General features: G+C 34.7%; 3 protein-coding genes across 3 annotated transcripts; all 3 read left to right on the top strand.

Moving 5' to 3' along the window:
- Window positions 1–21,382: 21,382 nt before the first annotated feature.
- Window positions 21,383–24,635, top strand: LOC127853902 (mucin-like protein). Its single transcript, XM_052388703.1, has 5 exons — window positions 21,383–21,709; window positions 22,557–22,758; window positions 23,143–23,312; window positions 23,698–23,819; window positions 23,969–24,635. Exons 1-5 carry the CDS (start codon window positions 21,383–21,385, stop codon window positions 24,366–24,368), a joined length of 1,221 nt encoding a protein of 406 aa, XP_052244663.1. The 3' UTR covers window positions 24,369–24,635.
- A 3,319-nt stretch (window positions 24,636–27,954) lies between these two features.
- On the top strand, window positions 27,955–53,888 carry LOC127853901 (sushi, von Willebrand factor type A, EGF and pentraxin domain-containing protein 1-like). The gene is made up of 14 exons (XM_052388702.1): window positions 27,955–28,102; window positions 29,924–30,082; window positions 32,863–33,078; window positions 33,278–33,493; window positions 38,638–38,814; window positions 39,339–39,515; window positions 40,330–40,506; window positions 41,895–42,071; window positions 43,956–44,132; window positions 44,659–44,835; window positions 45,650–45,826; window positions 50,886–51,062; window positions 52,970–53,146; window positions 53,677–53,888. The coding sequence occupies exons 2-14, from the start codon at window positions 30,019–30,021 to the stop codon at window positions 53,886–53,888; spliced, it is 2,301 nt and encodes a 766-aa protein (XP_052244662.1). The 5' UTR covers window positions 27,955–28,102; window positions 29,924–30,018.
- A 6,056-nt stretch (window positions 53,889–59,944) lies between these two features.
- LOC127853900 (uncharacterized) lies at window positions 59,945–60,918 on the top strand. Its single transcript, XM_052388701.1, has 3 exons — window positions 59,945–59,997; window positions 60,377–60,498; window positions 60,693–60,918. The coding sequence occupies exons 1-3, from the start codon at window positions 59,989–59,991 to the stop codon at window positions 60,916–60,918; spliced, it is 357 nt and encodes a 118-aa protein (XP_052244661.1). The 5' UTR covers window positions 59,945–59,988.
- Window positions 60,919–67,676: the final 6,758 nt, after the last annotated feature.

The following is a 67,676-nucleotide window of genomic DNA, read 5'->3' as shown; positions in this document are numbered from 1 at the left end:
CCCCCTGATCCCCACCTATAGGATTATTCCTACGAACGCCCACAATTTATGTATATTATATTCTGGGCCGATGGCCAATTAATACGAAATAAATTGTCGTGTCTTGTCTTGTATAACACATCTACATATTGGTTCACGGTTCAGTTAAGTTGAACACCTCGACTCAACGGCTTATCACATACTCAACATTCGTATTTAAACACAGAACCTCAACATGTGTTTTTAACCAGAACGATAACTGAAAAACAACCCAAATATACATCAAAACATTCAAATACATTAATATTAATAGTATTACCAAATTATTTTGCTGTTAAGACTAAGCTATTTTGGTTGTAGGAATGCGTAATGCTAAAATCTAGGATTCTTTCTATCTTGCTTTTAAATCGTAAAACATACATAACGTTGAATCCAAGACATCACAGACAAAAAATCATTCAGGACAATCTACTAGAGATAGTCCTCTGTAAATCATTATGCCTGTTTAATATATGTATACAAGTCATGTAACTGAAAAACTAGTTTATACTTTATAATCAGCAAATAATATAACTGGTTTACAATCTTTTACTTTTCAAATTTATATAAATTTACTTGGAGGATGTATATTATTTTTGAATTTTTTAAACTTTAAATCTCCATTAGTACTGAACACACACTACTAAATATGATTGATGAAGTGTGTTGAAAGGTGAACTCTATTGTATTTTAACATGATATTTCATGAAAATTATTATTCCTTTATTAAATATAGGCAGAAATACATCTAAATATAAATTAAACATGATAAAAATTTGCTAGTAAACAAAGAATTATTTAAATAGTTATCATATGAGCGTTGCTGTGGGAAAATCGAGCTGAGTACATACACACAGGCTAATCAGGGACATTACTTACCACCTTATGTTGATATTTGCCCAGAATACTCTTCTTTTGCAACCTAATATACCATTTAAGAGTAAAGTGTTAGCACTGATTAACTATTGCAGACTGCACAGGCTAATCTTGGGATGTCACTTAATGCATGCATTTAAGCCTAGTTTTCCCAGAACAGTTATCAAGTATCCTAAATGTAAACACATGTAATATACATTATCCTTATTGAAAATTACCTGCAAAACCATAAACTTTAATAACTTAAATAATTAATAACTTGTTTCAAATTTTCAATTTAGTTTTTTGGTCATTGACACAAATGTTGTTGTTGTTGTAGGAAGGTGATCAAGTGGCTGAAGCGATTGTAACGGCGTTAGTGGCTGAAGGAGACAACCGAGCAGAAGGCCAAGATGGCCGCCTGGGGAAAGGACTATCAGCTAGAGGAACACTCCAGCCTCTACCATGAGTACCTTGAAATGGGTAGGTGGCTGCGTTCATTACTTCCTTCTGTTGTATGTCTGTAACCGATCCCCGTACACATCTTCGATGTTGTTATATTTTCAGCCTTCGAAGGCTGGTAAAGAATTCCATACTGCTCCAGCAGCTGGAGTTTATATTGAATTGCACAACAGTATGATGTGTCCTGCGTGGATGCAGTAGCGTGTATCCCAGTACACATCTTCGGTTTGGTTATATTTTCAGCCTTCAGAGGCTGGTAAAAATTCAATACTGCTCCAGCAGCTGGAGTTTCACTTCTTTATATTGGTCTGTGAAAACTGGGCTTTATGCATGAGCGTTAATTGTCCTCCCAAGTCTGCACAGGCTTATCTTGGATGACACTTTCAGCTTTTTTATCTTTTAAAGGAGTTTTTCTCTTGAACAAAATCAAGCTAATGCAGAAAGTGTCGTCCCTGCTTAGCCTTTGTCGACTGCACAAGCTAATCAGAGATTGCACATTACGCACATGCAATAATCCCAGTTTTCCCAGAACTATGCTTCAATTGTTTAGGTTGTGACATTATTACCTCTCGTGTTACCAATAGGGAGAGGGGGATATATCGGAATCATTCTATCACAGAATTTACTTGATCTGTCTGTCTGTCTTCCAGGTGAAGGTGATAGGTCAAGTACAGAATGCCATTTGACCAAGCATCAACAGATAAAGATACATCTCAAATGTTGATAAAACATTGTTGTGCGCTCCTAAACAATGCGACTAGATTTGGTGTTACTTTGAAGTCAAAATGAAAAACCATGATCGTCAAAATTGTACACTCTGGAGCATACATTAGAATAGTTTGCAAAAACATCGAACACATTTAAAAATCAACAAGAATCACATTGATGTCTCATTTGTCAATACTAGAGATCAAAAGTCAAAATGCAGGAATCGATACAAAGCTCTACATCTGTGTCAAATTGGTATGTGGGAGGATTAATTACTGTCATTGATCACAATATATTGTTGACTTACCTTGTAAGGGAAGGTCTTCAGAGTCCGCACAGGCTTATCAAGGACCACCCTTTCTGCTCTTGCAGTATTTTTCATTTAAAGGGGTTCCCTTCTTGGTGAAAATCCAGTCTAGGTGGCAAGTGTTTCCCTGAATAGCCTGTACAGACTGCACAGCCAGTCTAGGTGGCAAGTGTTTCCCTGAATAGCCTGTACAGACTGCACAGCCAGTCTAGGTGGCAAGTGTTTCCCTGATTAGCCTGTACAGACTGCACAGCCAGTCTAGGTGGCGAGTGTTTCCCTGATTAGCCTGTACAGACTGCACAGCCAGTCTATGTGGCCAGTGTTTCCCTGAATAGCCTGTACAGACTGCACAGCCAGTCTAGGTGGCAAGTGTTTCCCTGATTAGCCTGTACAGACTGCACAGCTAATCCAGTCTAGGTGGCAAGTGTTTCCCTGAATAGCCTGTACAGACTGCACAGCCAGTCTAGGTGGCAAGTGTTTCCCTGATTAGCCTGTACAGACTGCACAGCCAGTCTAGGTGGCAAGTGTTTCCCTGAATAGCCTGTACAGACTGCACATCCAGTCTAGGTGGCAAATGTTTCCCTGGATAGCCTGTACAGACTGCACAGCTAATCTTGGACGATACTTTACATACATGCATTAAAACATGTTTTCCCAGAACGAGGCTCATACATCTTTTGTGTGATTTTTGTTGCAGTATGGTTTCCTCACCATCTTGGTTGCTGCGTTCCCCCTCGGCCCTCTTTGCTGCCTGCTGAACAATATCATTGAGATTAGAACCGACGCTGTTAAGTTCGCCACTGACCTGCGACGACCTCTGGCTGAGAGGGCTGCTGGTATTAGTAAGAATATCACCAACACTGTGCTGTATTCAATTTTTTGTTGTTGGTTACTTATGTGTTTTTTCACCAATTTGGGAATGGAGACGGGATGTTTGGATTCGAAAAAAACTTTTGTATTTTGACTAAAATTCGTAAGTTCGTGAAATTTATGTTTTGCTAACAAATACTTAATTTTTTTTTTAAAGTTTTTCCCATGTATATTTTCTTATGTTAAACCAATACAGCTGCATAGTAAAAATTGTAAAATTTAGTCAGTCATTGGGGACAAATATATACACGTTGACATTGTGAATGATGCTGAATAACGGCCCCGAATTTTAAACAAATGGGTCGTGTTCTAAGAAAACTGGGCTTAATGCATGTGCGTAAAGTGTCATCGCATATTAGCTTTTGCAGTCTGCACAGGCTAATCAGGGACGACACTTTCCGCCTCAACTTTTCGGTAAGAAGGGACTTCATTGAAACTAAAAATACCATAAAAGCGGAAAGTGTCAACATAGTTTGTATACCCCCGGATCAAAAGATCGTGGGTATATTGATTTTGGCCTGTCTGTCTGTCTGTCTGTCATTCATTCATTCATTGAGTCTCAAAACTTAAACCTTGGTTAAAGTTTGATAACTTTTGCAATATTGAAGATAGCAACTTCATATTTGGCATGCATGTGTATCGCACGGAGCTCTACATTGTGAGTGATGAAAAGTCAAGGTCAAGGTCAACCTTTAAGGTCAAAGGTCAAATATGATTGTATTTTTCTCTTTTTAAAACTTTAACCTTAATTAAAGTTTGGTCATAACTTTTTGAATATTGAAGATTGCAACTTGATATTTGGCATGCATGTGTATCTCATAGAGCTGCACATTTTGAGTGGTGAAAGTTCAAGGTCATTCTTCAAGGTCAAAGGTAAAATTTCTGGCTTCAAAGCGGCGAAATAGGGGGCATTGTGCTTCTGACAAACACATCTCTTGTTGAAATAAGCTTCATACATCAAAGGCCTGAGATGTTCATTGGTTTGCCAGCTTGTTCTTCTAGAGGTCTCCGGTTCTATCCATGGGGAAAGCAAATTTTTTTATTTTACTAGTTTTGTTTGTTTTTATAATTCTTTAAAACTGTTTGTTTATTAATAAATGTATGCCATTTCATTTAACAAATTTGAAAATCTATAAACAAGTCCCTGTATATGATTGGCTTGGTACAATCACTTATATATTCTTTACGCTACTCATTTACCTTATTCGCAGGAATCTGGTATGAAATCGTGTATGCTATATCGCGGTTGGCAATTGTGTCCAATGTAAGTATTTTGTTACCTGGTTTCGCTTTACTTAAATCTTTTTGTTTCGAAAATTATGCTGCTGGAATGTAATTTTATATGATTAATCCTTTACCACTTAGATACGTATTTTTACGCATGTGTAGTCCCTCAGAAAGATAAATTTAATTAAAGACCTTCCTTACAAGATTCAAGTTTAAAAGGCCTCATTTCCTAACATAAGATACTGGTGAGCAGCAAACAGCATAAAACTTGAACAGACTGCGAGTTACTCGCAGGCTGTTCTGGTTTTATACTGTTTGCACATAGCCATTTTCACTTTGCTTCTGAGAGGGAAAGAGTTAAATACATGCACAAGCATTGTACGGATATATTTAGTGGTGCTTTTGAAAACAGTAAAACAGCAAAGCTGTTTAACTTTTCGGGACAATTGATGAATCAAACATTTATCTGGAGATGCAGTCTATATTGGCTTGATGATCTATTGATATGCTTTCTGCAATCATGATATCTGTGTAAAAATTATCTGTGAGACAATTCCTTAGTATTTATAAAAATTATCTTCCTCCCTCATTTTGGCAATCTTCAATTACTTGTCATACTATGTTGTTTTTCCATTGTGGGCTTTGTGTTAGTTCTTTTAACATATCTCAGACATATGTTCTCCTGCCTATAGGTTCTTAGCTGATTTGCCTAAGTTGACAACATTTTGTCTTCCTCTGTATATTTTATTTTGCTTAGATACGGTCAAATGCTGTATAATTGTAAAACCCTCATGCCTTCAAATAAATGTTAACTGATTAAATCTATACTTTTCATTTGACTATGTCGTATTGCTGAGGTGTGTTGATTTTTTATTGATGACTGATGAACATAAAAGTAAATATAAATCCATCTCTTGAGTATGTTTAAGTGCCGTATACATGTAAGTCCTCTTACATAAATCAGGATGTCTTAAATTGATATTAAAGAACTACTCAGTAATAGGAAAATGTGCTCTTGTCAATCTCTTTGATATTTGACGAATTATATCTATCTAACTCAAAGTTAAAAATGTCAGCTACCATATCAGTGATTTATTTCACTGACTTATATGAGCCTTGTTCTGAGAAAACTGAGCTTAATGCATGTGCGTAAAGTGTTGTCCCAGATTAGCCTGTGCAGTCTGCACAGGCTAATCAGGGACGACACTTTCCGCTTAAACTAGATTTTCGGTAAAAAGGGGCTTCCTTTAAACGAAAACTACCATTAAAGCGGAAAGTGTCGTCCCTAATAAGCCTGTGCGGACTGCACAGGCTTATCTGGGACGACACTTTACGCACATGCATTTTGCCCAATTTGCACAGAGCAAGACACATATTTATCTTACAGTTTAAATGTTGGTACATTGATAAGCTGTGTTGATATGTGAGTTGCACACATTGTAATACGGCTTTCACATGTCCACATTCGTCAACAGTCACTAGTAAAGCTGATTAAAATTGTATAGACATACACTGATATCCACTTTTAAGGTCGATTTCTTTTGCCTACTGCAAGAAGCACTCTGGTATAGGTTAACAGGGAGCGGTACCATTTATATGTGTTGTGTTCCAAATTTTTATTGCAGCATCATGTTCATGCACATATTTTGCTTGTGTTGCTAGTAGTAGTGTTATATGCTCCTCGCAAGGGTTTTAATCAGGCAATACAAGCAGTTGCTCAGAATTATAATTTCAAATGCCATTCCTTATCTAATTAGTTCTGTATACTTCTTCAGAAAAACGTCTGGTCCAGGACTTTAAAACTACATTGTTGCAATCTGCAACTGTTGGCCCCCAAAACAGCTGGCTTAATTCATTGGCTTGAGATAAAAATGTATTCTTTCATTAAATCACTACATCTGCATTAAGTGTAATCCATAATTAGCCTGTAAAGTCGGCACAGACTAATCAGGAACGACCCTTTCTGCCTTAACTTGAATTTTGCTAAGAAGAGAGTTACTTTAAACAAAAAATACCATTTAAGTGGAAATTATTGTCCCTGATTAGACTATGTGGACTGCAATTGTGCGATATTGCTCTTGAGGTCGCCATGGCGTAGTGGATATGGTGTCCGCCTAGCGATCAGGAGGTCACGTGTTTGATCCCCACTGTGGGAGCGTTCTTTAGATCTCCCCCATAGACACCAAGGAAACGGACTCGATAGCGTTTCATATAAGCCTTAGGCTTGTTACGCAATCGAGCTTAAATAAATAGGTTAATTTTTTTTTAATTGTGCGTTTTTACTCTTGCAGGCGTTCATTATAGCCCTAACGTCAGACTTCATCCCACGGCTGGTCTACGTCTACTACTGCAGTAACAATCAAACACTGGTCGGCTACACACAGTGGGGGCTCTCCAAGTTCAACACGTCAGACTTTGAGCCGGACAAGAGAGTCCTTGGGTCCGATGTGTGTTGGCGTGTGACAAAAATATAATATAACAATATAATACAGTACAACTGCGATAACTCGAGGACGCACGGGACTGACCTCAATGCTCGAGTAATCGCAAGTTTCGAGTAATCCATGGTATCATTTGTTTTCACTGTTTTGGTTGGTGATGCTTAACTTCTGGCTGAAAACGCTTTATTTACATGTAAGACTGTGCTTGGAAAAGAAAAGGATTTGTAAAAAGAAATCGCTTAAAGTTACAGTATACTAAACTAAACAATAAGAATGATCGTTCATTCTTTTTTATACCATACATTTTATCATAATTAGTGATTGCTGGTAATAATTTTTTTATCATTAAAACGGTGTAGCTTTTATTGCCTCCGTAGCTCAGTAAATAAGGCGCTTGCGTTACAATCCAGAGGTCCCTGGTTCGATCCGGGGTCGGGGCACATACATGCCAGTCATGTTTCAGCGGAATAATGACTGACAAATAAAGGCTTAGCTCGGCATTAAGACGTGTTTGTTTTTTTTGTTATTTGCGTCTCAAAGGATGGCAATTTACTGTGTATCTCAAACTGCGACTTACTTCACACCTAATCAAGCGTTTTTGTCTGCTTGATTGACCTGTTTTCACAACTCGAATATTTTTAGCACCGACCACACGAGAAAGTGTATGCGAATAATTGCCAGTTAATTAGGTGTGAAATGCCTTTCAGGGACCAGCACACATCCTCGAGTTATCAAAAATCGCATGTTTGAGTTATTGCGGGTATTTTTATATAGAAATTAAGGGAAAATGTTAGGGATTTCCTTTCATGCTCGAGTAATCACCAGTTTTCGAGAAATCGCCAGCTCGAGTTATTGCAATTCTACTCTAACATATTTTGTTTAGAAAGACATTGACATTTTCAATTCTATTTTGTGGGTTGATCAAATACTCGACGTGTTAAAAAAAGAGTACTGTTCCTCCTGAACGAAGTTAAAGAGTTTACACTCATGAAATCCACATCACACATCCATTTCATCACTTGGGCACAACTCTGAAGTTTAATACGTATAAGGTAGTAACTTGTATTTCATGGTATTTTCTTCAGCTCAAATTATTTCAGATTTTAAGTTTTCTTTTTCAAATATATTATTGCAATGTGCAGTGACATTATTAAATGTGACCCAATGCATTATCATATTTATGATTGTCTATAAGGATATAGGGATAATACACGTTTTCGAGGGCATGATCATCTGCGGGAGCTCAAAAAATCCGTTCCTGCCCGAGTGCGCAGCACGAGGGCAGGAACGGATTTTAGAGCGCCTGCAGATGATCATGTCCGAGAAAATGTGTATTTACGCTATTATTGCATAAACAAATCACACATACCAACATAAATTAAAATAACATTGAAAACAATGTTTTGTTCATTCGACATCGACAAAGGAATTATTTTGGAATTTACAGCATGATCGTTGAAGGTACATAATCACTTAAATTTACAGCATAGTCTTTTGAAAGTGTTGAGTAAATAACCTTAACTTCATTGACGTTGCCACTACAATAAAGCTGTTGTCAAGAGAGTGCAGATGGTATAAGTTGAAAAGTGGATTGAAATAGGCATTGCCATTATCCCTGCATGCATTAGGAAACTGGTGCTTATTCAGTTCCCCATTTATGCTTGGAAAGTCGTCGAAAGCTGGAGAAGGGAAGTAACTGCGTGTGGACCAGATTATGGATATGAAAAACACATAACAGGGCTTGAACGGCACGTGAATCGCCTTGTTAATGCACGATTTCTTCCGTTCAAGCCCTCATTTTGCCAAGTTTCTGCACCCCACCAGAGGGCATTATAGATAGAGTTTATGCAATAATATCAATTGAAATACTTCATAGTCAGCATTATTCCAGTAGCCGAGATTTCCACTTACCCTCATCCTTGTACTCAGATTCTTTGAAACTAGAATATTGATTCAATATCTACTAACATGAGCCACATTCTGGGAAAACTGGGCTTAATGCATGTGCGTAGTGTCATCCATGCATGCTGACCAGGAACAACACTTTCCACTTTTATGGAATTTTTGTTTAAATGAGGTGACTCATAAATAAAATCCAGTGAAGGCAGAAAGTGTTGTCCCAGATTAGCCTGTGTGGACTGCACATGCTGATCTGGGTTGACACTTTACATACATGCATTAAGCCCAGATAACCCAGAGGATGCTCATACGATAACTATTCCAGTTGCTAAGATTTTTACTACCCCTATCCTTATACTAAAAGTCTTTCTCTTTAGAATAATTATTCAATAATCTAATCATGCTCTGGGAAAATGGGGCTTAATGCATGTGCTTTAAGTGGTATCCCAGATCAGCCTGTGCAGTCCGCAGTTGGTGAGATTTTCACTACCCCTATCTTTATATTAAAATCATTTTTCTCTAGAATATTAATTCAAAAATCTAAGAACGCTCTGGGATAATGGGGTTCCATGCATGTGCTTTAAGTGTCATCACAGATAAACTTGTACAGTCCGTACAGCCTAATCAGGGATATCACTTTTCGCTTGTATAGTATTCTTTGTTTGAAGGAAGTCTCTAATTAACGAAATATTAGTGTAGGCGGAAAGTGTCGTTCCTGATAAGCCTGTGAGGACTGCACAGGCTAATCTGGGACAACACTTTACGCACATGCATTTAGTCCAGTTTTCGCAGATGGAGGATCATTTGACTTCTACTTCAGGTACCGAGATTTCCGCAGTACAGTCCACACAGGTCAATCAGGAATAACACTTTCAGTCTTAACTTAATTTGTGTCATGAAAATTCTTCCTTAAAAAGAAAAAATACACTAAAAGTGGAAAGTGTTGTCCCTGATTTACCTGTGCGGACTGCAAAGGCTAATCCGTGAGGACACTTTATGCACATGCATTAAACCCCTTTTCACAGAGCAAGGCTAAATATCATTTGCTAAGCCAAAAAGTAATGACTCTAAATCCCACTGTTCTCTCGGATTCTTTGAAGATATATTTGCATACAATTTTACTAAGATTTTGCGCCATTTCCCGACGATAGAGTATATTGAAATAGAGTTTTGCACAGTTTGTTGCATTTGTTTCAAATATGAAATATATCAAATTCTTTATATTGTATACTAAAACTTCACGTCATTCCCCATCTGTACATAAACACTACAATAAAATCAATCACTACAAAGATAACATAATAAAAGCCAGAGCACGACTTCCTATCATTTTATATTATAATGGAAATTATCTCCATTCAGACTGAGCTTCAGAAGGCGAAGGGAAACTCAGTAACGGACATCCTGCTCGGTAAACTGCGGAAGGGAGGGGCGGAGGATGAGAACGGGTCAAGCGCGCGGAAACGTAATGGGAGGGGTGAAGACGATGATGCGATTGTTCGGGTTGATGAAGTGTCAGTGTCCAACATTTGATGAGAGATATGAGGATAGTTAAAAACTTGGAGAAGTCTCTGTAATCTGTTAAATCCCTGCTTTGGTGTATTTTCAACCTTTGCTGAGAGCACTTATATTTTGGTAGATGGAATATGCGACATGTTTTTTTCCCTAAAGAAATGGTGTAAATATTAGGGCTTGTTCAACCAAGCTGCATTTGCAATGATTTATTTGAGGATTGGTTGTCAAAACATTTTGAGGATTAAGTTTGGAAATATATAATCCAATAAGGACATTTTTAAAAGGTGCAACACTTTTCAATTGATTGCCTTGTGTGATTATATGATTGTTTATGTATACCTTTATAATAAGATTGTTTGTCTTCATTGGTTGTGTGATTGTCTTACTTATATCATATGTAATTGAAGGATCCTCATTTTAATGATTGTGCTTTTTTACAAGACTGATATAATGATATACTGGAGTCACATGCCAACGTTATAAATAGTTTCTATATCTCAAATTGGTTTAACAGAATTTAAATACAGACTAAATATTCACCATGCAAACAACAGTTAATAAGTTTCTGGTAATTTATGTGCGATTTTGGTTACACAAATTAAAATTTTTATATTAAGGGGTTGAGCAAAAAAGTATTTTATCTCCTTCGAATATCTATATAATAAAAAAATCTATATTTGTTCTGATTATTTTGTATTTGTACACTGATGCGTACTCAGTAAAGATATAATTGTTTAAGGTATTTAGTGTTTGTTACGTTTTGCATATATACTATTTTCTATACATGATATGTATGTAGTTAACAATCGTAAACACTTGTAAAGTGATTGGAAGTTTTACTTTGTTTTAATAATAGTACTTTCTTTTAATAATTATATATTTGTACTTATTGATACAATTTTAGTGTTTATATATTCATAGTTATTTTCATTGTAATGCCTTATTTTTGTATAAATAATGTTTAATGTTGCTTTTTATGTTAACTAAGGTAATACAGATACAAATAGTTAAACATTAGTATGAAGAAAAAGAGGATTTCTAAGAAATGTGTAATGACACTGGTTGTTATTGGCCAGAGTTGTCTAAGTTTTAGTTTATTTCAACATTTTAACCATAAACTTTTTCATTGTGTTGATATGTACATACGTTATGCTTAAATGTTTCCTGCTTTCATCTATTGAAAATTCAAAATATCAATAAACAATTGGGATGACCATTAACGAAGGAAATTTATTTTACATTCAAGCCGGTTGTGAAGCACCATGCTGGTAACACATGATGCTTATCCTGGTCCCATTGACTGCTGTGTTTGATTTCTACCTCCTGTGGCTATACAAAGACTCAAACATAAATGTTACTTGTTTGTTTTTAAGCATTCAGCCTTTGGCATCCATTTATTTACATGTTTAGGTTATACTAGATTTCTTATCTTAGTTATATTGCATTTTCTTTGATAGACATGAATAAGGATAGTGTATATTTTAAAATACAATATTAGGTTGTCTGTTCTTAACTGTATGGCAATATGTCATAAATTGAAATTGACTTAAATTGTAAATACTTGTGTCTTTATGTGTTCACAACCATTTTATAAATACTAATGATAATAAGTTATAAAACTCAAAGCACATACGTGTCCTTTTATTTTCTGCTTTCCGGTGGTTTGTAGAGAAATATCAGTGAATTAAAACTGATAATTCACTGTTTCAAAAAGTGAAAAATAACAGTGAAAATTATCGATAATTTTCACTGTTTTACTGTGAAATGACATCAATGTTTGACGAAATGACGTCATTATTCCAGCGAAATTCTCCAGTTAAACTCTTTTACAATGTAAATAATCGGTGAAAAAAAGCAAAAATAAATTTAATTTTTTTTTTGGATATGGTGAAATATCGATATGGATTCACTCGTGAACATAGAAAATATATTTTTTCACTAGTGGCTTCGCCACTTTGAACACATTATGTTCTATGATCAATCGTGAATTAAAATCAATATTGCACCGAACCCAACAGATATCCCCTATATATATCATTCAGGAATTATTATTTTTTATCAACTTCCTCTAAATATGTTTGCTTACACAATTTGCAAACTTTGATTTTAATTAATATGCAAATAAATTCAGTTTCTTTTACAATGTGTGTAGTATTTCATGTATTTTATTCTCTATTATTATGATTATTTTTAACATTATTCCCTACTGTTTTATAGTTTGGTAATTATACAACATTTCTGTTTTAATATAGTTCTTTCAACTTATGGCTGTAATTTATACCCAATATTTGTATGTATATACTGTGCAATATACGTATATTTTTATACTTTCATTTTTATGCAACATAAGACTTGAAAAGGTGCACACAATGCTTGTTTTCTATTTTGTTCAACACTATGTGACCTTGAAAAACGTATGTATTAATGGGTGATATCATTGAACAAATATACTATTTTATTGTTTATACACATGTTTTAGCATTATATTACCAATTTTAATATAAGATCTAGTTGTGTTATTTCTTGAAGTTCTTTATGAATCATTCACCACTTTCAGGTCTTTTTAATTGATAACCGCTATTCAAATTATGTGCATTGTTTGACATATGTATGGTCATTTATAAAGAAAAAATACGACATAATGAACAAGGTAAAAACTAGATTTGGTGTAAAAGCTTAACAAAATTAAGGTTAGTGAACTCAACAAGTATCAATCCGAATGTTAAGGAAACATTGTTATCTATTGGATTTAACATAATCTGAATTAACTGAATAATCATGTGGATAGGAACATTAATTTGAGAACTGAATCTATAATACATCACCGACTCTTCATGATTCAATATACGCTCCGTGAATACATGTATTGTTGATATTTTCACAGTTATCAAAGTGTGACGTTAATTATTGTAATATCTTTAGAGTTCTTTTACCCAAGCATAACTGTAACAGATGCCTGAAATATTTTTGAAATATTTGAGATATTGATTAATTTGTTTTCATTTGTTGATGTATTGCTAAAGCCTATGCCAACCTTCGCACAGCCCTTCCCCCACACCGCTTAGAGCATTGTCCGTGTCCAGAGTGAAGGGGTGTGTTGTTCATAACATATAAGTGTGAACCATTTGAATATCTCAAACTATTTGATACTGCATGCATGAATCTCTTATGTATATCTTACCATGTTGATATCTGTATCTTTTATAAATCAATAAAAACAGTATCAAAGTAATTTGAATTTCTCTTTAATCATACCCTTCAATGAGAAGTGCAATGTCTTATGAAAACAACGTCACCCATTAATACACTTACAAGCAAAATGTGAATACCCTGTGGTGAAGTTTGTACTTCGCCCCAACGGAACATCAACCCAAAATAATCGACAATAAACAAAATAAACTTTTTTTCAAATGAGCCAATTATTTTTTATTCGGTTTAATATAGTTTCAACCTTTTTATTTCAGCTTGATTGCATCGACAAGCATGAAGCTTATTTAAATGCTCTCGAGTCTGTCTCTTTGGACTAAGAACCAGTACTTGTTGTCTGAGGACGACAGAGGAAACGCTGCCACAGTGGGGATCGAGCCCAGGCCCTCCTGGTTGCTAGGCAGACACCATATATGCTTCACTACGGCAACATTATTAAAGTTGTTGCAAATACATATTTCCATCTTTTAAGGGACCAGTTTACAGTTTGGAAAAAATATTTTTTTTAAAGATAACCTTAAATTCAAGAAAGAATGTATCCATTGAAATCATACAACCAAACTAAGACTCCTCACTAAGAAACATGTTACACATGTCTTTTTGTTTATGTCAAATTGTCAGAAAATAAAGCATTTGTTATCCATTTATAATCTTATTTGAAATCTCTTACGCTTTATCACGGCCGGAGGTTGTGTCCAATGTAAGTATCTTTCATAATACTTCATTCATGCTGATCGAACAGTTTAGTGATGAAATTTAACCTTATCTGATCCATTTAATGCACAACTGATGGACGGGTTTTAAAGGCATTTTTTATAACATTTAAACACGTTTAGCATTTTTACTTTCTGTGAATTATTGATGAATCAACCATTGATCTGGAGTTGCAGTCAAGAGTGGATTGATGATGCATCATTACGCTTAATGCAATTATTTTAAACCTTTGTATTGTGTCGCCTGACAATGGTCAGGGGACATACAGGTGTTCGCTCATAACTTTTGTGTCCCTTCAGATATTGCTTTCATATTTAGTATGCATGTGTATCTGGACAACACCTTTCTATGCGCATACAATTGTTTACCCTGTGACCTTGACCTCAAACTTGATATCAGCGTTCAGGTTTCGATATCTGCAACCGTGATTCGAAAAAGGCTCATAACTTGTGTGTCCCTTTAGATATTGCTTTCATATTTGGTATGCATATGTATCAGAAAACACCTTTCCATGCGCATACAATTGTTTATCCCTGTGACCTTGACCTTGAATCTGAGGTCAGCGTTCAGGTTTTGAAATCTGCGACCGCGATTCGAAAAAGGCTCATAACTACTGTGTCCCTTCAGATATTGCTTTCATATTTGGTATGCAGGTGTATCAGGACCAAACCTTTTCATGCGCATAAAAATTTTGACACCATTGACCTTGACCTTTAACTTAGGTCAGCGTTCAGGTTTCGAAATCTGCAACCGCGATTCGAAAAAGGCTCATACCTACTGTGTCCCTACATATATTGCTTTCATATTTGGTACGCATGTGTATCTGGACAACACCTTTCCATGCGCATGAAATTGTTGAACTTGGGGTCCGCGTTCAGGTTTCGAAATCTGCGACCACGATTCAAAAAAAGCTCATAAAGGCTATGTCCCTTCAGATATTGCTTTCATATTTGGTATGCATGTGTATCTGGACAAGACCTTCCATGCGCATAAACGTTTTGAGCCTTGTGACCTTGACCTTGCAGTTAGGGTCCGCATTTAGATTTCGAAATCTGCGACCACGACCAAAAAAAAAGTTCATAACTACTATGTCTTGTGCTTTATTTTAAACATTTTTAATTATAATAATAATAATAATAAACGACTTGATATTTGTGAACTTTGACAGTTATAAAGATGTTGGTGAACTAGAAACGTACTACATCCACTACAAACCTGTGTGGATAGCAGTTTAGAATTGAAGATAATTCACAATTTATAGCACAAAGGAGGGCATATTGTGTTTTTTTCTTTCTGTGTGTTTTTGTTTGTTTGCTATTAGATTTACAATATTCATACAAAATTATGTTGGTCATTCATTGAAAAAAGTTTTGCTTATTCAATATGTTACTAAATAAAACAAAAAAGGGTATGTAACAACATGAAGAATTAATGCCCCATCCCCGATATAATAGTAAACAAGTAACACAGGTATGCTACCATCAGACGACACATCCAACTTGCGGAGTTCTAGTTTTAGCTCGATTGCATCGAAAGCCACAGGCTTATCGAAACGCTATCGAGTCCGTTTCCTGGGCCCAAAACCAGTACTTGGTTTCTTTGGGGAAGATCTAGAGAACGCTCCCCGAGTGGGGATCGAACCCACGACCTCCCAATTACTAGGCGGACACCCTATCCATTACGCCACGGAGAACTAACTTTGTAGTTTACCAGATTAACCAAGTCGTATGTACTAAAAAGCCCTTGTATTTTTAGACATTAAATCGTCGGTTTTAGGAACAATATAAGCAATGTGACTTGTATTATTCAATGTGTGTGAGGTATAATTAAAAAAAATATAATTGCTTAATAACTTTGGCTGACATGAACACTAATATTCAATATTATTTCCAATACCAACATTGGTCTTCTTATATTCATGTCTTTGTATTTATTTGCGTCTACTATAAAGAATCTCAAATGTTCGCTTATTTTAAAAAGAAACTCTGTTTCGGATACAAAATGTCAGAAGTACTATTTTCAGTGCACTTTTAGAATTGACCAAAATTTATATATCAGAACACATTTTTACCCACTATTTGTTTTATGATAAAGTAAAAGAGATTTAATACAAACTGCATTTATGCGAGATTTAAGGATGTTTTATCATACTGTTCTGCACTTGAAAGACAAGCCTTTTAATTGTTGTCAGTTATTCATGTTCTTAAACGCTTTCCACTCAGAGCGAATATTTAATTTAACTAGACATACCCGTTCATTGTTTTGCAAAGTGTACTCAAACTGATATCTTTCATCCAATGCAGACACCAAATCACTCTTGAAAAATGAATGGCAATGTAGCTTACGCATGAATTGAGTCATAGGTTATCATTGGTATGGAGTTGTTTGCCGAACACTGGTGAATTAAATAGTGTGGTCTTTGTCAGATTATCAAATTTCTTAAATGTTGTTCTCTAAAGTAATTATAATAATATCATGCACACATTCATTATGTTCACAGAAAGTTATTACTCATTTACTCAATTCATAGTGGTTATTTATTGTACCCCCTCTAAAGTGTTTTATATGTCGGCTCCCTATTTTGATAAAAATAAATATTGACTTTTTATCGCCCTCCAAGGGCAGAGGGATATAGAATTGGCGTTGTCCGTCCGTCTGTCCTTCCGTTAGTTGAAAAACTTTCCAGGGCTATTTCTCAGATACCATATTATCCTTTAACATGAAACTGCATGGATTAATTGATATTAATGAGGAAGTGCCATGCTTAAGAACCATAATACTTCATTTTCTTAAATAAGTTATTTCCCTTTTTAGATTGTGTTTGATGTAACTTTTTAGGGCTCTATCTCAGATACGATACAAGATTTCAACATAAAATTCATGGGTGTGTAGAAATCAATGGGAGAAAGTGCCATTCACAAGCACCATAGCCCTATTTTTTTAATAAGAGTTAGTTCCCTTTTTGTAGGATGTAACTTTTCAGGGCTATACCTCAGATACGCTACGCGATTTCAACATGAAACTGTATGGTTGTATCAATAAGGCGAATGGCAATGCGTAAAAAAATAACCCTACATTTAAATATGTTTTAGGATTATACCGTTTATGAAGGGATTTGCATCCATTTATAACACAAAATATATTTTTCGGGGGATATCAAATCACCAAATTTGCTTATTTATTTTGTTGTTATCATGTCAAATTCTGTTTTATTCTCAAGCACGAATGCATACAAATAATTTTAAACGGATTAAATGTTGATTTAGCTATGAAGTATTGCTGAGGTGTATAATATTGATGTTTGATTGATGACTGTTTTTTAGACACAAGATTGAAGTATATATGTCAATTCAAGTCTGATCATAGACAATTGTTCAATGTGTACATTAAAATAAATCACGATGTCTTCAGCTGATAGTTACGAACAACTTGGTAATCTAAGACCTAATGTGGTTGTGTCAGTCTCTTTAAAATTCTATGCCCGATTTTATTGCATGGGTTTAATTAATCAGCTACCTTATCGGTACTATATTTGACTGAATTATATTAACCTAACAGTTTAAACATTGGTACTCTTTATTTGCGTTGATGGATTTGTTATTTCCAAAGTTCTAATGTAGCTTTCACATTTCAAAAAGTTCGACTTCAGTCATTAGTTAAACCAATTTAAATTGTAAATACAGACACTGATAACCGCGTTTAAGGCCAAGGTCTTTAGCTTAAAGCTAGAAGCAATCTGGCATGGCTCAACTAGGAAGTATTCAGATTAACTGGTAGTAATTAAAATTAATATCATTATCATATCGTAAGTCTCATCATGATAGTTTAAATTTTATTACATTGAAGGAACAACAGTTTTCATTTAATAACAAAAATACATAAAATAAAAACTGTTTTACAGAAATAAACAAGTGCCATGCTTTCACAGGAGTTACGAAGTCATATGTGTTTGTATCGCTTTAAGGAAAAAAAAACGCGACATTTAAAAATAGCGGATTTTTTTGTCTTAGCCAGACGATCAAATTCAAAGGATTATTTGTCTAGTGGATTTATGCGAACATATTGTGCAACCTGTCCCTTATCTCGTGGCACATGACCTAGTATTAAATAATCCTCCTGGATTTCTTATCACCCACGTAGTGTACCCAGTTACTGCGATCTAGAAGTACCGAACTGTCGACAAGGCATTTTAGTTAAAATTGAACCTCTGATTAAGAAGAAATGTCTTTATCGTAGAAAATGGATTGCAACAGAATTCTACTGTTATTTCATATTGTTATATTCTGCAATTTACAGCCGATTGTGCCAGGTAATTTGCTAAATGTTCGGATATTGTTTCATACAATTTAACGTGTATAAATATTCCCGAATAAAGGAACTTTTAATCATTTATAGCATAATCTGTTGTGTGAGTGTGTCTCTGTGTTTCTTTTATTCATCTTTTTTACAACGATGGATATAACCAATGATGTATGTATAACTGTGTATGTGTAGGTTTTTAAATAAGCAATTGAATATTTTATACGATCTTTTGTTGGAGTGTTGCTTAATATAAGAGTTGAGTCTAAATAAGTTATAGATGTAACATCAGACTCAAACCTATTCAAGAGGCCATATGCTTGCGTCATTTTTTATCGAAGTCTTACGGAAAGTTATTCGTCGCAACTTTCGCTAGTCTAGTAAATTAATAAGGTTAGAGTGCTAGATACAGCCCAGGTCTACACTAACGCAGCTTCAGGCGCGGGCGGATCTCATTAACTTCGAAATTCACAGCCCAAACGGCATGAAAACAAAATGACATAGGGTCGCGTGACCTTTCTTTACAAACTGTATTGTTTGGCCCCGTTCAAGTATGAGCTAGGTAATATAGATGAGCGTGTAATTCTGAGATATTTTTTGTTTGCGTTACTTAAAAGCCTTTTTAAAAGAAAAATGTGGTATGAGCCGGTTATATACAACTGTGCCTTGTTCACGTAGTGTGTCCGCTCATTACTTGTATTTAAGTCGATTCTCAATACGAGAAATTAATATAAACGATGTAATGCTAGGAACTGTAAGCATTCTAAAACTGCCAAACTTCTTTGACATAAAGGAAATCTTAACAGGATTTATTTTCCTCAAATATAATGACGTTACTAGTACACCACACAACAATTAACGGAATTCCCCCGGACAAAGGTTTAATGCCTGAAATATTTCAAAATATAATTCATCCTCGAACATTGACTTTTAACAACTTTAGTATTCCAAAATATTTGCTTTTAAATGTAGTTTAAAAATAAAAATGACTAACGATTTACTTCCATGCCAAGTGTTAGATGTTTAAAATATATAACACAACTTTGTGATAAAAGACCTTTGATTGACACACGCTTGTTCGGTCAGTATTTATAGTCGCCTGTGGTGTTTTGTGGTATTTTTTATTAAGCAAGGTTATAACTATAGTGCAACAAACTGTGACATTTCCCCACTTTTCAAATGTATTTTTGTCTAGGTGAAACATATGAAAAATCATTCACACAGTATATCGTGCTAGACATGGGGAAGAGTTTGTTTTAATTCTATTAATATTATAATATTATATTATCTACCAGGGACAAATTATTTTAACAATAATTATTTCTTTAAACATAACATAGGGAAGCTGGATGGCAAGTTCTTATTACAATTTTGTTTAATACCAACGCATAAACTGTGCGTGGAAATAATGCGGATGCTATAAAACTTACATGTTATGATTTCGCTTTTCTTTTTTAAATTCAAGCTGTACTTGCATCTACCATCCCATCATCGGATGTCGATACCAACAGCGACAACAAGCGCGCGCGCCCCTGTCAGCCACCCATCGAATGTCGATACCAACATGACAGAAGCGACAACAAGCACACGCGCCCATTCCAGCCAATCATTGAATGTCAATACCATCAAAAAGGAAGCGACAACAAGCGCATGCGCCCCAGCCAGCCAATCATTGAATTCCGATACCAACAAAGCAGAAGCGACAACAAGCGCACGCGAATCTGTCAGCCAATCATCGAATGCCTATACCAACACGTCAGTAGCGACAACAAGCGCACCGTTATCCTCAACATCATCAAACGTAACTAGCGATCAAGGTTAGTGTTTAATCATGAATTAATAGTGTGAAAAAAAACAATTTGTTCTTATCACTGCTATTATTTCAGTGCAGAAATGTCATGTTTTATCATTAGGTATAAACTAAATACACAACTTTAGGAAGTAAATTATTGTAACACACTTGACGTACCGTTTATAACGCATATCGGCGGTTGATCACTCCAGGTCTTGTTTGCGTAACAGAGCCGGGTTACATTGCCGAACAACGTATATCCAATGTTGCACTTGTACATGGCAGTGGAAAGATATGTTGTTCCATTAATAGTGACCACTTCTCCATGGTGCGGATACGTCAGGTTCCCACAATCTAAAAATAGCGGAACAAAACTGCTCGGTTTCTTTAATTTTTATACTTTATAGCAAACACTATGTATACTTCGAAAAGATATTGAATGTTATATTATTACAATTATATATTATTTAAGCGTATACAATTATATATATGTGAGCTTAGTATATATATATATATATATATATACCTTTTTTGTTAAGTCGTTTTGAGAACATGTATTTGAAGTTGTTTATTGGTCGAAACATGAACCCAATATATAATTTCTATCGATTATCCGTTCATGTTGAATATCATTGTTTTAGAGCCTGTGATCATTTCCTTTGGAACAAATGGAACAAGATTCAATGGTGACAACGAAATCTTAGATACATTTCAAATACCAAACAGGTTTCCGTACTTCGGAACATACTACACGTTATTCAGGGTAGTGTATCCATTGTATTATAATATTCCAATGGTATGTACGTTACATATTAGACAAATGGAAACAAAGCCTTACCGATATTAAACAATGTTTAATTACAAGTTTGTCCCTTAATATTGTTCTTTAACTGGTGTCACATCCTACCTTATTTTAACATCGTGTGAATGCAATAAATGCTAGCATTTAATTTAAATTAATACCATGTAATATAGGGGTGCTGACTCTTTCTGGATGACGCTCGCACATTGTGCTTTATCTAAATTATGCAATGTTTCAAACAATAACGATGTGTGTTCCAGCCAAGCATGGATGGATTCCTCGCTCTCAACTTCCAGCCACTTTACAATCAATATGGGGGCGAAACTCCCGGCGAATGGACAACTGCTATTCAGAAGCATATCGTCATTGCCCCGCTATGGACTAACATTAACAGCCGAAATATATCAAATGGTGGTCTTTGGATCCACGTATTGACTGACAAAGACAAGTCTGACGTGGTAAAAATCCAGGACCTCATTCGCCAATACACCAACCAGACTGAGTTTAATGTCAGTGTGGCCCTGGTCGCCACGTGGAAACACGTTACTATTCACTCGCCTTACGAACCCGGATATGAACTCGTCACTCATCAGGTTAATTACAAATAGTGTTTTAATCGATATTTTTTACAATTATGAATTATGTATGACCTAACTGTGCACATAACACCAGTACACCAGTTTCTGCTCGCTTTTTGTTATAACTTATCATTTGACGTTTTTCGCAATATAAGTCATTTAACACTGAACATAATCAGACAGAAATTTGTGTACTTTCGTAAATAAAGAAAACACAATTAAACATTTAAAGGGATCTTTTCACGCTTTGGTAAATTGACAAAATTGAAAAAAGTTGTTTCAGATTCTCAAATTTTCGTATTGGTTATGATATTTGTGAGGAAACAGTAATACTGAACATTTACCATGCTCTTATATAGCCATTATATGCATCTTTTGACGATTTTAAAACCTAAAAATTATAAAGCGTTGCAACGCGAAACGATTGAATAATTTGGAGAGTTCTGTTTTTGTCGTTAAATTTTGTGAAACTACGAAGATTTCTTATATAAGGTATAAAATACGTTGAAAATGTGTACTCGGCGGAATAGCTCAGTAGGCTAAAGCGTTTTTACTTCAGGACTCTGGCAGGACTCCAGGGGTCACTGGTTCGAAACCTGCTCCGGGCAATGTTTTTTTCCTTTTTTAAATTTTATTCTTGATTTTTTTCTCGAGCTTTTACGATCCAATGTTTACATTTATCAATATAAAGCATTTAATGAATAAGTTATAAAATGCCAAAATCTGTGAAAAGGCCCCTTTAAGTTACTTACAGTTCGTTCGAAGATGCAAGTTTAATGTATTTTTTACTGAAAAAAATGCATGGTTTATTTTCAGCACATCCACTTCTATGTATATATGAATTTTGCTATTGCATTTACAGAACCTTTCCATGCAAGTCATATTAGTGACAGATGGTATGTACACGTACATTATGTTCAACTACGACAGAGAACAATTCAGCATCAGACCACTAACGGGAGTACCTGTTGCCAGTGGTTTCACGCATTTGGACTATTCCGCATCCGTTCTGTCAACAAGAAACAACTTTACAAATCTAAATAAGGAATCAAACGTTTACCCGGGTAATTTATGAGACCACTTTAATATTCGGAGAATGAATATTATCATGAAGAGTGTTTATATTGTAATCTGATCAGACTAAATAAAGATATAAATAGCTGCAACTTGAAGAAACTTGTAAGGAATTTGTAGCAATACTGCAGTTAAAAAAATAATATTAAATCTTCAATATAACCTTTATTTTTTTGTTACGAAAACAACTACAAGTTATTGACTAAATAGGCTATGGTTTCGGATAGAACTATGATATATGGTAACGTTTGGAAAATGCCGTCTGGTTTTATTCAATAGTTAATTACTCATTAAGCTTGTTATCATCATTTTAAAGTTGATTTTTTGCGTTATAATTTGATAAAAGTGTTTACTCAATGTTGTCTTTTGCATAGGATTTCCGGGCCGATGGCTGTATAACGTTACAACTATAACCGCCTCAATGTGGAATGAGACCAGATGTTTGCAGTTTGTGAAGGAAAATAACCGCACATTAAAGAGCTGGATAACAGAACAGCTTGTGTATGCACTACCATGCCCCTGCCAAGAGGTGCTTATGTTAGAGGTATGACATTCAATAGTGTGTGAGTTCTAATTTGTGTATGAATTCAGCTTCATTCAAGAATTACATATTAACTATTATTGATAATATATTTAGTACAATAAACTGTATTTACTCAATTACTGGGTTGAAGTGAAGTGTGTTTATATACAGTAACCAATAGAAGAGCATTACTTATAGGCCATTTCCTCCTGTGTATTCTATTTTTAAAAAGGATTGCCTGTATGAAATACCTACTACAAGCATATGTTTATCCATTTGTGCTAAGTGTCATAATATCAACGGACTTCATTATTTAGTATTTCGTTCATTTAGCTTATAAACATAGATCACGGGGCAGATATAAACTGGTGGCCGTATTCATCCTTTGTATTGTTATATGTTTTAGGATTACACGTTTACTCGGAAAGATGAGATATTACCTGGTATTGGAACCAAGTTCACCCACACGACATGCTACGAGTCCCGGTTCTTCAGCGCCTACGGGATCAAACAGAGATGCTGCTACATGTTAGTTAGCATTTTTAATTTAAGTAAAATTATATAAGAAATTTGTTTAATTCAGGCGACATCCGTGTGTTCATATTGTGTTGTGTGTCTTGTGTTTTAATTGTTCAATCCGTGTTTTAACTGTTACTTTGAAAATACCGTGTTTTCAGGTTTAGCAAACTACAGTCTCAGTATCCGGGGGCTGTAGCAGCGGAGTTTGAGAACACCACCATTGCATCACTCCTCCAGGAACGCTACTACCAGTGCTGCTCTCCTGAGGGCAGCCAGAAATACTGTCACTTGTACCAGCAGATCAATCCGCCTGATGACTGCTCCAGATACACAATCAGCGATGAGATACCACTGGAGGACAAGAAAGACACTCCACAAATTAAAGACGTGTCGGTGGATGTGGAGAAATTAGCAACGAATCCTCGAAATCGGGTCGTGAGAAATGTACAAAGTGATGGTGAGCAGAGAAAATCCATATCAAATGTTGACAGTATTAATAACGTGTCCATGTTTATGACTATGTACAGAAATCTGAAAAAGATGTTTGGGTTCGGATAAAAAAATATGATTTTTCCCGAAGGTAATCATATAACTTGACATGAATTGACGTATTGCATAATTTGTGTGCAGTAGCGTGTAAGTTTGAAGAAATGTATGTGGTGATTTTTTCCAGTCATAAACATTATTGTTTCCATACATATAGAACATGTTGCAGTGTTAGTGTAGTGTGTGTATTGTGTGATGATGATACCAGTATTAACATCGTGTGTTGACATATTAATCAGAAAAGGTTGTAATATATACACATTATTTTCAATTTTAAAACGTCTTCTCCCTTTCTTGAATTCAATACTTGGTGCTCGATTGTGCCGCGTATTGTTTCATTTAGTAATAAACTAAAGATCGGGCGAAATGAACACACTAATGTTTATAATGAAGTTTGTAAGTGTAAGGGTATTTATAATTATCTGCCCCTCATTAAGAGCCTGTCACGTACACGTTGTACAAATCGCTCATCAATTGCTGCTTTAATTCATTTAAGGTTTTATGGTAGAAGATTTACATTCTTAACGGCAAGACTTTCGATGTCATTTGTGTTATCAAGTTGCTTTTAATGCGTTGTATCAAAATAGTTACATTAATCCCTACTTGTATACCTTAATTGAATAAACATACTCGTCATATGAAACCTTCTATAATTGTGATTACATAAAACGTACACGTTATTGAACTTAGCAATAAAATATTCATGTATCTTAGACTTCATCATTTTTGTATTATTGATTAAACCGACGTGATTGTTTTACCTTTCTTTTTTCTAAAAATAATAAATCTGCCTCGGCTATTCTCTAGCAATTGACAATTATATTCACGTCTGACAGAGCAACATAATGACAATCAGTTGTGCAGCCTGAAAAAGTAACTACCACTGACCTATGAAACTCTTAACATATTATGTCCTCAAATATGTGAAAAATACAACAATAACACCATATCCGACGATTGCACATTTTCATTATAGTAAACTTATATTAATCTAAGCACGCTGACGTACGATTTACAAAAAGAACACTAACTACACAAACCTAAAATATATCCAAAGCAACTTTCGTCATGGCCCATTTAGTACTACGATAACAACATATTTTACAGCGCAAAACTAGCATCAAAATGTCACACCTTTATGGCAATTCACACCATGGCATACACCAAACGTACATTATCAATGTAATTTGAAGAAAATAAGGAAACAGAGTACTCGATAGGTTATTAATCATAAATTGTTATTCACGAATAGTCGTCTACTTGGATGGAAAATATATGATCATATATGTTTATTGATGCCTAACACAGCTTCTTGACGCCAACAATCTTGATTGTATTGATAAATATGAAAATTGGAATATTGCGATAAGAAACAAAATGGAAATTATATTTTTAAAAGTAAAGTGTTTCTGCTTGATTTAAGCATGTTTTGAAAAGGACGTATTAAAGATACCTGAGAACGAACACCGAGAGCAGAGAATGAGGCTTAAACAGGGAACATCTCAAATTCGTCTAAGTGTATACAATACACCGAGTTATTTTGACAAGTTAAACTTCTGAAGACCCGTAACGGTTAAGAACGAGACTTTTAAAGAATAATCATTTCGTCGACCAACCAGCTCGGCACAAACTTGAAATGTCAGAGATAGCATCCGTCTCGGATGTTGCCACACTCAATTCTAGCATCTGTAGCTTTGTATTTCAGCAATCAATTATTCTATACATATCCTTTGTTAAAACATAATATTATTCCGACGTATGACAAAACGGCGACCATTCGCGCCGTTCCATCTCAATGATTATCTACATATGAACTTACCATATCGTAGATGTTGTATCTCAATTAAATACAATCCTTAAGAGGGAAGCTCCGCACCTACTTGTGCCACCTTGCCTTCATGCACTTCGTAAACCAAGCTATACTTGGGAAAATTGCCGTTTAAATTTCATTCTATCCAAAAAATCATCTTGCACGTGTGACAACTGCATTAAATTACGTTTAAAAGTGACTGGTGTTTTACATAACAAATTTGTTTAATATTGTTAATATGTTGAAATTGAAAATGTCCGATTGTGTCTGAGTTGTCCCCGGTGATTTTTAAAAAGCAATATCATTTGTAAGCAAACATGTACAATACGTATTTATTTTATATTGAAAAATGCAGAAATGCAACCGATTGAAATGACAAAAATACACTAACTTTATATAGGACCATATTCAGAAACTGACGTTAATCAGGAGATGGCTGAGAAAGAAACACACGATACGTAAGACACGTCCTACTGAAGCAAAAGAGCATATACATTTAAAACAAGATCAACGCGAACTCCAATGTATATGTATTTTGCTTTCAAAAACAGGCACGAAGATCTCGCGCATTTGCGATGTATACATAGGACGCTAAAGTGTATTTTAATTCTTTCTCATCAGAATTTTAAATAAAGATATTAATATAATTGATTGACCACGGAAATAAAGTTGCGCCAAGACTGTCGCCAATTTCATCTTATTAAATACATTTTATACAGTTAAATTGATAACCAGTACATTGTATTGTAATCTACAGCTGACCTAAAGAAAGTTCAGGACAGGATATTTTACTTGCTTAAACACAGAGAGAAATGCTCGTAAATAAGATCACTGAATACAACTTTAGAATTGGATGTTTGTGTATATTGGTGTATAATTTGACACGGTGTTGTTATACGCATGGTTTGTTTAAGTCAGGAGAGTATATAAGAATGGCGAGCTCGATACCTATTGGGGGGTGGGGGGCATCGGAAGTCTCTGGTCTTGGGATGCATTGCAACCCATGGCGTATGAACATTATACATAGAAGATATGGGTAGAATGTGCAGACAGGAACGTTGTCATGTTTTCGGAATGCGTATTACTCGCATTTCTTGTACCCTTGCATGTCATCTAAATCGATATGCATTTCACGTAGGTTTTGCAATACCTCAAACTGTGTCGCATCTAAATGCCATTCTTATTGTGAACCCATCAACTGTTGAAATAAAGACACGCCGAACGTGTAAAATTGACAACCGACGGCTTAACGTTCGGGCGATGTCTCCTTAATAATATAATGCTTAAGAAATAAAGACACGCCGAACGTGTAAAATTGACAACCGACGGCTTAACGTTCGGGCGATGTCTCCTTAATAATATAATGCTTAAGTTAAACTTAACGTTGGTCGGATAAGGACATTTAGTTTGCAAGACAATATCAAATAATATAACAATCATAGATACAAAACATCTTTTAGGTAAAGATGCATGTTGCATGTTGGCATTCCTGCGAACGGAAGACAAAAGCGGCTTGTGAATGTGTACATTTATTCTGCAACTTTTTATATCAGAGAAACCTTGATAATATATGTTGCATACATTTAACTCAAAATAGTAAGTTGGCTTTTAGAGATTTTTTAAATGAATATTCATTCAAATGGAACACACTTTAGTTTATAAAGGTTATGACATACGAAAATACTGTCTGTCGACTGCATTTAATTGGCAATGTTTAAAAGACAGCTCTGCAATCTTAATCAAAATCATGACCAGATCTCGTTACTCAGAGAGTTTGTGGTGAATAGTCTAAGATAAGATAACACGAATCAATTTCACCGATGACAATGTGACAATTGTGTTATGGCGAGTGTCAAGACGACAACGATGTCAGCATTTCTAGTCGCGATATACATAGGGGTTTTCTGTAGCGCATCATCTAATGCAGAGAATAACGGTAATTTTTTAGATCTTATATTTTCCGTAATCAGCTTTTGTCAAAAATATTCTTAAGTAAGTTTACTTATTTAATACATTGAGCCAGTACAAAAACAGTTAAGAATGAACATAAGCATGTCAGTCGCCATGGATATTGGTCTAAACATAATTAGTTTTGGTTTATTTACTATTTTACCTAAAATGAAAGAAACATTAATAATTTAAACGATAAATGCAATTCAAAAGAAGAATATATTTTTCTTGCTATAAAACGCAATCATTGTGACACCGACGAATTGCTTCTTCATGTTGTATTAACGGTGGAATTTATTTTTCAAAAGGATATTTTATAATAATGTAAATCACTTGCTTTAAACTAAGCTTTCTATTAATGGTAATAATGCAGAACATATTAACATATCTATATTATACGGAATACAGTAAGGCCATCGAGGTTACGCATTAAATTCCAGAGGGCGACAATGCGATTGTGCGATAGTACGATGGCGGCAATGCGATAGTACGATGGCGCAAATGCGATAATACGATGACGACAGTATGACAACGCGATAGTACGATGGCGACAATGAGATAGTACGATGGCGACATTGCGACAACGCGATAGTACGATGGCGACAATGCGATAGTTATATCGTAATGTGGCCATCGTATCATCGCATTGTCGCAATCATACGATCGCATTGTCGCCATCGTACTATCTCGTTGTCGTACTTTCTTCATCATATTATCGCATTGTCGCCATCGTGCTATCGCGCTGTCGCCATCGTATCGTCGCACTGTCGTCATCATATTATCGCAATATCGCATTGTCGCATTGTCGCTATCGTACTATCGCACTGTCGCCATCGTATTGTCGCACTGTCGTCATCGTATTATCGCAATATCGCATTTTCGCATTGCCGCCATCGTACTTTCGCACTGTCGCCATCGCATTATCGCACTGTCGCCATCGTATTGTCGCATTGTCGCCATCGGACTATCGCGTTGTCGCATTGTCGCCATCGTATTTTCGCAGTGTCGCCATCGTTTTATCGCTTTGTCGCAATCGTACTATCGAATTGTCGCTATCTTACTATCGCGCTATCGCATTGTCGCTCTCTGGCTTGTATTGTGTAAACAGGATGGCCCTTACGGTATACCGTTATATTAACGTTGTTTAAATCCGAATGAAACCATTTAATTGTGATCCGCATTTTAAGGGTTCTTCATTGTTCCCCGACTCGATAGACGTTTTAAGTGTAAATGTATTTTAAAGAAGCCGAATGTTAATTACAGAAACTCTAAATAAGATAAAATGTTCAACAAAAACTAAAAATACATGATCGTGTATGAGCACATATCAATTGAAATTTACCAAATACGAACGTCACACGATAAAGTACTTTAGTATATCTGTTGTTTCTTAAACTTCTAATAAAAATGCATAGCCTTTACTGTTGAAAGTTTAATTCATGTTAAAATATAATAGTACTGATGGCCGAGATATCAATACAGTCGCTTTTCAATGCATATCTCGATGGAGGTTAACTTTCTTCTGTGTATTTTATTGTTCATGTATTGTATTTTAGGTATAGGCTACTTTAGGTTTGTACGATATTTAACGCTATCAATCAAAGGCATTTAGTGACAAACTTAAGAAAATGCCAATATCTATTAACATTTGTTGTATAATAATTTTATAAAAGTTAGGGGATACCGCGAGTGCGTCCGAGATTTATCATAATTAAAATCGCGCTAAATGCAGCGTATGCACCGGTGGTACAATTCGACGCTTACGCCTATGAAATACAATTCGTCTTTACTTTCCATATGTGGACAGTTGAGTACGTCATCGAATGGAACACGAATCAAAGATAAGGACATTCCACGTTTCCGAAAGTATTTGTATTGCGTGCAGACATCATTGGGGCAATCATGTTACGTATGTTGATGTGTCTGTTTTCCGGATTAAATTTATCCAACTGCATTGACCTTTTTGGTATGTTTTTTGTTTGTCTAACTTAAGTTGAAGTATCGTTAAATTATTAATAGTGTAATCAAGACATTGCAGTTTTAAAAAGGTTGTAGTATACGTTGAAATGGAAGTTATGTTTAAAGTACATGGCTTGTTATCATTAACACGTACTATTTTCGTGTTTTCTAAACGTAATTAATTATTGTTCATTCCACAAATGTATGTGAATGATCCGAGGAAAAAACGGAGTAAAACTTCCCAGCATTCGATAAGAATTTATTAAATGTAATTTATTAATTGCATATTTAATACAGGCCAAAAATCAACAACTGAAAAGGTACGCTAAACAAAAGCTATAACAGTTCAGTTTGCTCTAAAATCCTCAGCGTACCAGGAATTACTTAATTAATTTACACATACAGAAAATGTACAGTGAAACCCCTCTAAACCGGACATCCCCGGGACCGAGAGGAAATTCCGGTTTAGAGAGGATTCCGGTTTAAAGGGGACATTGCATATTTTACTTTCAGAAGGTCAATTACATAGTCTAATTTGGGAAAAAAAACACTTTTAGCAAATTGTAATAGTTTATTTACATATAACATTCATTCATACTTCATCACATAATAACAATACATGTCACTTAATCTGTTGTTTCAAAGCACAACATAAATCAAACAGTGCAGCCTAAAAAACAAACAATGGTATATTTATGCATTTGTTAGTTCTTTTTTTACACTGAAACACATGTCAAGAACGACCTGTTTTTTTAAACATCTTCCACGCATAAAAGTCTTCTTCATCGTGTTTATCATAGCCTGAATGGCTTCCTACATAAAAAAAACACACTTAAGAACTCTTTGTTTGTTATCAGTTATTATAATCAGTATTATCATCTCTATTGATCGATATGTACATCACAGGACTAGTATCTTTAAATTGTTTTGCGATATTTACAGTTTTCAAATTTTTCGACCACCTTTATCAATTTCACGCGTCTTTAATCCGCTATTCACAACTTGTTGACACTAGGTCTGAGGTGCGATAAATCAACCGTGAGAGGTTTAGAGAGGTACAATTACGTATGGAATAACCTAATTTTGATCCAAAGAATGACCGGTATTCGGAATTGAGGGGATTCCGGTCTTGAGGAGATATTTTACGCATGGTTTTATAGGAAAAAAAATGGGACCGGACAATTTGTCCGGTTTAGAGAGGATTCCGGTATAGAAAGGATCCGGTTAAGAGGGTTTCTACTGTATATATATGTATATATATATATATATATATATATATATATATATATATATATATATATATATATATATATATATATATATATTGTTCATTTATTACAAGTACATGTTTTGTCAAATAATTCTAATTTTGTATCATGATCTTTAGCAATAATCACGACAATATTGATCTGCATAACATTTGTGATGGGAAATTAAATTTTCAAATAATATCAATTAGTTGCCTAGAATTATCTCAACATGCTATTAAACCATATCATAATGCTCAACGGTATAAGAAACATACGATTTAACATAACAACATTTTTTTTTTCATGTAAAGTGGTAAATAAGTAGCAGTGCACGTAAATATAAATTTTTTATACCCGTATATGTTTTTAATAAAATAGTTAATTCAATTAATACTACATGTATAGTGTTGTTAAAAGTAACATTAAATAGTAATTTTACCACTTTAAGTTCAACTGAATCGTTGTATATGCCAAGTTCGAGTACATGTTTATTATTTGTTTTAATAATGTGTCTGCTTATAACAGCTGTGTGATAAATGTGTTTTATGTTTGCAAATTTAAATACATATAATAGAGATTAAAAGCGCGATAGTATTGTGCAGCACCCTGCTTATAGTTAATTATATTTGGTGACTTTCTGAAATGTCCACATAAACAAAAATATTTAACAAATGAACATGGTTTCATGCCAATTGGACAAATTAACAATACACTCTAAACTGACATATAGGTTATCCTAGATCTTACCCTTAACCATCCCCTGAATTATTATAATTATTCGACTGTGCGTTGGATTCGACTAGTAATCAAAGTGTGGGTAATTGTGTGTTTATTTGATTTCTGTTTGTTTGTTTTACAATAACTATCTTTGTTTTATAAGTTTTCGCGTATACTATCAAATCGGATAGAAAACTTATAATGTATATCGGTGCCACGTTTTAAATAACATAAAATGAGTATAGTTGTTACCATTAAATTAAAAAAGGTGTATTTTAATCTCATATAGACTGTTTTGCCTTTCCTTTAACAGATTTAAATATTGCTTTAAAAATATAATTCACAAAAGAAATATCATTAACAACGGCAATCGGCGTATATGTATTTTGTTCTACCGCTACTGGCGATAAAAAAAAATATTGGTAACGTCAGAACTCGTCTTCACGATGTAAACGAACTTAATTACGCATTGATTTTACCAATGGCGCAATCTGTTTTTGACCTCTATACAACTCAACTGAAAAATATTAATGTCTTAGAAATGATAATAGACACACGAAAACATGACTCATGTATATTAAACGACGTATGTTGTTATCAAAATTGTGGTACTCAACCTAAAATATTTGTGCCGCAACCGCTTTGTAAGCGCTGCATCCAAGAGACTCAGTTGGATTTCAAGGAAACAATACCACATGTTACCGTAATATTTAGGACCACAGTTTCAATTTCTCCAAATTTCATTTATGTCGATGAAGGATATGGATATTTATTTTATTAACAAATTGTACTATTTTTGTACTAAGTTTTTTTTTCATAGTTTGTCTAGACCTCGACAATCATACCAATTGGCAAGCAATCGGACCACACATACAAGAAATCAAGTATGTACGTTCCTCAAACCGCTTTCGAGCCTCTGTGCAATGTGAGCCCGGCTATCAAGGTTTTGTGCTTTTTCAACAGAAATATAGCAATCGTTTTCCAATGGATTGCATAAATGGGTCATGGACGTTTGCTTCACCTTGCATGGAAGTTGGTACGTATTAAAAGAAATATAAACAATACGACATTAAGGTATCATATATGCATATACATCCGACCAACATATTATTTAATCAAACTTAATTTTGTAAAACGTGTTATTTTAATGAAGATGATATCACACTAGTTCATTGTTATACATGAATGTACGGTTATTGATGTTTACTTTGAATGAGTATAAACGACATTTTTAGTTTGCCCAGACATTTCCAACAATGATACATGGAAAACAAACGGGGAAAATATACAACGCATCGAATATTTGCCAAGTTCTTTGTCAACAGTGACTGCACACTGTCTGAATGGATATGAAGCAATTTCTCATAATAGTTCCAATGATCATTTCTCGGTTAAATGCGAGCAAGGTGTTTGGGTGGCCGAAGTAGCGGAAGGTGCATGCCAAAAAAAAGGTAACGAACCAAAATACTATATCAGTTGTTTTTTGCATTTACAAATTCGATGATTTGATTTAAGCTACCACGTTGAGCTTACCTATTACAAACACATTTTGAAATGCGTGCATGTATACGGGTACATAAATTAATGTAGATCATAGTAAACAAAACAATTTCGTGTTTTAAACTATTGAAAAGCTTAAGGTCTATAGAACGGTGTTTTAATATATGGTTATAAGTGATTCAAGTGCGATTAAACTTTTCTGTATATGTCGTGCAACTCGACTACCACGATACCTTTTACAATAAATGCAACTGCCACAATACCAAATTTAACTAACGCGACTTCCACTTGACTTTCTACAACAAACGCGACTACAACTTGACCTCCTACAACTAACGCGACTACCACTAGACATCCTCCAACTAACGCGACTTCCACTTGACATCCTATAACAAACGCCACTACCACTAGACTTTATACAACCAACTCGACTTCCACTAGACATCCTACAACTAACTTGACTACCACTAGACATTCTCAAACTAACTCGACTACCACTAGACATCCTACAACTAACGCGACTATCACTAGACATACTACAGCTAAAGCGACTACCACTAGAATTTCTACAACTAACTTGACTACCACTAGTTATCCTTCAACTAACTTAACTTCCACTAGATATCCTACAACTAACTCGACTACCACTAGACATCCTACAACTACTACGACTACCACTATACATCCTACAACTAACTTGACTACCACTAGACATTCTACAACTAACTTGACTACCACTAGACATCCTACAACTAACGCGACGACCACTAGACATCCTACAACTAACGCGACTACCACTAGACATCCTTCAACTAACTCGACTACCACTAGACATCCTACAACTACTACGACTACCACTATAATCCTACAACTAACTTGACTACCACTAGACATTCTACAACTAACTTGACTACCACTAGACATCCTACAACTAACGCGACGACCACTAGCCATCCTACAACTAACGCGACTACCACAAGACATCCTACAACTAACTCGACTACCACAAGACATCCTACAACTAACGCGACGACCACTAGACATCCTACAACTAACTCGACTACCACTAGACATCCTACAACTAACGCGACTACCACTAGACATCCTACAACTAATGCGACTACCACTAGACATCATCCAACTAACGAGACTACCTCTAGACATCCTCCAACTAACGCGACTTTCACTTGACATCCAACAACAAACGCCATTTCCACTAGCCTTTATACAACTAACGCGACTACCATTAGACATCCTACAACTTACTCGACTACCACTAGACATCCTACAACTAACGCGCCTTCGAATAGACATCCTCCAACTAACGCGACTTCCACTTGACATCCTACAACAAACGCCACTACCACTAGACTGTATACAACTAACGCGACTACCACAAGACATCCTACAACTTACTCGACTACCACAAGACATCCTACAACTAACGCGACTACCCAGGACATCCTTCAACTAACTCGACTACCACTAGACATCCTACAACTACTACGACTACCACTATAATCCTACAACTAACTTGACTACCACTAGACATTCTACAACTAACTTGACTACCACTAGACATCCTACAACTAACGCGACGACCACTAGACATCCTACAACTAACGCGACTACCACAATACATCCTACAACTAACTCGACTACCACAAGACATCCTACAACTAACGCGACGACCACTAGACATCCTACAACTAACTCGACTACCACTAGACATCCTACAACTAACGCGACTACCACTAGACATCCTACAACTAATGCGACTACCACTAGACATCATCCAACTAACGAGACTACCTCTAGACATCCTCCTACTAACGCGACTTTCACTTGACATCCAACAACAAACGCCATTTCCACTAGCCTTTATACAACTAACGCGACTTCCATTAGACATCCTACAACTAACTCGACTACCACTAGACATCCTACAACTAACGCGCCTTCGAATAGACATCCTCCAACTAACGCGACTATCACTAGACATACTACAGCTAAAGCGACTACCACTAGAATTTCTACAACTAACTTGACTACCACTAGTTATCCTTCAACTAACTTGACTTCCACTAGACATCCTACAACTAACTCGACTACCACTAGACATCCTACAACTACTACGACTACCACTATACATCCTACAACTAACTTGACTACCACTAGACATTCTACAACTAACTTGACTACCACTAGACATCCTACAACTAACGCGACGACCACTAGACATCCTACAACTAACGCGACTACCACTAGACATCCTTCAACTAACTCGACTACCACTAGACATCCTACAACTACTACGACTACCACTATAATCCTATAACTAACTTGACTACCACTAGACATTCTACAACTAACTTGACTACCACTAGACATCCTACAACTAACGCGACGACCACTAGACATCCTACAACTAACGCGACTACCACAAGACATCCTACAACTAACTCGACTACCACAAGACATCCTACAACTAACGCGACGACCACTAGACATCCTACAACTAACTCGACTACCACTAGACATCCTACAACTAACGCGACTACCACTAGACATCCTACAACTAATGCGACTACCACTAGACATCATCCAACTAACGAGACTACCTCTAGACATCCTCCAACTAACGCGACTTTCACTTGACATCCAACAACAAACGCCATTTCCACTAGCCTTTATACAACTAACGCGACTACCATTAGACATCCTACAACTAACTCGACTACCACTAGACATCCTACAACTAACGCGCCTTCGAATAGACATCCTCCAACTAACGCGACTTCCACTTGACATCCTACAACAAACGCCACTACCACTAGACTGTATACAACTAACGCGACTACCACTAGACTTTCTACAACTAACTTGACTAGCAATAGTCATCCTACATCTAAAGCGATTTCCACTTGACATCCTACAACTAACTCGACTTCCACTAGACATCCTACAACTAACATGCCTACCACTAGACATCATACATCTAACACGACTACCAGTAGACATCCTACAACTAATGCGACTACCAGTAGACATCCTACAACTAACGCGACTACCACTAGACATCCTACAACTAACGCGACTACCACTAGACATCCTACAACTAACGCGACTACCACTAGACATCCTACAACTAACGCGACTACCACTGGACATCCTACAACTAACGCGACTACCACTAGACATCCTACAACTAACGCGACTACCACTAGACATCCTACAACTAACTCGACTACCACAAGACATCCTACAACTAACGCGCCTTCGAATAGACATCCTCCAACTAACGCGACTTTCACTTGACATCCTACAACTAACTCGACTTCCACTAGACATCCTACAACTAACATGACTACCACTAGACATCATACATCTAACACGACTACCAGTAGACATCCTACAACTAATGCGACTACCACTAGACATCCTACAACTAACGCGACTACCACTGGACATCCTACAACTAACGCGACTACCACTAGACATCCTACAACTAACGCGACTACCACAAGACATCCTACAACTAACGCGACTACCACTGGACATCCTACAACTATTGCGACTACCACTAGACATCCTACAAATAACGCGACTACCACTGGACATCCTACAACTAACGCGACTACCACTAGACATCATACAACTAACGCGACTACCACTAGACATCCTACAACTAACTCGACTACCACTAGACATCCTACAACTAACGCGACTACCACAAGACATCCTCCAACTAACGCGACTTTCACTTGACATCCTACAACTAACTCGACTTCCACTAGACATCCTACAACTAACATGACTACCACTAGACATCATACATCTAACACGACTACCAGTAGACATCCTACAACTAATGCGACTAACACTAGACATACTACAGCTAAAGCGACTACCACTACGTTCCAATCTATTGGACGGTGCTCCTGTAACACGGGATACACTTTTACTTGACGAAATAACAACATTGAATGTCTCGCGAACGGATCATGGAGAGTTCCCGAAAGCAACTGCACTATAAAAAGTAATATTATTATATTTAAACCGGTCAATGACAAAATCTGCATAAGTGACATCATGAGAGGCATGAACAAAATCTGTCGTTGGCGTAATGTTTTTGCGAATAATTCAAATGAATTATGTTGTCAAACCAACGGGAATACTATGAAACAAAATACAAGCAGCTGTTTAAAAGTTAATGCGAAAATTACGCAAGTATAGCATGTATAAACACAAGTGATATTAGTGTCATTAAGACAGCGTTTGTCGTGGGACGGCCTTTTTCTCCTTTTTTTGGTTTCAATTCAAGCACTCATTTATTGAACATCATAGTACTACCTTAAAACAAATACACATTTTCCCTGAATAGTATATATTTAGATAGGCATGGCTTTTCTCCAGATTAAGTAAAAATGACTCATGCCATATTACGTAGTGATAAATCTGGATGAATTATGGAACTTTCATATACTCCAGGGGTGCAAATAAACTGGACAAAAGGCGAGCGTGGGGTTGTTTTGAAAAAATCAGTATATTTTTTTTAAAGCATGGAAAGCCTTCCTACAAATGTGCATGTAGTTCAGTGAAATGATGCTGATTAAGAAAATCATACATTAGATAATATTTGGAAAAGTGCCCACTACGGGTGCGCTACCTTAATAAATTTAAATTGTTAATATGTTAAGTTATGTTCTGAAAAAAAAACACATCATTGTCTTATCAAGTCAGTGACTTATCACCAGTCCTTATTAAAACACACACACACATGACCAAATTAAATTCAAAATAAACATACTTGCACATGCCTTATGTTATATAATCACCTAGAACCAGTCAATTCACAGTATCGTGTAGTTGTACCGATTAACCGGTACTCGAATTGTTTATTAAGCACAATAATATATTGTATACTTTCGTGTGCAAAAAAAGATTTATCCAACAACATCGCAATTTAAAATGAGCATCAATTGCTATATAATTGCGATATCGTACTGGTGATGGTTTGTATTTCAGAACTAAACTCTCGACTTGAAATGAATAACGTGTCTTTATTTCTTCTTTTATACTTTTGTTTCAACAGATTGTGGACCTCCTCTTGACTGGGCACACGGCACATGCATTGCGACCAACACAACGTACCAATCTATTGGACTGTGTTCCTGTAACACTGGATACACTTTTACTGGACGAAATAACAGCATTGAATGTCTTGCGAACGGATCATGGAGAGTTCCCGATGGCAACTGCACTATTAAAAGTAATATTAGTATATTTGAACCGGTCAATGACAAAATCTGCATATGTGACATCATGAGAGGCATGGGCAAAATCCGTCGTTGGCGTAATGTTTTTGTGAATAATTCAAACGAATGGTCTTGTCAAACCAACGGGAATACTACGAAACAAAATAAAAGCATCTTTTAAAAAGTCAATGCGAACAATAAACAATTATAGCACGTATAAACACAAGTGATATTAGTGTCATTAAGACAGCGTTTGGCGTGGGACGGCCTTTTTCTCCTTTTAGGTGTTCAATTCAAGTACTCATTTATTAAACATCATAGTACTGCCTTAAAAGAAATACTCAATTCCCTGAATAGTATATATTTTGGTAGGTATGGCTTTTCTCCAGATTAGGTAAAAATGAGTCAAGGCATATAACGTAGTTATCTTAGAAAGTAAGTCCATATGTCCGAGTAATGTTTCCATGCGCGACTTTTTGTAAATTGCTGAAGTAGACGATTTTACATTTTGCGCTTATGTTCAGTATTGTGTTTTAAGATTGTGGCAATCCACTAGCTGATCCATATCGCCACGATGACACATCAAACGGCACAGTTTTTTTGTCAACGGTAACATTTTGGTGTAACGAAGGCTATGAATTGGTGGGAGCAAACACATCTGTATGTACGGAATTGTCTAACTGGCGACCAGATGTTCCAAATTGCAAAATAAAAGGTGACAATTTACATATCATATAGTGTACTCAGTACATGTAACACGCTATTTACTGCTTTTATAATATTAGCTAAAGGAATATGTCTATATTCATCATTTCTATTTGATGAAAAGACAACGATTTTAAGTATGCGAAAGAAATTTATCATTTGATTGATTGCAAATTTCTGTATTGTCTCACCTCAGAATGGATGGCTTCTCATATTATAAGTCAGCATGTTAATGCCGACGAGTGTGCGACAGCGTTTGATTCTGACTATATAGTACATTTAACAAGGTAAACGTGAAGGCAATTGTAATTTGCGACAGTGCGAGAATGATCTGGGCATCTGTAACATTGCCTTTTGGGCTTGTTTAAGCACACTCATTTTGATTATTGTCTTGATGATAGAATATTTTGCACATATATAATTAATGTATTAATGAAATGAAAAGGTAAACATACCATTGTTATTGGGTATCTAAGTCATCTGCTTGAGACAAATTATCAAAGTAAAGCACATCTGAACATAACGCAAACTCGCTATAAACAAACATAGACATGCTTATTTTTAATCACAACCTTGAACCAGTAAATTCATATTAAAGTAGGTTTGTGTCAATTTATGGGTACGTGCAAGGTTAAGTTTGTTTAGTTTTAGATATGATACGTATGAGTGCAAAGCGCGCTTTCTCAAATGGAATTGCAATTCAAAATGAACATGATTGAGGTTTCGATATTGTTTGGTGGATTATTTTTCATTTCTTAAACAAAATCAAGGTTGAAAATAAAACAAGTCTCTATATTACTTTTAGTATACTTTTGTTTCAACAGATTGTGGACATCCTCCTGATTTAGCATACGGCACATGCATTGCTATCAACACTACATTCAAATCTATTGTGCTGTGCTCCTGTAACACTGGATACACTTTGACTGGACGAAATAGCGGCATTGAATGTCTCGCGAACGGATCATGGAGAGGTCCCGATGGTAGCTGCACTATAAAAAGTAATATTATCATATTTGAACCGTTCCATAACAAACCCTGCATACGTGACATCATTGGTGAAATGAATATAATTTGTCGTTGTCGTTATACTTTTGTGAATAATTGGAATAAGATTGTATGCCAATCTTTCCGTGTATCCACATACTAGAATACATGGATTCGGTAATTATTTACTGCCCGATTATCGCCGAAAGTGTGACGGTTTTTTATTCTGACTTGATCTGACCAAAATTAAAGTAATGCAAATGAAAATGTGTTGTTATTTGCGACGTTACGCTAATGTTCTGGGTTGTGAGTTGTGGGAAAAACTTAAAAATATAAACAGGCACACTTACGTGTAATTGATGTATTTAACTAACTCTAATTAAAGTTTTATTTTTACCTTGTCGTCCATTTAAGTTCAACGCTGTTTTAGTTATCGGTTCACACGAACTGCATAATAAAGCAATATATGCGTATGCATGTGATAAAACACAGATCCACTAACATATAAATGAAACCATGTTTGTCTTATTCTATTTTCGTAGGTCAATATTGTCATAAGAAACTCGTTTACGCGACATACATCCACTTTGTAGATATACGTTGTTTGTATTTAATGCAATGCATAGTAAATTATCAATCAATAATCCCTTTAAACTGTAAGATGTCCGTCGTTAATCGATTGTAATTTGTCATTTTTGCCGAGTCATAATTCTTTGCTATATTGTCGGCCATCTTGTTGAAATTATGCAAGTGACAGGTGCGCATAGCAATCTAAAACCGCATAATTAGCGATTCACATTTTGTTTAATTAGTATGGGTTTGAACACTTATTTCAATAATTACTTATGCGAAAGACCATTACGATACATACAGAGCTTGTTTTATTTTAAATTAAATTAATCTTAGAAATACATGTTTTGATTTTACTGTTTTATGCATGAAATGCATAATTTCAACGAGAATTTCACAATGCTTTCATCAGACGTCTCCTAAATAAGTGTCTCGATATTGATAGCGGGTTATTCACGCATGGCTAAATCAACACCGCACGCACCTTCGCTGCATTTGGGACAAACTCTGATACTATTCACCTAAAAAGTTTAGTCACGTGGCAATTAAGATGCTATAAATAAGGGCATATGACATCTTAAGCCTTTGAAAAGGGAAAAGTGGCGTTGCATATATAGCTATTCTTCAAAAGAAATTGACATCCTTCAATTTTATATCCTGTGAGACAATAATTGAACATTCAAAAGCTTATTAAGGGAAAATGTCTTATGTCATATAATGAAGTCATCTTAACCAAGTTAACTTTGTCTGATCAATATTTTCATCCGCGACATTTGTACATTTCTGCAGTAGATGATTTTACATTTCAGCTTATGTTCAATATTATTTTCAGACTGTGGCAATCCATTACCTGATTCGAATCGCCGTGATGACATTTCAAACGGCACAGTTTATTTGTCAACGGTATTTTTTTCGTGTAACGATGGCTACGAGCTTGTTGGAGAAAACACATCCCTCTGTACGGATTTGTCCAAATGGCAACCAGAAGTTCCTCGTTGCAAAATAAAAGGTGACAATATACATTTTAAACGCTCCACAATATACAATTGACACGCCACCTACAGCAAGTAATAACATTGATTACAGAAATATGTTTCTATTTTTATATTTGAAACGTCTCATATCAAAACCTACGTGATATCATTGCTAACATGAATATAGTTCGTCCCTGGCGTTATATTTTGGTGAATAATTGGAATAAGATTGTATGCCAATCTTTCCGTGTATCCACATACTAGAATAAATGGAGATGATATTTATTTACTGCCCGATTAGCGCCGAAAGGGTGACTTTTTTTTCTGAATTGATCTGACCAAAATAAAAATAATTCAAATGAACATTTGTTGTCCCTTTCGACGTTGCGCTAATGTTCTGGGAATCGTTAACGATTGTTTTATATGATTATTTGAACACATTTATTTAGATATTTGTCTTAAGGTAACGCACCCGTAATGATTTCCCGCGATTTATTTTACGATCATTGCCGATCTTCAATGTTCGGTTATTTCCGAGAGATGAATTATATTTTTTTCAAACTTCTAATTTGATATATGTTTACGTAATTCCTTTATAAAACAGTGTTTTTACTAAAAATATTGACTTTGATCCAAATATCATCTAAAGAAATACGATTTCGCGATTCCTTTACATATAACAGTCTTTTTAACTGTTCACTTGTTTATATCTAATTTAATCCTTTACTTATACGAAGCTGTCATGACCGAGTGGTTAAGGCGATAAACTTGAAATATTTTGGGATCTTTTCGCGCAGGTTCGAATCCTGCCAACCGCGCTTACTTTTTGCGGCGCGTTTTTTTTTCTAACGTAATTTGATTAAATATAGCATATTAGCTATGTTTATTGTTAAATGTGTTGCAGTTTTTATGCACATTTTTGAATTTTTAAAAATAAAACAACGTTATGGCTAAATTGGGTGATTTACTGCTGAAAATACGAATAATGCATATTGCTTTTTTATTTTTATTTCAAAAAGTAAACGGTAAATCTCTCTATTTCTTGGTATTTTTGCTGTATATAGTGTATGTATAAAAACTTAATTCAAAATATTACTAAAATGATACTATTTTGAATTTTATGACACTTTGTTTTAACCAACCCAATTTCTACTTGGCTGAAACCACTTACATTTCATGGCGCTCTTCCGTAGATAACACGTTATAAAAATTGAAAGTCTGTAAATGAATACTTATTTCATACTGTTTAAACTTTAAACACCTTTACGGCATCTGTACACACCAACTGCATGACCACATTTGGAAATCTGGATGAATTATGGAACTTTCATATACTCCAGAGGTGCAAATAAACTGGACAAAAGCCGAGCGTGGGGTTGTTTTTAAAAAAATCAGTACTTTTTTTTAAGCATGGAAAGCCTACCTAAAATTTGCATGTAGTTCAGTGTAATGATGCTGATTAAGAAAAGCATACATTAGATAATATTTGGACGAGTGCCCATTACGGGCAGTATGTTAAGTTATGTTTTGAAAAAACTAAAAACAACACAATCATTGTCTTATCAAGTCACTGACTTATCACCAGTCCTTATTAATACACACAACAGGACCATATTAAATTCAAAATAAACATACTTGCAAATGCCTTATGTTATATCATCACCTAGAACCAGTCAATTCACAGTATCGTGTAGTTGTACCGATTTACGGGTACTTGAATTGTTTATCAAGCACAATAATATATTTTATACTTTCGTGTGCAAAAAAAGATTTATCCAACAACATCGCAATTCAAAATGAGCATACATTGGTTTATAATTGCGATATCGTACTGGTGATGGTTTTTATTTCAGAACTAAACTCTCGACTGGAAATGAAAAACGTGTCTTTATTTCTTATTTATACTTTTGTTTCAACAGATTGTGGACCTCCTCTTGACTGGGCACACGGCACATGCATTGCGACCAACACAACGTACAAATCTATTGGACTGTGCTCCTGTAACACTGGATACACTTTTACTGGACGAAATAACAGCATTGAATGTCTTGCGAACGGATCATGGAGAGTTCCCGATGTCAACTGCACTATAAAAAGTAATATTAGTACATTTGAACCGGTCAATGACAAAATATGCATATGTGACATCATGAGAGGCATGGACAAAATCCGTCGTTGGCGTAATGTTTTTGTGAATAATTCAAACAAACTGAGTTGTCAAACCAACGCGAATACTATGAAACAAAATAAAAGCTTCTGTTAAAAAGTCAATGCGAAAAATAAACAATTACAGCACGTATAAAAACAAATGATGTTAGTGTAATTAAGACAGCGTTTTGCGTGGAACGGCCTTTTTCTCCTTTTAGGGTTTTAATTTAAGCACTCATTTTTTAAACATCATAGTACTGCCTTAAAAGAAATACTCAATTTCCCTGAATAGTATATATTTTGATATGTATCGCTTTTCTCCAGATTAGGTAAAAATGACTCGAGGCATATTACGTAGTTATCTTAGCAAAGTAAGTCCATATGTCCGAGTAATGTTTCCATGCGCGACGTTTTGTACATTGCTGTAGTAGACGGTTTTACATTTTGCGCTGATGTTCAGTATTGTGTTTTAAGACTGTGGCAATCCACTAGCTGATCCACATCGCCACGATGACACATCAAACGGCACAGTTTTTTTGTCAACGGTAACATTTTGGTGTAACGAAGGCTATAAATTGGTGGGAGCAAACACATCAGTATGTACGGAATTGTCTAAATGGCGACCAGATGTTCCAAATTGCAAAATAAAAGGTGAAAATTTACATTTCATATACTGTACTCTGTACACGTAACACGCTATTTAATGCTTTTATAATATTAGCTAAAGGAATGGGTCTATATTCATCATTTCTATTTGATGTAAAGACAACGATTTTAAGTTTGCGAAAGAAATTTATCATTTGATTGAATGCAAATTTCGGTATAGTCTCACCTCAGAATGGATGGCTTCTGATATTATAAGTCAGCATGTTAATGCCGCCGAATGTGCGATAGCGTTTGATTCTGACTATATAGTACATTTAACAAGGTAAAATTGAAGGCAATTGTAATTTGCGACAGTGCGAGAATGATCTGGGCATCTGTAACATTGCCTTTTGGGCTTGTTTAAGCACACTCATTTTGATTTTTGTCTTGATGATAGTATATTTTGCACATATATAATTAATGTACTAATGTAATGAAAAGGTAAACATACCATTGTTATTGGGTATCTAAGTCATCTGCTTGAGACAAATTATCAAAGTAAAGCACATCTGAACATAACGCAAACTCGCTATAAACAAACATAGACATGCTTATTTTTAATCACAACCTTGAACCAGTAAATTCATATTAAAGTAGGTTTGTGTCAATTTATGGGTACGTGCAAGGTTAAGTTTGTTTAGTTTTAGATATGATACGTATGAGTGCAAAGCGCGCTTTCTCAAATGGAATTGCAGTTCAAAATGAACATGATTGATGTTTCGATATTGTTTGGTGGATTATTTTTCATTTCTTAAACAAAATCAAGGTTACAAATAAAACAAGTCTCTATATTACTTTTAGTATACTTTTGTTTCAACAGATTGTGGACATCCTCCTGATTTAGCATACGGCACATGCATTGCTATCAACACTACATTCAAATCTATTGTACTGTGCTCCTGTAACACTGGATACACTTTTACTGGACAAAATAGCGGCATTGAATGTCTCGCGAACGGATCATGGAGAGGTCCCGATGGTAGCTGCACTATAAAAAGTAATATTATCATATTTGAACCGTTCCATAACAAACCCTGCATACGTGACATCATTGGTGAAATGAATATAATTCGTCGTTGTCGTTATACTTTTGTGAATAATTGGAATAAGATTGTATGCCAATCTTTCCGAGTATCCACCTACTAGAATAAATGAATTCAGTAGTTATGTACTGCCTAATTAGCGCCGAAAGTGTGACGTTTGTTTATTCTGACTTGGTCTGACCAAAATAAAAAAATGCAAATACAAATGTGTTGTTATTTGCGACGTTACGATTATGTTTTCTGAATCGTTAACGCTTGTTTTATAGGATTGTTTGAGCACACTAATTTAAATCTTTGTATTAATAAATGCAAATTGTTCATAGGTTAGGTGAGGTTCTGAAAAATCTAAGAACAACACAATAATTATCTTCCCAAGTCAGTGACTTATAACCAGTCCTTATTACTACACACAACAGGACCAAAATAAATTCAAAATAAACATATTTGCAAATGCCTTATGTTATATCATCACCTAAAACCAGTCAATTCACAGTATCGTGCAGTTGTGCACATTTACGGGTACTTGAACTGTTTATTTAAGCACAATCATATATTCTACACTTTCGTGTGCAAAAAAAGATAAATCCAACAATATCGCAATTCAAATTGAGCATCAATTGCTATATTATTGCAATAGCGTACTGGCGATTGTTTCAGAAGAAAGCTCTCGACTGCGAACGAAAAACGAATCTTTATTTCTTCTATTATACTTATGCTTCAACAGATTGTGGACCTTCTCCTTATTGGTCATATGGCACATGCATTACTACCAAGACTACGTACCAATCTACTGGACGGTGCTCCTGTAACACTGGATACACTTTTACAGGACGAAATAACAGCATTGAATGTCTCGCGAACGGATCATGGAGAGTTCCCGATGGCAACTGCACTATACAAAGTAATGTTATTATATTTGAACCGGTCAATGACAAAATCTGCATAAGTGACATCATTAGAGGCATGAACAAAATCCCTCGTTGGCGTAATGTTATTGTGAATAATTTAAATGCATTGTGTTGTCAAACCAACGGGAATACTATGGAACAAAATAAAAGCAGTTGTTAAAAAGTAAATGCGAAAAATACACAATTACAACACGTATAAACTCAAGTGATATTAAGTGTAAATAAGACAGCGTTTGTCTTGGGACGCCTTTTTTTTCCTTTTTTGGTTTCAATTCAAGTACTCATTTTTTAAACATCATAGTAGAACTACTTCCTTAAAAGAAATACACATTTTCCCTGAATAGTATATATTTTGATAGGTATGGCTTTTCTCCAGATTAGGTAAAAATGGACTCATGCCATATAACGTCGTGAATTTAGCCAAGTAACTCAATATGTTCGAGTAATGCTTCCATGCGCGACTTTTTGTACATTGCTGAAGTAGACGATTGTACATTTTGCGCTTATGTTCAATAGTGTGTTTTAAGATTGTGGCAATCCACTAGCTGATCCAAATCGCCACGATGACACTTCAAACGGCACAGTTTTTTTGTCAACGGTAACATTTGTGTGTAACGATGGCTATGAATTGGTGGGAGCGAACACATCAGTCTGCACGGAATTGTCTAAATGGAGACCAGAAGTTCCAAATTGCAAAATAAAAGGTGACCATTTACATTTCATACACTGGACGAAGTTAACGTAACACGCTATTTACTACTTTTATAATATTAGCCAAAGATATATGTCTCTAATCACAATTTCTATTTGATGAAAATACAACGATTTTAAGCTTGCGAAAGAAATTAATCGTGTGATTGAATGCCAATATTCTGCATTGCCTCACCTCAGAATGGATAGATTCTGATATTATTAATCAGCAGGTTAATTCCTCCGAATGTGCGACAGCGTTTGATTCTGACTATACAGTACATTTAATAAGGTGAAAGTTAAGGCAATCGTAATTTGCGACAGTGCGATAACGATCTGGGTTACTGTAACTTTCCTTTATGGGCTTGTTTAAGCACACTCATTTTGCTTATTGTCTTGATGATGGTACATTTTGCACATATATAATTAATGTTCTAATGTAATGAAAAGGTAAACATACCATGGTCATTGGGTATCCAGGTCATCTGATTGAGACAAGTTATCAAATTTCAGCACATCTGGATCTAATGCAAACTCGCTATAAGCAAACATACATATGCATAGTTTTAATCACAACCTTGGACCAGTAAATTCATATTAAAGTTGGGATGTGTCAATTTATGGGTACGTGCAAGGTTAAGTTTGATTAGTTTTAGATATGATACGTATGAGTGCAAAGCGCGCTTTCTCAAATGGAATTGCAATTGAAAATGAACATGATTGATGTTTCGATATTGTTTGGTGAATTATTTTTCATTTCTTAAACAAGTAGCTGCACTATAAAAAGTAATATTATCATATTTGAACCGTTCCATAACAAACCCTGCATACGTGACATCATTGTTGAAATGAATATAATTTGTCGTTGTCGTTATATTTTTGTGAATAATTGGAATAAGATTGTATGCCAATCTTTCCGTGTATCCACATACTAGAATACATGGATTCGGTAGTTATTTACTGCCCGATTATCGCCGAAAGTGTGACGGTTTTTTATTCTGACTTGATCTGACCAAAATTAAAGTAATGCAAATGAAAATTTGTTGTTATTTGCGACGTTACGCTAATGTTCTGGGTTGTGAGTTGTGGGAAAAACTTAAAAATATAAACAGGCACACTTACGTGTAATTGATGTATTTAACTAACTCTAATTAAAGTTTGTATTTTTACCTTTTCGTCCATTTAAGTTCAACGCTGTTTTAGTTATCGGTTCACACGAACTGCATAATAAAGCAATATATGCGTATGCATGTGATAAAACACAGATCCACTAACATATAAATGAAACCATGTTGTCTTATTCTATTTTCGTAGGTCAATATTGTCATAAGAAACTCGTTTACGCGACATACATCCACTTTGTAGATATACGTTGTTTGTATTTAATGCAATGCATAGTAAGTTATTAGGGATGGCAACGAATACCAATTTTGGTATTCGAATATTCGGTCATTCTTCCGAACGAATATTCGGATATTCGGTCAACATCTGTAGGAAAAAAATCAACAAAATCAACTTTTTTACCGTACCATTACTCTATGAATTCTACTTTCGTTATTACCGAAAGTTCACCGGAAGTGACTAAATATTGACACAGCATTGCCGTCGCTAATTCGAAGTTGATTTTGTTGATTATTTTTTTATTACATGTTGATCAAATATTCGTGAATATTTGTTTAAAAGCTTGATCGAACAAATGAATCGGACTTTTTCTTCATTGAAAGGGAGATGGGTAGGGGAATCGGCGAATTGGAAGGTAGGTGGGTTCAATTTTGCGGGAATTGAACGGTAACAGCCACGTCTAAAGTTCAGTGTTAATAACGTCAAAAATTTCAAAACGTTCATATAAATTTGATAATTTTGGGTGACTTATGTTTATTTTTATATTGAGACTGTTTATAGCTATATGTAATTGTTAAATTTGAATGATAAAAACTGTTTATAAAATTTTAATATTGTACATATTGGGTGAAATACCAAAAACATTTCTTTAAGTAAAGTACCTGATTGAATATTGAGTAATTAATTAAAGTTTGGACCTTACGATACGCAAATACTCATATGAGGTTAAGTAAATTATTTTCTAAAAGCTTTTTTGATTGGACAACGTGATTTTAACCATACGATACGCATTTACTCAATTTAATTAGAGCAAAAAAAATCGATTGGAGAACGCAATTTACGTCAATCAAAAATCTTTCATAAGTTCTTATTTGCTTTTTTTAACACCAAGTCGGCTTTTCCTTTACTCATTTAATCTTTGATCATTTTAAATGTAACTCGAGTCATTAGATCAAATGCGGGTCAGTGTTTTAATTGCCGATGCGATTTGCACCTATCATAATTTTGACACAAAGTGACTGTCTTTGGTCAATTAAAGTTTCCTAAAGGTATGCAATTAGCGGGATTTATGACAGGTATACTGTCATCACCATAGCGACGCATTATTGCGACTATCGAAATAAACTACTATGAGATGAGGAACAACTTTTTTAACAATGTTTGAAGCAAATTTCACGAATACAAAGTCTTTGAAATTACTCTTTTTTTTCTTCCGAATATTCGATTCGGAAAATGCTATTCGAATATTCGGTGCGGGACCGAATATTCGGATATTCGGATATTCGTTGACATCCCTATAAATTATCAATCAATAATCCCTTTTAACTGTAAAATGTCCGTCGTTAATCGATTGTAATTTGTCATTTTTGCCGAGTCATAATTCTTTGCTATATTGTCGGCCATCTTGTTGAAATTATGCAAGTGACGGGTGCGCATAGCAATCTAAAACCGCATAATTAGCGATTCACATTTTGTTTAATTAGTATGGGGTTGAACACTTATTTCAATAATTACTTATGCGAAAGACCATTACGATACATACACAGCTTGTTTTATTTTAAATTAAGTTAATCTTAGAAATACATGTTTTGATTTTACTGTTTTATGCATGAAATGCATAATTTCAACGAGAATTTCACAATGCTTTCATCAGACGTCTCCTAAATAAGTGTCTCGATATTGATAGCGGGTTATTCACGCATGGCTAAATCAACACCGCACGCACCTTCGCTGCATTTGGGACAAACTCTGATACTATTCACCTAAGAAGTTTAGTCACGTGGCAATTAAGATGCTATAAATAAGGGCATATGACATCTTAAGCCTTTGAAAAGGGAAAAGTGGCGTTGCATATATAGCTATTCTTCAAAAGAAATTGACATCCTTCAATTTTATATCTTGTGAGACAATAATTGAACATTCAAAAGCTTATTAAGGGAAACTGTCTTATGTCATATAATGAAGTCATCTTAACCAAGTTAACTTTGTCTGATCAATATTTTCATCCGCGACATTTGTACATTTCTGCAGTAGATGATTTTACATTTCAGCTTATGTTCAATATTATTTTCAGACTGTGGCAATCCATTACCTGATTCGAATCGCCGTGATGACATTTCAAACGGCACAGTTTATTTGTCAACGGTAATTTTTTCGTGTAACGATGGCTACGAGCTTGTTGGAGAAAACACATCCCTCTGTACGGATTTGTCCAAATGGCAACCAGAAGTTCCTCGTTGCAAAATAAAAGGTGACAATATACATTTTAAACGCTCCACAATATACAATTGACACGCCACCTACAGCAAGTAATAACATTGATTACAGAAATATGTTTCTATTTTTATATTTGAAACGTCTCATATCAAAACCTACGTGATATCATTGCTAACATGAATATAGTTCGTCCCTGGCGTTATATTTTGGTGAATAATTGGAATAAGATTGTATGCCAATCTTTCCGTGTATCCACATACTAGAATAAATGGAGATGGATATTTATTTACTGCCCGATTAGCGCCGAAAGGGTGACTTTTTTTTCTGAATTGATCTGACCAAAATAAAAATAATTCAAATGAACATTTGTTGTCCCTTTCGACGTTGCGCTAATGTTCTGGGAATCGTTAACGATTGTTTTATAGGATTATTTGAACACATTTATTTAGATATTTGTCTTAAGGTAACGCACCCGTAATGATTTCCCGCGATTTATTTTACGATCATTGCCGATCTTCAATGTTCGGTTATTTCCGAGAGATGAATTATATTTTTTTCAAACTTCGAATTTGATATATGTTTACGTAATTCCTTTATAAAACAGTGTTTTTACTAAAAATATTGACTTTGATCCAAATATCATCTAAAGAAATACGATTTCGCGATTCCTTTACATATAACAGTCTTTTTAACTGTTCACTTGTTTATATCTAATTTAATCCTTAACTTATACGAAGCTGTCATGACCGAGTGGTTAAGGCGATAAACTTGAAATATTTTGGGATCTTTTCGCGCAGGTTCGAATCCTGCCAACCGCGCTTACTTTTTGCGGCGCGTTTTTTTTTCTAAAGAAATTTGATTTAATATAGCATATAAGCTATGTTTATTGTTAAATGTGTTGCAGTTTTTATGCAAATTTTTTGAATTTTTAAAAATAAAACAACGTTATGGCTAAATTGGGTGATTTACTGCTGAAAATACGAATAATGCATGTTGCTTTTTTATTTTTATTTCAAAAAGTAAACGGCAAATCTCTCTATTTCTTGGTATTTTTGCTGTATATAGTGTATCTATAAAAACTTAATTCAAAATATTACTAAAATGATACTATTTTGAATTTTATGACACTTTGTTTTAACCAACCCAATTTCTACTTGGCTGAAACCACTTACATTTCATGGCGCTCTTCCGTAGATAACACGTTATAAAAATTGAAAGTCTGTAAATGAATACTTATTTCATACTGTTTAAACTTTAAACACCTTTACGGCATCTGTACACACCAACTGCATGACCACATTTGGAAATCTGGATGAATTATGGAACTTTCATATACTCCAGAGGTGCAAATAAACTGGACAAAAGCCGAGCGTGGGGTTGTTTTAAAAAAAATCAGTACTTTTTTTTAAGCATGGAAAGCCTACCTAAAATTTGCATGTAGTTCAGTGTAATGATGCTGATTAAGAAAAGCATACATTAGATAATATTTGGAAAAGTGCCCATTACGGGTGCGCTACCTTAATAAATGTAAATTGTTAATATGTTAAGTTAAACTAAACTAAAAACAACACAATCATTGTCTTATCAAGTCAGTGACTTATCACCAGTCCTTATTAATACACACAACAGGACCATATTAAATTCAAAATAAACATACTTGCAAATGCCTTATGTTATATCATCACCTAGAACCAGTCAATTCACAGTATCGTGTAGTTGTACCGATTTACGGGTACTTGCATTGTTTATTAAGCACAATAATATATTGTATACTTTCGTGTGCAAAAAAAGATTTATCCAACAACATCGCAATTCAAAATGAGCAGTCATTGGTTTATAATTGCGATATCGTACTGGTGATGGTTTTTATTTCAGAACTAAACTCTCGACTTGAAATGAAAAACGTGTCTTTATTTCTTATTTATACTTTTGTTTCAACAGATTGTGGACCTCCTCTTGACTGGGCACACGGCACATGCATTGCGACCAACACAACGTACAAATCTATTGGACTGTGCTCCTGTAACACTGGATACACTTTTACTGGACGAAATAACAGCATTGAATGTCTTGCGAACGGATCATGGATAGTTCCCGATGGCAACTGCACTATAAAAAGTAATATTAGTACATTTGAACCGGTCAATGACAAAATATGCATATGTGACATCATGAGAGGCATGGACAAAATCCGCCGTTGGCGTAATGTTTTTGTGAATAATTCAAACGAACTGAGTTGTCAAACCAACGCGAATACTATGAAACAAAATAAAAGCTTCTGTTAAAAAGTCAATGCGAAAAATAAACAATTACAGCACGTAAAAAAACAAATGATGTTAGTGTAATTAAGACAGCGTTTGGCGTGGAACGGCCTTTTTCTCCTTTTAGGGTTTTAATTTAAGCACTCATTTTTTAAACATCATAGTAGGACTACTTCCTTAAAAGAAATACACATTTTCCCTGAATATTATTACCTGATAGGTATGGCTATTCTCCAGATTAGGTAAAAATGATTCATGCCATATTAAGTCGTGATTTTAGCCAAGTAACTCAATATGTCCGAGTAATGTTTCCATGCGCGACGTTTTGTACATTGCTGAAGTAGACGGTTTTACATTTTGCGCTGATGTTCAGTATTGTGTTTTAAGACTGTGGCAATCCACTAGCTGATCCACATCGCCACGATGACACATCAAACGGCACAGTTTTTTTGTCAACGGTAACATTTTTGTGTAACGATGGCTATAAATTGGTGGGAGCAAACACATCAGTATGTACGGAATTGTCTAAATGGCGACCAGAAGCTCCAAATTGCAAAATAAAAGGTGACAATTTACATTTCATACACTGGACTAAATAAACATAACACGCTATTTATTGATCTAACAGGTATAATATGTGCTAAAGGAATATGTCTATATTCACAATTTCTATTTGATGAAAAGACAACGATTTTAAGTTTGCGAAAGAAATTAATCATGTGATTAAATGCCAATATTCTGTATTGTCTCACCTCAGAATGGAAGGATTCTGATATTATTTATCAGCAGGTTAATGCCGCCGAATGTGTGACAGCGTTTAATTCTGACTATATAGTACATTTAATAATGTAAAAGTGAAGGCAATCGTAATTTGCGACAGTGCGATTATGATCTGGGCATCTGTAACATTGCTTTCTGAGCTTGTTTAAGCACACTCAATTATTTTTTTGTCTTGATAATGGTAAATTTTGCACATATTTAATTAATGTACTTATGTAATGTAAAGTTATCAACTTTCAGCACATCTGGACCTAACGCAAACTCGCTATAAACAAGCATACACATGCATATTTTTAATCACAGCCTTGAACCAGTAAATTCATATTGAAGTAGGTTTTTATCAATTTATGGGTACTCGCACTGTTTGTTTAATTTTAGATATGCAAAACACGATTTCCCAAATGGCATTGGAGTTCAAAATGAACTTGATTGATGTTTCGATATTGTTTGGTGGTTTATTAATCATTCTTAATCAAAACAATCAAGATTGCAAATAAAATACGTCTCTATATTTCATCTATTATTCGTTTGTTTCAACAGATTGTGGACCTCCTCCTGATTTAGCATACGGCACATGTATAGCTACCAACACTACGTTCCAATCTATTGGACTGTGCTCTTGTATCACTGGATACACTTTGACTGGACGAAATAGCAGCGTCGAATGTCTCGCGAACGGATCATGGAGAGTTCCCGATGGCATATGCACTATTCAAAGTAATCTTATTAAATTTGACCCGTTCCATTACACAACATGCATGAATAACATTTTTGTGGCATGAACAAATTGCGTAGTTGGTGTATCCTTTGTGTTTAGCTGTAAATGATGCAAATGAATTATGTTGTCAGAGCAACATCAGAGTGTAGAAACGTAGTAGTATAAATAAACTTTTTAATTCGAAAATCAAAACCATAATAGTAACCCGTATACATACAAGTGAAGTAAGTGTCATGAAGCAGCTTTCGCAGTGAAACTCCTTTTTTCTATCAGTTTTCAATTTTAATACTTTTAATGATTACTTACAAAAAACATATATCCCTGTGAATAGTATATATTAAGAAGACAGGAATGGTTTGTTTCCCAATTCTTTTCGAATGCAATATTATGTATTCAGCTGAATAAAGTTATCTCTTTGTCTGATTATTTTTTTCATACGCGATGTTTTATTCATCGCTGCAGTAGACGATTTTACATTTTCCGCTTTAGTTCAAAATCGTTATTTTTAGACTGTGGAAATCCAATCGCTGATCCAAATCGTCATGATGACACTTCCAACGGCACATTTTATTTGTCAACGGTAACATTTTCATGTCACGATGGCTACAAGCTGGTGGGAGCTAACACATCAATCTGTACGGGATTATCTACATGGGGACCAGAAGTTCCAAATTGCAAAATAAAAGGTAACGATATATATTTAAAATACTGGAAGATGTAAACAAAGCATGCTATTAAATGCACGTTATAATTGTGATTCAAACAATACATTTCTATTGACAATTTCGTTTTGAAAAAAAAATTGACTTTCTTTAACAAAATAAGCATGATAGAGTTTGCTAATCTTGCCTCAAAGCCACACATGACAATAAAGGGATTTTTTATTTATTTTTTGAATGTTTTATGGGGTTGTTTAAAACACATATTTTGATCTTTGTTTTTGTGAAAGTAATTTACTGACATGTTTAATTAAACTACAAAAAACGAAAAACATACCATAGTCATCGTGTTTCGAAGTCATTGGTTTTTGACAAGTCATCAACTGTCAAAACTACGGGAATTCCCAAAGACTAGCAATAAAAACACACACATTAATAATTTGTATCGCCACCTTTAACCAGTCCATTCACACTCGCGTCAGTTTGTATAGATTGATGGGAACTTGAACTGTCATTTAAGCCCAGCTATACCAATTTAATGCTTTGTGAAAAACAAGATTTATCTTATTGTATCGCACTTCAAAAACTCATATCAATTCCTGTATGATTTTCAAAGCGTGTTGATGCTTATTTGCAATGTATATACAGAACATTAGATTGCAAATGAAACATGTCTGTATATGTCCAATATTATAATTTTGTTTCAACAGATTGTGGACCTCCTCCTGATTTAGCATACGGAACATGTATAGCTACCAGCACTACGTTCCAATCTATTGGACTGTGCTCCTGTAACACTGGATACCATTTTACTGGAAGAAATAGCAGCATTAAATGCATTTCGAACGGATCATGGAGGGGTCCCGACGGAAGCTGCGCTATACAAGGTCACCTTGTTTTAGTTGAACCATTCCTTTACAAAAAACTGCATTAGTAACATGATTGGTGGCATGACGATGTCATATGCATTATGTTTTCTGAGAAAATCGATGAACATAATATTATAGTATTCATAAACGATTCAATTCGAATGACGTCACAATCATAACACGTATATATACAGGTATTATTTATGTCATTGAGTAACAACAGCAAGCACATGACGTTTAATATTGTTGATTTATCCGAAAAAAAATGGGCCTAATTGTGGCCTAATTGGTAATATACAGTGGACGATATTACACATAGTAAGTCAGTTTGACATAGTGCAGTGTCAAAAAGGTTATCACCAAGCGTCTGTTGGTGACATAAAGGAACTTAGGACATAGCGATAGTGGACCGTGTTCTAAATGAATCCGTAAGCGAATATGTTCATAAATATGAATTCGTTTGTTACACTTTTCCGACTTTTAAGGACAATTACATCAATAAAAATACAACCGAACAAACACACATTGATTTATTTCCTATTACTTTAAATACGATTTTGTTTATTAAATAAACACATTTCAAAGACGTTTTTAAGTCAAAGTCGAGCGCCTTTGGATTCGCACAAAATACCTGTGCATTTTAGATTCTTTCTATAATGATATATTTTGTAGATATCAATGAATGTTTAGAACCACACCCATGTGGTGAACATGCTCGTTGTGTAAACCTTAAGGGAAGTTATAACTATTCATGTCCGCCTAAATTCTTGTAGGGTAACGCTTTTGTCGAGTGTTTCGGTATGCATAAGTTAATCGTTTGACACATGCTATGACACTTCTTAAAACATATTTAATATCTCCTTAAATACTTATTTATTTTTCTTCGATTTGTTTTGTTCAGACTTTAACTGTAGGTTCAATATATGTTGTGTATAAGCTCGTCATTTGGAACACAATATAATATACTCTAGTAATTTTGTGTGTGTGTATATGTATTATTGTTATTGGTCTAAACAATCATTTTGTGTTCTTCTTGCATATATATACCTGGTTTGTATAGTCGTTTGAGGTACGGTATTTGACCATGTAAATTGGTCGAATCATGAACACAATATGTCACTTCAATCGATTCTGCGTTCATGTTGATTATCATTGTTTTAGAGCCTGTGATCATTTCATTTGAAACGAATGGAACAAGATTCAATGGTGACGACGAAATCTTGGATACATTTCAAATACCCAACAGGTTTCCGTACTTTGGAACATACTACACATTATTCAGGGTAGTTTATCCATTTAATTATACTATTCCTATCGTACTTACGTTACGTATTCAACAAAATGAAACTGAACAGTTAACATATACAACAGTTCTTAATTACAAAATGCTCCATTCAATAGTGTTCTTTAAAGGGACCGTCAACCAAAAACGACGTCAAAAGAATAGTTCTAAAATACCGTTTTTTTACAACTATTACTTTATATTGATTAAAATATCACGACTGGTATATTACATTACTTGACAAAGTTGTTAAGTTTTCATATTTTCAGTATATTCGGTAATACAATTGTATTGGTTAACTATAAATAACGCAAGTAGATTGATCATCATCGTCACGTGGTAAACCCATGAATGCAAATTGTGCATGCGTAGTGAATGGTATATATTTTATATATAAACTGATCAATCTACTTGCGTTATTTATTGTGTATATATAGTTATATAACATTTTGTCGATTTCACATCGATTTCACATCGCGAAATTTTATTACCGAATATACTGAAACTATTAAATTTTCAAGTAATGTAATATACTAGTAGTGATATTTTAATCAATATAAACTAATAATTGTAAAAAATACGGTATTTTATAACTTTTTTTTTCGTCGTTTGTGATTGACGGTCCCTTTAACTGGTGTCAAATCCTCATTTATTAAAAAATGTTCTAATCCATAAATAATTGTATTTTATATTTTTATAATTGATTTTATTATTGTATTTTATTAAAACAAGTACCATTGAATAGAGGATGCCGACCGATCTAGATGACGCTAGCACATTATGATTAAATTAAATTATAAATATTTCTCATTATAACTTTCGTTACTATACAATTAGCATTTGGTCAGTTTTACGCGCTGTCATTTTGTTGTTTCTATTTGTTACAGCCAAGCATGAATGGATTCCTCGCCCTCGACTTCCAGCCACTCTACAATCAAAATGGTGGCGAAACTCCCAGCGAGTGGACAGCTGCAATTCAGAACCATATCGTCATTGCTCCGCTGTGGACTAACATTGACAGCAGAAATATATCTAATGGTGGACTGTGGATCCACGTTTTAACTGAGAGAGACAAGGCTGACGTTTTAAACATCCAGGACCTCGTTCGCCAATACACCAACCAAACAGGGTTCAATGTCAGTGTGGCCCTGGCCGCCACATGGAAGCACGTGACTGTTCACTCGCCGTACGAGCCCGGATATGAACTCATCAATCATCAGGTTAATTACAAAACACTTTGTGATTTATTCTCGCGACATTTATGAATTCTTGTTTGGCTTTAAACTTAGAACATCACAACGTGCAAACCGATTATAATATCAGTACATCAGCTTCTATTTGCGGTATTGTGATACAAATTATGTAAAGTTTGTCATATATCAACGCCTAAAATTAAAGTACTTTAGTTAAAAACGTCACACACATGAATGCATTGTAGGTATGTTAAATGTGGTTATTTTTTATTAAAAGATGTATGTTTATTGTTTTCTTATATTGTCAATATTTTTTATTCTCTTTCAGCACATCAATTGTAATGTAGTTTTGATATATGCTCTTTTGTTTACAGAACCTTTCGATGCAGGCCATTTTAGTGACAGACGGTATGTACACATACATTATGTTCAACTACGACAGAGAACAGTTCAGCATCAGACCATTACCGGAAGTGCCTGTTGCTAGTGGTTACACTCATTTGGACTATTCCGCATCCGTTCTGTCTACAAGAAACAACTTTACACATCTAAATAAGGGTTCCAACGTTAACCCAGGTAATTAATTTGACCGCTTTCATTTTTGGGGTGTGCAAGCCATCATCAAGTGTATTCGGATAGTAATCTTAGTATATTAAATAATAATACAAACAGATACAAACTTTCAAAAACGTGTAAAGAGTTTATATTGTCGTCATTTGTTTTGCATTAAAATTAATATACAGTTTGTAAGTTTAAATCAACACAAATAAAACTGCAATTTTAAAATTGAAAAAGTGAACTTGATGTATCATTTGATATTTGCAATCAAAATTTATTAAATTGCAAATGCGTTATTTATATCATAGTGTTTGGTGTCGTTTTCATCTACGCTGATATGGAATTTAGTTTAGAAAATGCTATCGGGTTGTATTGTATTGGATATTCATTTATTCTGCTGCTTGATCGTCTATTTTAAAATATGTGTTTTAGAATAATTATCTTATATTAGTGTTTACTTTATGCTGTCTCGTTCATAGCATTCCCCGGCCGATGGCTTTACAACGTTACAACTATAACCGGATCCATGTGGAACGAGACCAGATGTTTGCAGTTCGTGAAGGAAAATAACAGTACATTAAAGAGCTGGATTACAGAACAGCTTGTGTACGCAGTGCCCTGCCCCTGTCAATTGGTGCTTATGTTAGAGGTATGAGATGATATCATGTATTAGCTTAAATTAGTTTATGAAGACTACTACATTAAGACGTACTAACATTTAAGTTATAAATGTTATTTTTTTAATAACAAATATACCCATTTGACTGAATTAATAAGTACACGTTAACTGCGTTTAAATTAAAAGAATAACATAACCAATAGGCACTTTCTTTATTTCTATGTTATTTGAAAATGAATTCGCCTCTATTCAAAACCTACTTCAAATATATGTTTTACAATTGTTTTTAAGTGTTATATATTTTATATTACTTCATTCTTTTTACGTCCGTTGGGCTTTTTAAACATTAACCGATAGACAAATATTTTCATGATGCCGTATGCAACCTTCCCATGGTATTCTGTTTTAGGATTACGAGTTTACTCAGAAAGATGAGATATTGCCGGATATAGGAACCAAGTTCACCCACACTACATGCTACCAGTCTTGGTTTTTCAGCGCCTATGGTATCAAACAAAGATGCTGCTACATGTAAGTTAGCATATTTGATTTAAGTATAATTATATGTGGAACCTGTGATTCATTCAACGTTATGCATGTTAGGCGTTAAAGTAGTTTACAAGTGATCGAATAACTTAACTTATGTGTGTCTGTTCGTGCGTGTGTGTGAGCGTGTGTGATATCTATTTCTGCCAACCGTTACTTTAACAATACAACGTTTTCAGGTTCAGCAGACTTCAGTCTCAGTATCCGGGGGCTGTAGCAGCGGAGTTTGAGAACACCACCATTGCATCACTCCTCCAGGAAGGCTACTACCAGTGCTGCTCTCCTGAGGGCAGCCAGAAATACTGTCACTTGTACCAGCAGATCAATCCGCCTGATGACTGCTCCAGATACACGATCAGCGATGAGGTACCTGTAGGAGACAGGAGAGACAGTCCACAGATTTAAGACGTGTCGGTGGATGTGGAAAAATTAGCCACATTGTTGACAGTTTTCATGACGAGTCAATGTTTGAATGTATGTACAGGAATATGTTGAATATATTTGGGGTCAGGTAGAAATCAATATAATTTATTTCTCCGGTAATCATATACATTGACTTCAGGTGACAATTTAACGTTTTGAATTGTGTGTGTGCTGTTGCGAAGTCGTGTTATGTAATGTATATCATTTGTTCCTTCCTATCGTGCACATAATAGTTATATGCATATAGCAGATGATGATTGATAATTGTAGTGCGTGTATTTTTATGATCATGAGATACAAAATAGGAATATACTGAGTTTAAATCCTCATATGAAAAATAAGTTATATACAAATATCTTCAAATTTATAATTCGATTGCCTTAAGCTCAATTGTAAGTACTTGCAGGCTTTTTTTGAAGTGTGTATTTTGTTTTATTTTCTTTCATCTGTAAGCTTGCGTTTAATCTTGTTTTAGTAGTTTCCGTAAAGGCTATGGTTCTAAATATGCACATAGTATAAACTATTGTTGTTGCTTTCATTGAATGACTCTTTATTTTTTGCACTTAATATATTGATTATGGAGAACATGTGTTTAGTTAGATGTATGTTTCTTTCGTCGTGCATAGACCGATCTTTACAAATGTATACGCATTCATGCCTTGATTTCACGAGTTGAAGCAATATAAACTTATTCAATGAAACAATATAAAATGATTAAGCCCAATGAGAAACATAGAAATAATAATCGCATAAGTCAGCGCGCCAACATCATGTTCTATGCATTGTTTAGTTTAAACCTATTTATTTTAGCAATATTGCATCGAAAGTCTCAGGCTTATTGAAACGCTCTCGAGTTCGTTTCCTGGCCTAGAATCAGTACTTGGTGTCTTCGTGAAAGATCTAAAGAACGCTCCAACGGTAGGGATCGAACCCATGAGCTCTCGGGCTCTAGGCGGACACCATAACCATTACACAACGGCGACCTATGCATTGTTTGTTAATATATCGTTAATAGTAATAGTTGGGTCTGCATTCAATGGTTTGAACATTATACCATTCCTTTTTGAAACACACGTACACATTATTTTCGAGTTCTCCCTCAGAATTTATACATTAACACATTTTCCATAACATACCTGAAGGGACGTTCCCATTGCCACTTGGCATTTGCAAATGCCGTCTATATATTGCACATTGACATGTAATAATCAATTGGCAAATGCAACTCAACAATTCGCAATTGACTATAAACACATTACCCGCTCCTTGTTCGCAATTGGGTAATCGGGATTAAATAATGCATATATAGAGAGAAACTGTCTTTATATACGATTGTTACCTGTTTACTAATTAATCAGTTTATACGACCTGGAATCATGCAAATCATACATGTTAACTTTCAGGTTATCGTCATGTATTTCCATGCTGTTGGCTGTGCGCTGTCTGCACATTTTTATATAAAAAAAAATAGAAAGTATAGTCTTCATCAAGTGGACGTAAAAATAAAAATCTTAATGTAAACAACTTAGATTTAAATGGTTTTTTTCTAATCCGAGATTGCATTTATCTTGTATTTACTGTTCTTGCTATTTCACCGGAATTGTAAAATAAATAAAGTTACGTCATCCACTAACTTCGCAATGCACTTGATTACTTCCTTTCACTAATGACATTTAAAACATTGTAAGTTGTACTGATATAAAAACTCGATATCGTAATCCTTATATTTCAATTATAATCGTATTCAGTTTAAAGGCAGCTTATCGTTTAGTGTTTTTTTTAAATAGATACATCATTGATAAATAAACAACTGCAATAACATTTCAGAACATATTGTACATATAGTGATTTTTAAATAGGTATCTTTATTCAAGTGCATATACTGTTTTGATGATCAGGAGAAAACTCCTTCATGTACACAAGACATGCACACTGTTCGGATATTATTATCAATACACATCGACCAAGGCTAGGTAAACATGCCGAACAATTTTCGAAGCATAAAACTTGTTTCGAGACTGTAAAAATCCGAGAGTTCAACAAACAACCACAAGTTAAAACTATAATACCACCGTCACATACTCGTGTAACCCAGGTTAAAAAATCGTTAATGAGAGCTCCGCCACGTTCCTTGAGACAGATGTCTGGAGAAAATTGCCTGTCGACAGCACCATTAAGAGTGAACTTCAAAAACAATGTTTATATACAACCCATAGTTAACACTTTAATCGGTCGCGGAAAGTAGTGTTAGTAGAATGATGACTTAAATGTTCATAAGGCACAGTTTAACGCATGCGCACTTTTGATAACGGGACATAGGCGTTGTAAAATACTCATTGATATATGCTATTTCTATACGCTTGAGTTCGTTCTATAGCCGGAGTATATTCGAAAAGTATGTGTGACATTGTTTACATAATTTGTAGAAGAACAAAAACATTTTCAATTTTATAAATATAGCATCCTTATCAATCAGATAACTGCTTGAAAAGGGAAAACATGCATTGTGTGTATGCATGTCTGTATTTAGGAGCAAATTGCGTCTATATGCCCCTTTAAGAAGTGTATTTGATATTTATAAGTTCATTAAACATTGTTCGTATGCGTTTCTAATAGCAATAACTGCATTACGTTATATATCCAGATTGTCATCCTCCGCAAGACATGCGAGTTTACTACCTCGCCCTCTCAACGACAATACACAATTTTACAACCATTCACACGTACTATGCGGATAATAAAATGCGCTGTAACAATTCCTTCACGTGCATCGGGACGTGGAAGGTGGAATGGACAAGAGACAAACTGTAGCATTAAGGGTGAGATTTAGAATATAATGTTGCTAAAGTATACCGCAACGACATTTTGTCTGTGGGTTGTTTGTTGCAACATGGGCAATTTCACAACTTCGGCATAAGTACCGAATGTGCATGTATGTTGCAAAAATATCGCATGCGTGTAAATCAACAGATTAATAAATACTTATGTATCCAACGTTTTATCAATAGCAAGCATTTAACTATTTGCTTGTCTCATGAACTTCCAGATCGGATCTTGCACCTGTTTTTAAACAGATAAACGGGCAAATAATATCGCTGACTAAAACTACTAAAGGTCCACTATATAAATTTCTATTTAGAGCTAACACTTTTGTCTTTTGGTATAACATATGAAACGGTTTGTTTTATGCAGCAATTTGTTGATTCCGAAAATGCAACACAGGAAAAGCTAGGAACGAGTGACACACGTTGAGAAACGTTGAAAAGCATACCGTGTTAAAGAAGAACATTAAAAACAAAGAATATGGGTACAATATACAGACAGGACGTGATCGTGCTATTGGAATCCCCATAGCCGCACTTCTGGCTCTCAGGTATATACAATTAAGTCATCAAAAAATTTATAAATCTAACATCAGTTTTGTAATAAATACAACTATTTCGTTTTTGAATGTCATTCTTTCATTTTTAACCATCAACTGGTAAAACAAAGATATACCAAGTAGAAAAAAGACAACTGACGGCCTAACGCCCAATACATGTCGCCCACACTTAGTACAGCTTACTTGACCCTTGTTGTTGGTGAGATTTTTATTTATTTCATTTTGAGCTTTTGCCATTTACTTCGCAATATTGTTATAACATATTTAAGGAAAACATGCATGTAGTGACTGCCGCGAACGGAAGTAAAAAGCGGCATGTGCATTTATTTAGCGATTTTCTATTACAGAATAATCCTGATTATTTTCAGGAACATATAACAATTTCTCTATATAATGTATAAGATATATATTTTGTATAAACGCCGTATAATTTGTTTATTTTGCAAGTTAATTTTAAAAAGTTTTGTTCGAATAATTTTCATTTAAATGAACACTTTCATACACAGTTATGTGATATTGTAATAATGCACATTTGCTGCATTTAACCGTAATAGTTTTAAGACAGCTTTTTAATCGTGTTATGATACAAAAACGTGACCATCTCTTTTTTACGCAGAGAGTTCGCTCCGATAATGTAACACGAACAATACTTTCAGACAGCAGTGTATATTGAGTGTTAAAGCGAATGTAGTGAATTTGAATACGAACGATGTTAGCATTTTTAGTCGCCATAAACGTTGGGGTTTTCTTTAGCACATCACTTGATGCACAAAATCAAGGTAATTGTTTGATTCGTAAGTCGTCGTTATCCGTATTGTAGGCATGTTCTTAACTAATTTTAAAACGTTAATCAATTTAAACAGTTAAAAACATTTCAGAATGTACCGAAACATATTCGTTGTTATCGTTATCGTTATCAAATATACTAGTAATTCAATATACATATTTTGCTTGTAATGTTTCAACAAATAAATATGGTTTAGGAATCAAAATATATTAAGCATTAAAACACGTTTTATGATTTCTTATTTTGCCTCTCCATGTGTAAAGATTGAAATGTATTACCAAATGTTATTGATATTGATGTACAACAGTTTTAAAATATGCAACATTAAATTATTTTTATCAATGCAGATAATACAAATATATCTCAATAATCGTTGTTTAAGTACAATAAAATCATCTTAAGTTAGTCAAAAATATATATACGGAAGATTTTCTTGTTCAATAGAAGTGTTGAATATTTATGTAACCAGCAGGATAGTACTCATTTAAACTCTATATTTTGAAACGACGTATAATAATTGTATAAAAATAACTAGCACAGACCTAGATGAACTTTTTCAAAAATTTTATCAAAGACTCCATTCGCAAAAGAGTACACAATCGAGAGAAATATCACTAGGGATGTTAGAAAAGAACGGTAAGTACATTTTTGTTCAAGAGAAATCGTCGTTTGAAATCTGTTGATTGCAAACTTAAAACACACACTTTGATTATATAAGTTGTTTCGATAACCTCTACTACCACACATGCATCGCTGATACAGCTTTACGTTGACTTCATCGTACACTACAACGAAAAGGTTGGCCGAGCTTAAGATTCATCTAAGAGATAACGAATACTTAGTTTCGTGTTATTTAGAAAACCTTATCACATAGCCTTGGAGGTTGCGTATAGTAAGACATCATTTTAACGTACCTGTTAATTATACCGTCATGAAATATGGCTTATTATAACATTGGTCCTGCTATTTTGTAAACGGTACTGAAAAGGTTTACTTATTAAAACTATATATCAGTTAAACATATATTTAGTAGCACAAAATTAAATTGACATTTAAAAGTCCTGTTTAATGATTATTCATTCAAATGGAAAACAAGTGAACACAATCCATAGTCCGTTACGGTTATGTAACATTAAAATACTGCCCGTTGGATGCATTTAATTGTCAGTGTTTTGAAGATAATTTCATATGATACAAAACGTGGCCATCTCGCGCAACTCAAAGAGTTCAATGTGATAAGATAACACGAAACAATTTACTCCGGCGGAAATTAAGAAAATGTGTTATAGCAAATGAAGTGCATTTAAAAACGCCAACGATGTTTGCAATTTTAGCTTTTATTTACATCGGGGTGTTCTGTAGCGCTTTACCGAACTCTGAGAATGAAGATAATATTTAAATTTTATTTTTTTTTGTTTTTTAGTAGTGTAACAATATTTAAAACTTACTTATAACAGAGAAAATAATCAGCCAATAATAGACCAATACATATTAGTCGTTTTCGTTCATGAACACATTTTAATTATTTGTGTACATATTATTTTACGTAAATGGCATTACACGATTTACATTTAAACAATTTAAGTATATAAGAAAAACATATTCTCAGTGCTATAATATGAAATTATTGGGACACAGACGAATGCTTCTTCAAGCTTTTTTGGATGAGGAATTTGTTTCAAATTTTATTATAGATCGAAATAAAACAATTGTCTCAGCATCATATAAGTTTTATAAAGGCAGATGGTATAAACATATACACATGTCTACATTGTTTGAAGTCGACTAAAATCATCTTATGTTAGTCCTTCTTGTATAGACGCTACATTTTCCGATATGGTTTTGAATGTTTTTAACCATTCGGATAGTATTAACTCAACCTCTATATAACGAATAGACGTATCATCAGTGCATTAAAATAACTTGTAAACAGCTTTACTAGACGATGGATCTGCAACATTATATCACATATTCAGCAACAAAAAGAATAGTGTACATAACAGAATCAACTAGCACTAAGGATGGAATAAAACACACTTGAAATTCATTTTGGTTTATGAGCAATCCCCATTTGAAAATTGATGCAATACACGGGCTGCAATATTAAGTACTGAATAGTGTTTGTATTGTTTCGTAAATTTCTATTACAACGCATAAATCGCTTCTACAGTTTTATGTTGAGTGTATTTTCTAGTACAACTTCTGAAATGAAAGTCTAGTTTGTTCCTGTATCAACGTTTTATTTTGAATAAAAAAAATATGTTAGGATGGTGGTCCGTGTATATACCGTATTTTCCTTTTTTGTTTTGCATTCGACACAACGAAAAACAAGAATCAATGTATACTAGTTCATATTCCGATTTTCTTATAACCGGAGCAAAAACAAAAAAAAATAGTTCTTTGTATCGCTTATCGGTGTACTACTACGAAAACAAAACACGAAACTTATTTCCATACTCATATTTCGTTTCAATTTAAATTATACAAAAATCAATATTTGAAAATTGAAACACAGTGCCTGCTTCTATTAACCGTTCTTGAATTGATAAAACGGTAAACAGAAAACAATGG

The sequence above is a fragment of the Dreissena polymorpha genome, chromosome 12 (assembly GCF_020536995.1).
Source record: "Dreissena polymorpha isolate Duluth1 chromosome 12, UMN_Dpol_1.0, whole genome shotgun sequence".
In the NCBI taxonomy this organism is placed as follows: Eukaryota; Metazoa; Mollusca; class Bivalvia; order Myida; family Dreissenidae; genus Dreissena; species Dreissena polymorpha.
The sequence above is the reverse complement of the archived record's forward strand: the minus strand, read 5'-3'. Positions and strand labels throughout refer to the sequence as shown.

Bases quoted from the DNA above. Each gene is read 5' to 3' on its own strand.
- LOC127853901 (XM_052388702.1), top strand. From the start codon at position 30,019: ATGTTACGTATGTTGATGTGTCTGTTTTCCGGATTAAATTTATCCAAC. The intron at 42,072-43,955 runs GTGACAATATAC...TTGTTTCAACAG, and splicing joins TCCTCGTTGCAAAATAAAAG to ATTGTGGACCTCCTCTTGAC. The intron at 45,827-50,885 runs GTAATATTATCA...TATTATTTTCAG, and splicing joins TGGTAGCTGCACTATAAAAA to ACTGTGGCAATCCATTACCT.
- LOC127853902 (XM_052388703.1), top strand. From the start codon at position 21,383: ATGGATGGATTCCTCGCTCTCAACTTCCAGCCACTTTACAATCAATAT. The intron at 22,759-23,142 runs GTAATTTATGAG...TCTTTTGCATAG, and splicing joins GGAATCAAACGTTTACCCGG to GATTTCCGGGCCGATGGCTG. The intron at 23,820-23,968 runs GTTAGTTAGCAT...CCGTGTTTTCAG, and splicing joins AAACAGAGATGCTGCTACAT to GTTTAGCAAACTACAGTCTC.
- LOC127853900 (XM_052388701.1), top strand. The intron at 60,499-60,692 runs GTAAGTTAGCAT...CAACGTTTTCAG, and splicing joins AAACAAAGATGCTGCTACAT to GTTCAGCAGACTTCAGTCTC.